This window comes from Leuresthes tenuis, unplaced genomic scaffold, assembly GCF_036924035.1.
Source record: "Leuresthes tenuis unplaced genomic scaffold, fLeuTen1.0.hap1 SCAF_4, whole genome shotgun sequence".
NCBI classification, from domain to species: Eukaryota; Metazoa; Chordata; class Actinopteri; order Atheriniformes; family Atherinopsidae; genus Leuresthes; species Leuresthes tenuis.
In genome coordinates, this window is record NW_027325358.1 from 31,685,311 (window position 1) to 31,750,770 (window position 65,460).

The following is a 65,460-nucleotide window of genomic DNA, read 5'->3' on the forward strand; positions in this document are numbered from 1 at the left end:
CGCAACGGCACTGCTTCTGGATATCGTGTTGCATAATCCTCCAGAACTAACACAAAGCGATATCCACGTGCGCTCCGATGAAAGGGCCCGATGAGGTCCATCCCAATACGCTCAAATGGAACCTCAATCAGCTGCAATGGGCGCAAAGTGCTTTCGGGACGGCCTGTTGGTTAACCAACTGGCATTCGGAGCAGGACGCGCACCAGCGGCGCACGTCTGCCCGAATGCCTGGCCAATAGAACCGGGCCATTATACGATTCATTGTTTTTTCATACCCCATATGCCCCGCCATCGGGTTATAATGAGCCGCCTGGAAAACGATTTCCCGACAGCTTTTCGGCACCAACAGCTGTGTTATGATTTCCTCTGTCTGAGTGTCACGACTCACTCTGTACACTCTGTCCCTGCACAATGAAAAATGCGGATATGTTAGCACTGCGTCAGGGCGCACCATATGACCATCAATTTTTATCACCTGATCCAAGGCATAGCGTAGAGTATCATCACGAGACTGCTCGAGTGGACAATCTTCCATGGAGTCGAACACGGGAACCAACGGAGCCTCCTGTGAAGGTACCGTCGGCTCCCCCTCCCCGTCTGCAGTGTCGGACAACCTCGCGTCACCGCTGAGGACAGCACACATATCCCATGACCCTGACGGTCGTGAGTGCACCCCCACACACTGCCACACTAATCTATCAAACCCGGGCCAATGGGTTCCCAAAATCAGGGGGTGCGCCAGGCAGGAGCTAACCGCGGCCTTCACACTATGCTTTTTCCCCTTACAGCGAATTTCAACCGGGACCACGGGGTATCTGTGAATATCTCCATGCACACACCTAATATCCACCCATTCTGCCTCTATCAAAGCCCCAGGTTGAATCAGATTCTGGTGAACTATACTGTGTGCAGCCCGAGTCCACCATTGCCTGATGTGTACCCCTCTGAATCCTTACCGGAACGCTGTACGTCCCTCCTGGACCGGGGGAGGGCGCTGGAGGGCCAACAACCCGAATCACCTGTCCGACCTCCATGAGCGGGCACTCGCGGCGAAAATGACGGGGCTGCCCGCACCTCCAACACTCCTGAACTGCCACCTGAGGGACCCTCTGTGGGTCGGGAGCAGGACTTGTAGCGGCTGGAACATGGGGTGGAAAGAGAGGGCAGGAAAGGTTAGTGCGGGGGAGAGGAGACGGTCGTGCTGTTGCCAGCTGAGAGCCAGCTGTTGACAGCCTCCTCCGGGGCGCTGGTGTTGGCCGGCCCAGCGATGCTGGCCAAGCCTCCGGTGTCCGGCCCTGGAAAAAAACGGCCAGATGGTCCTCCGCAAGGGTGATCGCGGCCTCCAGGTCAGTGGGTCGGTGGCAGCGTACCCACTCCGCCGTACCACTTGGCAGCCCCTCCACGAACTGTTCCAGGACGATTTGTCCCAGCATCCTCCGCTCTCCATTCGAGTCCCCTGGCAGCAGCCACCGTGTCGCTGCGTCGGTCAACTGCTGCGCATAGGTGAACGGTCTGTGGGGCCCAGATTGGTCCTTCTGAACCGGCGGCGATGGTCCTCTGCCGAGTACCCCAGGCGATCCAGGACTGCCCTCTTGACGTCCGCGTACTGGCTTCGAGAGCGAGCAGGAAGGCTCAGCGCCGCCGTTTGGGCGTCCCCAGACAGGAGGGGAAGCAACCGCACGGCCCACTCCGCCTCCGGCCATCTGGACGCTACCGCCGTTGCCTCGAACATCCCCAGAAATGACTGAGGGTCGTCTTCAGGCGTCATCTTATACAGGCTGACCCCAGCGAGCGAGGGGGCCGGTGCCGCTGCCCCGGCTCGAGCCACCAGTGCTTCCAGCAGCTCCGTCTGCCGTTCCGCCTGGCCCTGCAGTGTGGCCAGCTGCTGCCTGCCAAGAGCCGCCTGGTCCTGATTCATCGCCGCGACCTCCGCCAGCATTTGGGCCAGAGCTGTTATGGGCTATTGCGGTTCCGTCATGTCTCCTCTGCTGAATACCAGTTGGGTGCCAATGTGGCGGCCTGTTGCCACTGCGGGTTCTCTCAGAGAGACTCAGAGACAGCGGACGGTTCAACGTATAATTTATTTAATCTTTTTTCACGAATGTGGAGTCGTTCGCAGGCCTTACCTCCCGGTTCGTGCTGCCGACTCCACTTCAATCCTCCTTCCAGCTCCAGCACGCTACTGAGTTTTTAAAAGAGGACAGTGATTAGACAAGTGACTGCCGGTGTACTAATCACTCACCTAGTCCTGCTCCCTAGAGCTCTCTCCACAGCTCTCTCCTGCAGCTGATGCACCACGCCACCTCCACAGCCATGTTGATAGGTCCGCACAGACTTCAAGCCAGAACTTCTGGACAAAACCACAAAGCGTGTGCATAATCATCAGGTGTGTTATCTGTGCAATGTGAGCAGATGTTTGAGTGTGTTAGACCCATCCTGAACATCCTTTGTCCTGTATAGTGTGTTCTATGAAGAATTTTGTATTGTATGAGCTGTAAATTAGGATTTTGAGTCATTGTGAAGGTGTTCAAACATATTTGTGGCCAGAAGCTATGACTAGAACTGATGGATAAATCTGCCTCCCATTTTGAGGACGGTAGAGACATTGTGTCATCTATCTTAGACAATAATTTATATATTTTTGATAGTACTTTTGGGGTGCAGATGCTTAGAAATTCTGCTACCCTAATCGGGAGTTGTAAGTCTGGTTGGTGGAGGATATATTTCTTTGTTATTAAAGACTTAAGTTGTTGATATTCTAGAAATTTATTGCTGCCTATCTCATGTTGTGATATGAGCTCATCATGAAATAAAATGTCCATTTTGGATTATATGTTCCAGATGTTTGATTCCTTTGATCTTCCACAGAGTAAAGTTTAGCATTTTTTTGTTTTGCAGGATGTCAGGATTGTTCCAGATGGGTGTAAGCTTACACGGGACAAGTGAAGAATTAGTTATTTTAAGAATGTCCCACCAGGCTGTCAGAGAGGTGCTGATGTTAATGCTTTTGAAACATTTGTGATTTTTCACGTTTTGACTAATAAGTGGCAGGTCAGAGATTTCCAGATTATCACACAATGCTTGTTCTATACTTATCCATGTTCATCTATTGGGCTAGGTTTAAACCATTTTGATATATACGGTAACCTATTGGCTAAGGAATAGTGCTGAAAATTAGGTAAATCTAATCCACCCTGTCCTTGGTCTTCTGTAGGGTTTTTAAACTAATACGTGGGGGTTTGTTTTTCCACAGAAATTTAGAGATGCATGAATCTAGTGACTTAAACCAAGTAGCAGGTGGTTTTATGGGGATCATTGAGAACAAATAGTTAACTTTTGGTAGTATCATCATTTTAATGGTTGTAACTCTCCCCATAAGTGATATAGGTAAGGACTTCCAACGAGAGAGATCGTCCTTTACTGTCTTTAATAATTGCACATTGAGGCGGCCTGTTGCCACTGCGGGTTCTTTCAGAGAGACTCAGAGACAGAGGACGGTTCAACGTATAGTTTATTTAACCCTTTTTCATGAATGTGGAGTCGTTCGCAGGCCTTCCCTCCCGGTTCGCGCTGCCGACTCCACTTCAATCCTCCTTCCAGCTCTGAGTTTTTAAAAGAGGAGAGTGATTAGACAAGTGACTGCCGGTGTACTAATCACTCACCTAGTCCTGCTCCCCAGAGCTCTCTCCACAGCTCTCTCCTGCAGCTGATGCACCACGCCCCCTCCACATACCTCCATCGCCTGACCTTGGCCGGGGAGCGGTCCGGCCTAACCTACTCCCCCCCCCCACCTCGCCATGCGAGCTGGAAAGGAAGTCGGCCACCGCCATCTGTGCCCCCGGCCTATGGACCACTTTGAATTTAAAAGGCTGTAGTGCCACGTACCAGCGGGTGATCCGTGCATTGACATTTTTCATTCGGTGGAGCCACTGGAGGGGAGCAAGGTCCGAGCAAAGGGTGAATGGGCGCCCCAGCAAGTAATATCGCAGAGCGCCGACCACCCACTGGATGGCCAGGCACTCCCTCTCCACCGTGTTGTATCTGGTCTCCCTCTCGGATAGTTTCCGGCTGATGTAAAGCACTGGGTGGTCAACGCCCCGCACCTGCTGGGACAGAACAGCCCCCAACCCCCTTCCCGATGCATCAGTCTGCAGGACAAATGGGAGAGAGGAGTTAGGTGTGTGGAGAAGAGGCTCCCCACAGAGGGTCTGCTTTACCCTCTCAAGTGACACCTGGCACTGCTTCGTCCACCGGACCGGATCAGAGGCACCTTTTCATTTCAGGTGCTGTTGCTATGGATGATGACGTCATCCAGGTAAGCGGCAGCATACGCAGCATGCGGCCACAGGACCCGATCCATAAGGCGTTGAAATGTGGCTTGGGCCCCGAACAACCCGAACGGATGTGTGACAAATTGGTACAACCCGTACGGAGTGGAGAAAGCCATTTTTTCCTTAGACTCTGGAGACAAGGGAATCTGCCAGTAGCCCTTGGTCAAATCCAGTGTTGTAAAAAAACGAGCAGTGCCCAGGCGATCCAGGAGCTCGTCGACCCAGGGCATAGGATAGGCATCAAATCGTGACACATCATTCACCTTGCGATAGTCCACACAGAACCGGATAGACCCATCCGTCTTGACTACAAGAACGATGGGACTACCCCAGGCGCTGTTAGACTCCTCAATTACACCCATCTCCAGCATAGCTTCCAATTCTGCCTGAACCACTTTTCTCTTGTGCTCAGGTAACCCATAGGAACGTGAACGCACTGTCACGCCCGGGTGTGTCTCAACATGGTGTTGAATAAGGCTTGTGCGTCCTGGCAGGGGGGAGAACACATCAGCGTAATGCTGCTGCAATTGGGCTATGTCTGCTCTCTGGGACGGTGAGAGGTGCCTTGATCAGTCAGGATCTCTTTCGGGATCCCGACTCGGGAGATAACTTGAAACAGTGCCTGCGCTACACTCTTTGCAGAGATGGTGCGCAACGGCACTGCTTCTGGATATCGTGTTGCATAATCCTCCAGAACTAACACAAAGCGATATCCACGTGCGCTCCGATGAAAGGGCCCGATGAGGTCCATCCCAATACGCTCAAATGGAACCTCAATCAGCTGCAATGGGCGCAAAGTGCTTTCGGGACGGCCTGTTGGTTAACCAACTGGCATTCGGAGCAGGACGCGCACCAGCGGCGCACGTCTGCCCGAATGCCTGGCCAATAGAACCGGGCCATTATACGATTCATTGTTTTTTCATACCCCATATGCCCCGCCATCGGGTTATAATGAGCCGCCTGGAAAACGATTTCCCGACAGCTTTTCGGCACCAACAGCTGTGTTATGATTTCCTCTGTCTGAGTGTCACGACTCACTCTGTACACTCTGTCCCTGCACAATGAAAAATGCGGATATGTTAGCACTGCGTCAGGGCGCACCATATGACCATCAATTTTTATCACCTGATCCAAGGCATAGCGTAGAGTATCATCACGAGACTGCTCGAGTGGACAATCTTCCATGGAGTCGAACACGGGAACCAACGGAGCCTCCTGTGAAGGTACCGTCGGCTCCCCCTCCCCGTCTGCAGTGTCGGACAACCTCGCGTCACCGCTGAGGACAGCACACATATCCCATGACCCTGACGGTCGTGAGTGCACCCCCACACACTGCCACACTAATCTATCAAACCCGGGCCAATGGGTTCCCAAAATCAGGGGGTGCGCCAGGCAGGAGCTAACCGCGGCCTTCACACTATGCTTTTTCCCCTTACAGCGAATTTCAACCGGGACCACGGGGTATCTGTGAATATCTCCATGCACACACCTAATATCCACCCATTCTGCCTCTATCAAAGCCCCAGGTTGAATCAGATTCTGGTGAACTATACTGTGTGCAGCCCGAGTCCACCATTGCCTGATGTGTACCCCTCTGAATCCTTACAGGAACGCTGTACGTCCCTCCTGGACCGGGGGAGGGCGCTGGAGGGCCAACAACCCGAATCACCTGTCCGACCTCCATGAGCGGGCACTCGCGGCGAAAATGACGGGGCTGCCCGCACCTCCAACACTCCTGAACTGCCACCTGAGGGACCCTCTGTGGGTCGGGAGCAGGACTTGTAGCGGCTGGAACATGGGGTGGAAAGAGAGGGCAGGAAAGGTTAGTGCGGGGGAGAGGAGACGGTCGTGCTGTTGCCAGCTGAGAGCCAGCTGTTGACAGCCTCCTCCGGGGCGCTGGTGTTGGCCGGCCCAGCGATGCTGGCCAAGCCTCCGGTGTCCGGCCCTGGAAAAAAACGGCCAGATGGTCCTCCGCAAGGGTGATCGCGGCCTCCAGGTCAGTGGGTCGGTGGCAGCGTACCCACTCCGCCGTACCACTTGGCAGCCCCTCCACGAACTGTTCCAGGACGATTTGTCCCAGCATCCTCCGCTCTCCATTCGAGTCCCCTGGCAGCAGCCACCGTGTCGCTGCGTCGGTCAACTGCTGCGCATAGGTGAACGGTCTGTGGGGCCCAGATTGGTCCTTCTGAACCGGCGGCGATGGTCCTCCGCCGAGTACCCCAGGCGATCCAGGACTGCCCTCTTGACGTCCGCGTACTGGCTTCGAGAGCGAGCAGGAAGGCTCAGCGCCGCCGTTTGGGCGTCCCCAGACAGGAGGGGAAGCAACCGCACGGCCCACTCCGCCTCCGGCCATCTGGACGCTACCGCCGTTGCCTCGAACATCCCCAGAAATGACTGAGGGTCGTCTTCAGGCGTCATCTTATACAGGCTGACCCCAGCGAGCGAGGGGGCCGGTGCCGCTGCCCCGGCTCGAGCCACCAGTGCTTCCAGCAGCTCCGTCTGCCGTTCCGCCTGGCCCTGCAGTGTGGCCAGCTGCTGCCTGCCAAGAGCCGCCTGGTCCTGATTCATCGCCGCGACCTCCGCCAGCATTTGGGCCAGAGCTGTTATGGGCTATTGCGGTTCCGTCATGTCTCCTCTGCTGAATACCAGTTGGGTGCCAATGTGGCGGCCTGTTGCCACTGCGGGTTCTCTCAGAGAGACTCAGAGACAGCGGACGGTTCAACGTATAATTTATTTAATCTTTTTTCACGAATGTGGAGTCGTTCGCAGGCCTTACCTCCCGGTTCGTGCTGCCGACTCCACTTCAATCCTCCTTCCAGCTCCAGCACGCTACTGAGTTTTTAAAAGAGGACAGTGATTAGACAAGTGACTGCCGGTGTACTAATCACTCACCTAGTCCTGCTCCCTAGAGCTCTCTCCACAGCTCTCTCCTGCAGCTGATGCACCACGCCACCTCCACAGCCATGTTGATAGGTCCGCACAGACTTCAAGCCAGAACTTCTGGACAAAACCACAAAGCGTGTGCATAATCATCAGGTGTGTTATCTGTGCAATGTGAGCAGATGTTTGAGTGTGTTAGACCCATCCTGAACATCCTTTGTCCTGTATAGTGTGTTCTATGAAGAATTTTGTATTGTATGAGCTGTAAATTAGGATTTTGAGTCATTGTGAAGGTGTTCAAACATATTTGTGGCCAGAAGCTATGACTAGAACTGATGGATAAATCTGCCTCCCATTTTGAGGACGGTAGAGACATTGTGTCATCTATCTTAGACAATAATTTATATATTTTTGATAGTACTTTTGGGGTGCAGATGCTTAGAAATTGTGCTACCCTAATCGGGAGTTGTAAGTCTGGTTGGTGGAGGATATATTTCTTTGTTATTATAGACTTAAATTGTTGATATTCTAGGAATTTATTGCTTCCTATCTCATGTTGTGATATGAGCTCATCAAATTAAATAAAATGTCCATTTTGGATTATATGTTCCAGATGTTTGATTCCTTTGATCTTCCACAGAGTAAAGTTTAGCATTTTTTTGTTTTGCAGGATGTCAGGATTGTTCCAGATGGGTGTAAGCTTACACGGGACAAGTGAAGACTTTGTTATTTTAAGAATGTCCCACCAGGCTGTCAGAGAGGTGCTGATGTTAATGCTTTTGAAACATTTGTGATTTTTTACGTTTTGACTAATAAGTGGCAGGTCAGAGATTTCCAGATTATCACACAATGCTTGTTCTATATTTATCCATGGTTCATCTATTGGGCTAGGTTTAAACCATTTTGATATATACCGTAACCTATTGGCTAAGGAATAGTGCTGAAAATTAGGTAAATCTAATCCACCACTGTCCTTGATCTTCTGTAGGGTTTTTAAACTAATACGTGGTGGTTTGTTTTTCCACAGAAATTTGGAGATGCATGAATCTAGTGACTTAAACCAAGTAGCAGGTGGTTTTATGGGGATCATTGAGAACAAATAGTTAACTTTTGGTAGTATCATCATTTTAATGGTTGTAACTCTCCCCATAAGTGATATAGGTAAGGACTTCCAACGAGAGAGATCGTCCTCTACTGTCTTTAATAATTGCACATTGAGGCGGCCTGTTGCCACTGCGGGTTCTTTCAGAGAGACTCAGAGAAAGCGGACGGTTCAACGTATAGTTTATTTAACCCTTTATCACGAATTTGGAGTCGTTCGCAGGCCTTCCCTCCCGGTTCGTGCTGCCCACTCCACTTCAATCCTCCTTCCAGCTCTGAGTTTTTAAAAGAGGAGAGTGATTAGACAAGTGACTGCCGGTGTACTAATCACTCACCTAGTCATGCTCCCCAGAGCTCTCTCCACAGCTCTCTCCTGCAGCTGATGCACCACGCCCCCTCAACATACCTCCACCGCCTGACCTTGGCCGGGGAGCGGTCCGGCCTAACAGACTTTTGACCCTACCGGGGGACCTAAGCATGATGAAATGAAAAAGAAATATGGTCCAGAGGTTTTCCACCTGAAGGTTCTTTTAGTATGTTAGAAATAAGAAAATTAGAAGAAATGTTTTGCAAATATGAGAAAGAGATGAAGCAAAAAAAAGAAAATTAAGTTTAAATAAGAAGTAAGAAAGGTATAGAATGTTGGAAAAAATAAAGTGTATTAAGAGAAAGAAAGGAAAATGTTAAACAAATGCCATGACGGAATGATGATAATAATTTAGTATGTGGACGAAAAGATAATTCAGCTCTGATTAAGACTGAATCTTCTTTTAAACCACCACCATATTCCACTGATAACACTTTTTCTCCTTCTGCACCTCTTTACCCCACCCTGAGCGCTCTCGCTGTGCCGGATCCAGACCTGGACTCCTGCCCTCCACGACGCCTGCAACAACAACAGCCAGCCCTGCCACAAGCCTCTGGCTCTCGGGAAGAAGGGACTTCTTCCATCCTCCCTCGGGAAGAAATTCCATCATCCTCACAACATCAGTTACATAGGTCTGATGATGAGGAAAAGGAAGACGTTTGGTTCTCCAGCGTACCTGCCCAAGAACTTTTAACGCAAGTGACAAAAATCCTTTACCCACAATCTGGACTTCAGAGATCTAAACGTGAGAAAAAACAAAACCAGATTCAAACCATGCCTATGGTTAAAGTTGCAGTTCCCACTGGACCATTACTGGTTTATCGACCCTGGACTGATACTGACATCATGGAAGCATAACAATGCTTACCAGATCCAGAGATTTCTGGACCCCATTTTGCTGACGAGTTGCGAGATTTCTGCGCACAATTCTGCCCGACTGGGGTTGAATTGCGTCGCATATTGGCAAAAAAGTTCAAACTGACCGACCTCTGCAAAATAGAGGCCAGTATGCTACAACTGGATTTGCGACCTACCAACAGTGAACGAGGACATAATGATAACGCTCAATATGAAGCAGCCATCCAAAGACTGTGTCAAGCCATCACCACTCAATTTCCAACCAAAATCAATATGTCCCACATTTACACCTGCAAACAGAAACCCGGTGAAGGGACTGATGATTTTGTACACCGCATCCTTGAGGAAGTCAGCAAGCACAGCGGTCATCAGAGACCAAGGGATTTGGGTAATGAATCAGGACCATGAGTATTGCATGCAAAGCAATAATTAAAGGCCTCATGCCAGATGTCGCCACTGAAGTAAAGAACATTTACGTGGGATGGTGTGAGGGTCCTCGTTTGGCTGACGTTCGCCGATATGCTCGCCATGCTCATAACCAAGTTGAGACGCGTAAGACAACCAAAAGGGACAAGTGTGAAAAGGAGCTGCATTTGGCATACACCATCAAAAGAGGGAGCCGAGGTGTTCGGTTGTGAGGAGGTGTGAATCTCCGAACACAATTGCTGAAAAATGTGTTAGAAAAGGTAAGAATGCCGGTCCATACATCATCAAAAGCGAGAGAGGTGGTGTTCGGCTGCAAGTAGGTGTGAATGTCCAGCCATAATTACTCACAAACGGGTAAGAAAAGGTAGTATTGCCGGACCATACATGATCAAAACAGGGAGCGGAGGTGGTTCAGCTGCAAGAAGGTGTGAATGTCCGACTAAAGTTCAAATATATTAACAAAAGCGGGAGGAGAGGTCTTCGGATGAGAGTGGTTTAGAATTTCCAACCATAAACTATAAAATGCGGTGAAAAAAAAGGTGTGATAGAACAATAAAAGGTGGAGCGGAAGTGTTCGGCTGCAAGAAGGTTTGAATCTCCGACCATAATTGCTGAAAAATGTGTTAGAAAAGGTAAGAATGCCGGACCATACATCATCAAAAGCGGGAGAGGTGTTGTTTTCAGCTGCAAAAAGGTGTGAATGTTCGACTTAAGTTTGTAAAAAGCGGGTAAGACAAAGTGCGAATGCCCGACAATGTATGTTCAAAAGTGGGAGCGGAGGTGTTCAGCTGCAAGAAGGTCTGAATGTCCATCAATAATTTCTAGAAAACATGAAAGAAAATTTTCGAAAATCAAACCGCACATGATCATAAATGGGAGAGGAGGTGTTCAGCTGCAAGAAGTTGTGAATGTCCACCCATAATTCCTGAAAAACGGAAAAAAAAGGTGCGAATTCCCAACCATACATCATCAAAGGCAGGAGCGGAGGTGTTCCGCTGTAAGAAGGTGTGAATGTCCGACCATAGTTGGTAAAAAGCGGGTAAGAAAAGGTTAAAATACCCGACTGTACACAATCAATAGCGGGAGCGTATGTGTTCGGCTACAAGAAGTTGTGAAAGTCCGACCATGGTTTGTAAAAAGCGGGTAAGAAAAGGTGCGAATGCCCGACAATGTATGATCAATAGAGGGAGCGGAGGTTTTCGGCTGCAAGAAGGTCTGAATGTCCAACCATAATTTTTTTAAAAACGGGGAAGAAAAGAATCGAAAGCCCGACTCTACACCATCAAAAGCGGGAGCAGAGGTGTTCAGCTGCAAGAAGGTCTGAATGTCCATCAATAATTGCTAGAAAACATGAAAGAAAATTTTCGAATATCAAACCGCACATGATCATAAGCGGGAGAGGAGGTGTTCAGCTGCAGGAAGGTTTGAATCTCCACCCATAATTCCTGAAAAATGGGTAAAAAAAAAGGTAAGAATGCCCAACCATACATCATCAAAAGCAGGTGTGAATGTTAGATCATAATTTGCAAAAAGCTGATGAGAAAGGGTGCCCGACTATACACCATCAAATGCGGGAGCGGAGGTGTTCGGCTGTGAGGAGGTGTGAATCTCCGACCATAATTGCTGAAAAATGTGTTAGAAAAGGTAAGAATGCCGGACCATACATCATCAAAAGCGGGAGAGGTGGTGTTCGGCTGCAAGTAGGTGTGAATGTCCAGCCATAATTACTCACAAACGGGTAAGAAAAGGTAGTATTGCCAGACCATACATGATCAAAACAGGGAGCGGAGGTGGTTCGGCTGCAAGAAGGTGTGAATGTCCGACTATATTTGGTGAAAAGCAGGTGAAGCAAGGTCTGAATGCCCAACCTTACATCATGAAAAGCGAGATCAGAGGTGTTTGGCTGAGAGAAGGCCACAGTTTGCGATGCAATAATTAAAGGCCTCATGCCAGATGTCGCCACTGAAGTAAAGAACATTTACGTGGGATGGTATGAGGGTCCTCGTTTGGCTGACGTTCGCCGATATGCTCGCCATGCTCAGAACCAAGTTGAGACGCGTAAGACAACCAAAAGGGACAAGTGTGAAAAGGAGCTGCATTTGGCAGCCATGACCATGTATTACGCAGTTGGTGTAACCAGAGGACGAGGCCGAAGTCGAAGACGTGGACGTGTGAGAGAGGAGGTCGAAATGGGCCACGCCAGAGCTATGATCCGAATATTTGTTTTTACTGTGGCCAGACTGGACACTGGAAGAAGGACTGTCCACAGCTGAAAAGTGATGAAATTTGGCCAAAGGCTGACTGAGGGTGGGAGGCAGGTTCTGGACGTCACGCGGCAGCGGAGCCTCCACTAATGGGTGATAGCACAAACACACTCACACAATTTTCCTGCTCTGTGAAGTGAAGAAACGCTTGCCGACTGTGATTCACGTAGTAAAGTTTTGCATGCTATTTCCGTCCTAGAGCAAAGATATTTCTCTCAGAATATAGGAACTTATGTTCATCAGTAGTGACGTCAGGGGAGTTTGATTGTCCTCCAAAGTTAAGTGGAAACCACGTTTACTGTATGTCTGCATCAGGCCAGGTTGTGAAGGAGAAAATGACAATGCCCATTGCGTGTTGTCACTCCCGATGAGCTCTCCTTCAAACACTCATTTTTGTTATCAGAGTTGTGTCCCATTAACCTGATGGGCTGTGATCTCATGTGTAAATTAGGCATTATTTTAACTTCTACACCAGAGGGTGTTACGGTTATGTTACAGCCTGACAAAGTTTTCACAGCAGTGCAGTTTGATTCATCGGCACTTACATATGCTTATGAGTGGAAACTTCCCAGCTCTCCTTTTTCACAACAACTAGTGGAAGAAGCAAAAGCGTTAGTTTCACCCCTTTCTGATGTCATGCAACCTACTGATTTGCACTGCACATCACACATTTCTTTGGGGCCTGACAATGACTATGAGAAGAAGTGAAAAAATATGTGCGCCTACTTTATTGGCTGTGTCGCTCACTCCAGAGCACTTCGATTTTTTTAATGTTTGTGGTACTCGCCCTCACATTTCCTTGGCCAAACATACACACTGGCAGTGACAAGGTGTGGGAGAGTTTGTTGCTACATGTCAGAAAGAAATGGAGTGGACCGTTTCACCTGCTGATCCAAATTTGATGTTTTCTGAACGATTGTCAGCATACAAAAAAACATTTTTGAGTACAATGCATTGTCAAAGAACTGTGGATTTAATTCCTACCACAGAATCACATTTTGAAGCATGTTTTTTTATCTGAAACAGATTTGTCTTCGATACCCATGTTGGCTGAAGTGCCCAATGATCTTTGAGCTAAGAGCAAATATGATGTGGGGTTGATAAAAGGCTGTGAACCAGTAATTGTCACCCCTAAATCAGACTTTTGTCCATGTAAAAAACAATACCCTTTTAAGCCTGAAGCAATTAAAGGGATTAAACCTGTTTTTCAATCTTTTCAGAAAACAGGCGTTATTGTTCCTTTCGAAAATTCACCTGTATTTACTCCATTGTTTCCTGTTAAAAAGATTAAAGATGCTGGCTAGCCAGATGAATGGCGTTTTGTACAGGACCTCCAAGCGGTGAATGCTGCAGTTCAGCCACATGCTCCTACTGTGCCCAACCCACACACTATTTTGTCTCAAATTACATCAGATGCACAGTTTTTCTCAGTGGTTGACTTGTCGCCAGTGCACCCTGATAGCCCATTTTGGTTTGCTTTTTAGTTTGAAGGGAGATCTTGGACTTTTACCCGGTTATGCCAGGGGTACTGTGAAAGTCCCACTATTTACAATGCTGCCCTCAAAGCTAGTCTGGATTAACTTCAATCAACCACAGGCTTTGCTCTTTTGCAGTATGTGGATGACATCCTTTTATGTAGTCCATCTAAACAACAGTGTGAAAAAGACAGTGAATCTGTTGAAACATCTTCATTCTTATGGCCATAAAGCCAGCCTTTCTAAGTTACAGTTTGTACAGGACGAAGTCACCTTTTTGGGTCATGTGATTTCTAAGGATGGGCGCTCACTTTCTCCTAAACGTGTTGCTGCAGTTCAGATCATTCCTAAACCGGTTACTAAAAAACAGCTTATGTCATTCTTAGGTATAACATCTTACTGCAGGAACTTTATTCCTAACTACTCTTTTCTCGAAGCTCTCTTAGGTGCTCTTATCCATGGTAAAGGCCTCCAGTCAGCTGATCGTGTTCCATGGACTCCTGAGGCTGAATCAGCCTTTAGTCAGCTTAAGCTGGCTCTTCAAACAGCACCAACACTTGGCATTCCAGATCCTCATAAACCTTTCATACAGGCAGTTGATGAGAAGCATGGTTGTATGACATCTGTTCTTATGCAGGAACATGGGGCAGGCAAAGGCCAGTGGCTCATTTCTCAGCAAAACTGGACTCTGTGGCTGCGGGCCTGCCTGGTTGTCTTCGTGTTGTTGCAGCTGCAGAGAAAGCTGTCCTGGCCTCCCAAGATATTGTGGGCTACGCTAATTTGACTGTTTTGGTTCCTCATGCTGTTGCCATTATTCTTCTCGAGCAGAAAACTTCACATCTTTCAACTGCTCGTTGGCTCAGATACACCTCTGTGATATGCCAAATGTCACTGTTAAACGTTGTACTGTTCTGAATCCTGCTACTTTGCTTCCGACTCCTGAGGATGGGGAGCCTCATGACTGTGAAGCTGTTTTGGAACAAGTTTGTACACCCCGACCTGATCTTTTAGAGACTCCTCTTCCAAACTCTGACATGATTCTTTTTGTAGATGGATCAGCTTTGCGTGATCCAGCCACAGGTACTAACTGTGTTTGGTTTGCAGTATGTTCTTCACATGACACTTTGTTGTCTGGTTCTCTTCCTAAACATTTCTCTGCTCAAACTACTGAGCTTATTGCACTTACTGAAGCTTGTAAGTTGGCAGCTGGTAAGTCTGTCACTATTTACACAGATTCCAGATATGCTTTTGGTGTTGTTCATGACTTTGGTGCGCTGTGGAAACACAGGCATTTCCTTAAATCAGATGGTAAAACTATTCTGAACTCCAAGCAGGTTTCTGATCTTCTTGATGCGATCCTTTTGCCTACAGCAATCTCGGTCTGTAAGTGTGCAGCTCACACTAACTCAGACGATCCTGTTGCTTGTGGCAATGCCAGAGCTGATGCTGCAGCTAAGCAAGCAGCTAAATCTTTTCCTGTTTTCGCTTCCCTCTCTTTGCAGGCAGAAGACTCCCTTCACAGATCTCCATGCTTTGCAAACTTTTGCCTCTGCAGATGAAATTTGGTCCTCTGGACGCATTTGGTCCTCTGTGGGTGCAACTCATATGGATGGTGTTTGGATGGGACCTAATGGTAAACCCTGTCTACCTAAACATTTTTTTCCTCATTTTTCAAAATTGACACATGGGTTGGACCATGTGTCAAAAGGGGGGATGCTGAATGCACTCACTGCTCAGTGGTTCACAAAAGGGTTCAGTTCATATGCGCAAAAATACTGTCAGTCATGTATGGTTTGTGCCACACATAATGTAGGAAAGGCATTACACACATCGCAAGTTGCACACCCTCCACCAGAGAAACCTTTTGAACATTTGATGATGGATTTTGTTGAACTCACACCAGCTGAAGGAAAGAAATATGCACTAGTAATAGTGGACGTGTTTAGTAAATGGGTTGAAGTTTTCCCTGCAAAACATGCAAACAGTAATGCAGTGACTAAAGCACTGCTAAACAGAAATCATTCCTAGATGGGGCATTCCAGAGAAGATCAGCAGTGATAATGGCACACATTTTGTAAACACTGCATTGACTGAGGTTGGTAAATTCCTGGGAATAACCTTGCGCACACATTGTGCTTATCATCCACAGAGTGGAGGTGCTGTGGAAAGAGAAAATGGTACATTAAAGTCCAAGTTAGCCAAATGTTGTGAAGAAACAGGTCTGCCATGGACAAAAGCATTACCTATTGTGCTTACCTACATGAGAATGAGAATCAGAGCTCAAGTGAATCTCAGCCCATTTGAAATTTTATTTGGCAGACCTCCTAACCTGGGATTGGGACCTGTAACCAGACCCCTCCCTTCCACAACTGTTTGTGATGATGCTATGTTGTCTTACTGTCGAAACCTTTCCACTGTTCTATCTCAAGTTTCACAGACAGTAAAAGCAGCCCTTCCAGCCACAGAAAACACACCACTCCAACCAGATGACAGGTGGTGAAGGAACTTCGCAGGAAACATTGGAAGTCCAAACGTTGGCAAGGCCCGTTCCAGGTGCTACTGGTCACTCACATAGATGTTAAAGTTGCAGAGAGAGCAACCTGGATTCATGCCAGTCACTGTAAGAAGGTACCAGAACCAGTAGATGACTTCCACCCTGACATACATCAGCCTAACCAACACGCCCGGAAGGACAAAGATAAGAGTCAGCAGTAAAAGCTGTACTCCACCGGTGTGTTAAGTGCTAGTAACCTCTGACACCGAAGATTGAAACATCCTTACTGAGACCTGCGATGAAGGTGATCATACACATGCTGTGAACCATGGCAGAAACTGTTTGTTGTTTGTATTTTCTTATTTGTAACCAGCATGTGCACATTGTACACATTCGTCCTGTACAAACTGTAACTTAGAAAGGCTGGCTTTATGGCCATAAGAAGGAAGATGTTTCAACAGATTCACTGTCTTTTTCACACTGTTGTTTAGATGGACTACATAAAAGGATGTCATCCACATACTGCAAAAGAGCAGAGCCTGTGGTTGATTGAAGTTAATCCAGACTAGCTTTGAGGGCAGCATTGTAAATAGTGGGACTTTCACAGTACCCCTGGCATAACCGGGTAAAAGTCCAAGATCTCCCTTCAAACTAAAAAGCAAACCAAAATGGGCTATCAGGGTGCACTGGCGACAAGTCAACCACTGAGAAAAACTGTGCATCTGATGTAATTTGAGACAAAATAGTGTGTGGGTTGGGCACAGTAGGAGCATGTGGCTGAACTGCAGCATTCACCGCTTGGAGGTCCTGTACAAAACGCCATTCATCTGGCTGGCCAGCATCTTTAATCTTTTTAACAGGAATCAATGGAGTAAGCACAGGTGAATTTTCAAAAGGAACAATAACGCCTGTTTTCTGAAAAGATTGAAAAACAGGTTTAATCCCTTTAATTGCTTCAGGCTTAAAAGGGTATTGTTTTTTACATGGACAAAAGTCTGATTTAGGGGTGACAATTACTGGTTCACAGCCTTTTATCAACCCCACATCATATTTGCTCTTAGCCCAAAGATCATTGGGCACTTCAGCCAACATGGGTATCGAAGACAAATCTGTTTCAGATAAAAAACATGCTTCAAAATGTGATTCTGTGGTAGGAATTAAGTCCACAGTTCTTTGACAATGCATTGTACTCAAAAATGTTTTTTTGTATGCTGACAATCGTTCAGAAAACATCAAATTTGGATCAGCAGGTGAAACGGTCCACTCCATTTATTTCTGACATGTAGCAACAAACTCTCCCACACCTTGTCACTGCCAGTGTGTACGTTTGGCCAAGGAAATGTGAGGGCGAGTGCCACAAACATTAAAAAAATCGAAGTGCTCTGGAGTGAGCGACACAGCCAATAAAGTAGGCGCACATATTTTTTCACTTCTTCTCATAGTCATTGTCAGGCCCCAAAGAAATGTGTTATGTGCAGTGCAAATCAGTAGGTTGCATGAAATCAGAAAGGGGTGAAACTAAGACTTTTGCTTCTTCCACTAGTTGTTGTGAAAAAGGAGAGCTGGGAAGTTTCCACTCATAAGCATATGTAAGTGCCGATGAATCAAACTGCACTGCTGTGAAAACTTTGTCAGGCTGTAACATAACCTTAACACTCTCTGGTGTAGAAGTTAAAATAATGCCTAATTTACACATGAGATCACAGCCCATCAGGTTAATGGGACACAACTCTGATAACAAAAATGAGTGTTTGAAGGAGAGCTCATCGGGAGTGACAACACGCAATGGGCATTGTCATTTTCTCCTTCACAACCTGGCCTGAGGCAGACATACAGTAAACGTGGTTTCCACTTAACTTTGGAGGACAATCAAACTCCCCTGACGTCACTACTGATGAACATAAGTTCCCATATTCTGAGAGAAATATCTTTGCTCTAGGATGGAAATAGCATGCAAAACTTTACTACGTGAATCACCGTCGGCAAGCGTTTCTTCACTACACAGAGCAGGAAAAATGTGTGAGTGTGTTTGTGCTATCACCCATTAGTGGAGGCTCCGCTGCCGCGTGACGTCCAGAACCTGCCTCCCACCCTCAGTCAGCCTTTTGCCCAATTTCATCACTTTTCAGCTGTGGACAGTCCTTCTTCCAGTGTCCAGTCTGGCCACAGTAAAAACAAATATTCGGATCATAGCTCTGATCCCACACGTCCACGTCTTCGACTTCGGCCTCGTCCTCTGTTTACACCAACTGCGTAATACATGGTCATGGCTGCCAAATGCAGCTCCTTTTCACACTTGTCCCTTTTGGTTGTCTTACGCGTCTCAACTTGGTTATGAGCATGGCGAGCATATCGGCAAACGTCAGCCAAACGAGGACCCTCACACCATCCCACGTAAATGTTCTTTACTTCAGTGGCGACATCTGGCATGAGGCCTTTAATTATTGCATTGCATGCAATACTCTCCCATGGTCCTGATTCATTACCCAAATCCCTTGGTCTCTGATGACCGCTGTGCTTGCTGACTTCCTCAAGGATGCGGTGTACAAAATCATCAGTCCCTTCACCGGGTTTCTGTTTGCAGGTGTAAATGTGGGACATATTGATTTTGGTTGGAAATTGAGTGGTGATGGCTTTACACAGTCTTTGGTTGGCTTCTTCATATTGAGCGTTATCATTATGTCCTCGTTCACTGTTGGTAGGTCGCAAATCCAGTTGTAGCATACTGGCCTCTATTTTGCAGAGGTCGGACGGTTTGAACTTTTTTGCCAATATGCGACGCAAATCAACCCCAGTCGGGCAGAATTGTGCGCAGAAATCTCGCAACTCGTCAGCAAAATGGGGTCCAGAAATCTCTGGATCTGGTAAGCATTGTTATGCTTCCATGATGTCAGTCTCAGTCCAGGGTCGATAAACCAGTAATGGTCCAGTGGGAACTGCAACTTTAACCATAGGCATGGTTTTAATCTGGTTTTGTTTTTTCTCACGTTTAGATCTCTGAAGTCCAGATTGTGGGTAAAGGATTTTTGTCACTTGCGTTAAAAGTTCTTGGGCAGGTACGCTGGAGAACCAAACGTCTTCCTTTTCCTCATCATCAGACCTATGTAGCTGATGTTGTGAGAATGATGGAATTTCTTCCCGAGGGAGGATGGAAGAAGTCCCTTCTTCCCGAGAGCCAGAGGCTTGTGGCAGGGCTGGCTGTTGTTGTTGCAGGCGTCGTGGAGGGCAGGAGTCCAGGTCTGGATCCGGCACAGCTAATACTAAATTATTATCATCATTCCGTCATGGCATTTGTTTAACATTTTCCTTTCTTTCTCTTAATACACTTTATTTTTTCCAAAATTCTATACCTTTCTTACTTCTTATTTAAACTTAATTTTCTTTTTTTTGCTTCATCTCTTTCTCATATTTGCAAAACTTTTCTTCTAATTTTCTTATTTCTAACATACTAAAAGAACCTTCAGGTGGAAAACCTCTGGACCATATGTCTTTTTCATTTCATCATGCTCAGGTCCCCCGGTAGGGTCAAAAGTCTGAGACCTACTGTTTCCCATTCTCAGACTTGGAATGGGGAAATATATTCCTTCACTCAAAGGACGTCTCCAATGAGGACCTTAATCTGTACTCACACTTCTTCGGAGTACTTCACACTTCTTCGGACTGCTTCAAAAGTTTCACTTACCCATGAAATCTCTGTCTCACTAATGACACAACCGGGAAACCCTCTTTTATTCAAATAAAAACTAAAAAGCAGTCCTATCGTCTCAGACTATCATATTTCAAAAATGATCCCAGCGCTGGTATTCAGGAAAAGGACCTGCCAGTCCTCTCTCTCAGAAAAGGCCTTGGAGGTATGAGGCTGGAACAGCTACTTCAGTCCAGGCTGGCCATGCACTGCGATCCGGTCCAGAGACACCAGTCGAGGGATCCTGTTCGTGACGCCAAAATTGTGGTGGAAATTTAGTAACGCACAGAGTCAGTTATTTTCTTCTGAGGAGATAAGAGGCTTTAATAATAATATCTTGAAAGAGAGAACAACACAGTACAGAATACAGAGTTGCTCTGACCACTGAAGTAAAAACACACAGTTATATTGCCCGCTCATCACGTCATCTGTCTTTGGTTGATAGTTGATTGTTCTTCTAACTTTCCTCCCCAACCATCAGTTTAGGTTACCCCAAAGGAGTGTATTGCTCCATCACAAGTATGCTTCTTTCACATACAGGGTAATATGAAGAATTTTATGCCTGAAACCTATTTAGACATGCAAAAATATGAAGGACAAAGCAGTTTTAACTTGGTTTGAGTGAAGGAATTCATTTTATAACAAAATCTGAAATTGTGTAGAACTCGTGAAAATAAGTTTATTCTCGGATTCCTAAAGGTTTAGTGTTGTTCTTTCCTATCCTGCAAAGTACAACGTTCTTTTTTGTTTAAAGCTATTTAGACATGGATAAATATGAAGGACAAAGCAGTTTTAACTTGGTTTGAGTGAAGGAATTAATTTTATATCAAAATCCGGAATTGTGTAGAACTCGTGAAAAGAAGCTTATTCTTGGATTCCTGAAAAAATTTAGTGTTGTTGTTTCCTATCCTGGAAAGTACTACGTTTGTTTTTGTTTAAAGCTATTTAGACATGGATAAATATGAAGTACAAAGCAGTTTTAACTTGGTTTGAGTGAAGGATTTCATTTTATATCAAAATCCGATATTGTGTAGAACTCGTCAAACAACGCTTATTCTCGGATTCCTGAAAAGGTTTAGTGTTGTTCTTTCCTATCCTGCAAAGTACAACGTTCTTTTTTGTTTAAAGCTATTTAGACATGGATAAATATGAAGGACAAAGCAGTTTTAACTTGGTTTGAGTGAAGGAATTAATTTTATATCAAAATCCGAAATTGTGTAGAACTCGTGAAAATAAGCTTATTCTCGGATTCCTAAAGGTTTAGTGTTGTTGGCAGCAGAATTGTAGTCTGAATACCTTTATGCCAAACAGATTTGCTTTGCCAAGGGAAGTTTTGTAAATGTTTATTGTTTATGTTTACAGAGACTGGCTGCAATAGGCATCCCTGCTACCTGGGACCCAACACAGGGCAGGAGGGCCTGATGTCCATCAGGCTCGGGGCCTGCAGTCACCATATTCCGGGAGCTACTGTACCCCCAGAAGGAACCAATCCTGCCCCACACCACTCAACCCAACCCCACCCCGGAGGACCTCTACAAAAACAAACAAACAACAACAAAAATCAAACAAACAAACAAACAAATCACCCGGTCACACCAGTCGCAGCAGCCCGGGCCTGAGACCCACCATCACCCAGGCCCCCCCAGGCCCCTCCCAACAGGGGAAAAGCACACCCCCACACAGACCCCCTCCGCCTCACCGCACGCCCCAACACCCTAAAAAAACAACCACCTGCGGACACCTTGGAGTTACATTACTGCACCAACCCACGCATACTGTGGCATGTCCAGGGCAACCCAGACCCCCCAGGCACAGGCAGGGCCCCGCCCCGGGCACAAGGCAGCGGCAAGCCACCAGGTCAAGGCCCAGCTCCACCACCCATGCCAGAGCGGCGCGGTCACCCGGTACAGAGCCAGCAGCCACCACCCCAAGGCCCCTAAGGGACCCCGCCCCACACCGCAAGACAGCCCAACCCGCAAGCCCCCAAAACTGCCCTCCAAGCCCGACACACAGTCCCCCCTAGCAATGACCAACCCGGTCCCCACGACCCGAGAGACCACCAGACGCCCGAAGCCACACAGCCCCCCCCAGCACACACCCAACCGCCCAGAGCGATTTCTAAACTGGTTAATATACAGATTGTTCTTCGCTTTCCAGTTCATGAGAATAGTTTTCTTTGCTATACATAACACTGTGAGGATCATGTGTGCTAAGCTAAATTCCATGTTGATGTTGTCTAAGTCACCCAGTATGCACAGTGTGGGGCATGCAGGAATGCTACACTTTAGCCATGTTGATAGGTCCGCACAGACTTCAAGCCAGAACTTCTGGACAGGCGCACAAAACCACAAAGCGTGTGCATAATCATCAGATGTGTTATCTGTGCAATGTGAGCAGATGTTTGAGTGTGTTAGACCCATCCTGAACATCCTTTGTCCTGTATAGTGTGTTTTATGAAGAATTTTGTATTGTATGAGCTGTAAATTAGGATTTTGAGTCATTCTGAAGGTGTTCAAACATATTTGTGGCCAGAAGCTATGACTAGAACTGATGGATAAATCTGCCTCCCATTTTGAGGACGGTAGAGACATTGTGTCATCTATCTTAGACAATAATTTATACATTTTTGATAGTAGTTTTGGGGTGCAGATGCTTAGAAATTCTGCTACCCTAATCGGGAGTTGTAAGTCTGGTTGGTGGAGGATATATTTCTTTGTTATTATAGACTTAAGTTGTTGATATTCTAGGAATTTATTGCTGCCTATCTCATGTTGTGATATGAGCTCATCAAATGAAATAAATTGTCCATTTTGGATTATATGTTCCAGATGTTTGATTCCTTTGATCTTCCACAGAGTAAAGTTTAGCATTTTTTTGTTTTGCAGGATGTCAGGATTGTTCCAGATGGGTGTAAGCTTACACGGGACAAGTGAAGACTTTGTTATTTTAAGAAATTCCCACCAGGCTGTCAGAGAGGTGCTGATGTTAATGCTTTTGAAACATTTGTGATTTTTTACGTTTTGACTAATAAGTGGCAGGTCAGAGATTTCCAGATTATCACACAATGCTTGTTCTATATTTATCCATGTTCATCTATTGGGCTAGGTTTAAACCATTTTGATATATACCGTAACCTATTGGCTAAGGAATAGTGCTGAAAATTAGGTAAATCTAATCCACCACTGTCCTTGGTCTTCTGTAGGGTTTTTAAACTAATACGTGGTGGTTTGTTTTTCCACAGAAATTTAGAGATGCATGAATCTAGTGACTTAAACCAAGTAGCAGGTTGGTTTTATGGGGATCATTGAGAACAAATAGTTAACTTTTGGTAGTGTCATCATTTTAATGGTTGTAACTCTCCCCATAAGTGATATAGGTAAGGACTTCCAACGAGAGAGATTGTCCTCTACTGTCTTTAATAATTGCACATAAATTAGCTTTGTTAGCTCTGAGAGCCTGGAGGAAATGTTTATGCCTAAATATCTAATATTTCCTGACTGTAAAGTGATCGCAGGTATATTCTGGACCCTACAGTTAATGGGCAGAACTGTGGTCTTAGACCAATTGATAGAGTAGTCAGAAAGTGCTGAGAATTTATTTATGAGTGTGATCGTGTGAGTGAGAGACGTCTGTGAGTTCTGAAGGAAAAGTAATACATCATCAGCATAAAGACTTATTTTATGCTCAATATTTTGGGGTTGGATGTCTTTAATATTTCTATCTTGTCTGATAGCAGCTGCTAAAGGTTTGATGAAAATAGCAAAAAGTGAGGGAGAAAGTGAGCAACCCTGTCTTGTACTTCTCTGCAGACTGAAGCTTGGAGAAGTTTGATCATTTGTCCTGACACTTGCATTTGGGGAGTCAGTTATTTTCTTGTGAGGAGATAAGAGGCTTTAATAATAATATCTTGCAAGAGAGAACAACACAGTACAGAATACAGAGTTGCTCTGACCACTGAAGCAAAAACACACAGTTATATTGCCCGCTCATCACGTCATCTGTTTTTGGGTATAATTGATTGTTCTTCTAACTTTCCTCCCCAACCATCAGTTGAGGTTACCCAGACACCCTCGTAAATACCAGCCTAACCCTGTCCCCCCTAAAGTGCAGCTATCTCATTATAACAAGCCCACCATTGTAAAGAGGAATTTAAGAAAACAGGGCAGGTTGGTACCTTGCAGCTCGGTCATTTGCAGGTTATACACAGTAACACTCAATACAATGCATATAAGAATTATTTTCCATTACATTCCTCCCTTTTGATTATAATAATACCATTATATTAATCAACCCAAAAGAAACAAGGAAAATAATAACTTTATCTGTAAAACATCAGCCTGCATTTGCACACAACGTGAGTTTAAAATGCAGGCATCATAGTAATAAAGGGTCCAATGATAAACAATCAAAACATGAACAATTAAACATGATTATCTTCATCCCTCTCTAAGTCAGCGTCACTAGAGGAAAAATTTTGAAAGCAAGAAAGTTATTTGAGTCATTTGGTCTTTTTCACACTGTTGTTTAGATGGACTACATAAAAGGATGTCATCCACATACTGCAAAAGAGCAGAGCCTGTGGTTGATTGAAGTTAATCCAGACTAGCTTTGAGGGCAGCATTGTAAATAGTGGGACTTTCACAGTACCCCTGGCATAACCGGGTAAAAGTCCAAGATCTCCCTTCAAACTAAAAAGCAAACCAAAATGGGCTATCAGGGTGCACTGGCGACAAGTCAACCACTGAGAAAAACTGTGCATCTGATGTAATTTGAGACAAAATAGTGTGTGGGTTGGGCACAGTAGGAGCATGTGGCTGAACTGCAGCATTCACCGCTTGGAGGTCCTGTACAAAACGCCATTCATCTGGCTGGCCAGCATCTTCAATCTTTTTAACAGGAAACAATGGAGTAAGCACAGGTGAATTTTCAAAAGGAACAATAACGCCTGTTTTCTGAAAAGATTGAAAAACAGGTTTAATCCCTTTAATTGCTTCAGGCTTAAAAGGGTATTGTTTTTTACATGGACAAAAGTCTGATTTAGGGGTGACAATTACTGGTTCACAGCCTTTTATCAACCCCACATCATATTTGCTCTTAGCCCAAAGATCATTGGGCACTTCAGCCAACATGGGTATCGAAGACAAATCTGTTTCAGATAAAAAACATGCTTCAAAATGTGATTCTGTGGTAGGAATTAAGTCCACAGTTCTTTGACAATGCATTGTACTCAAAAATGGTTTTTTTGTATGCTGACAATCGTTCAGAAAACATCAAATTTGGATCAGCAGGTGAAACAGTCCACTCCATTTCTTTCTGACATGTAGCAACAAACTCTCCCACAACTTGTCACTGCCAGTGTGTACGTTTGGCCAAGGAAATGTGAGGGCGAGTACCACAAACATTAAAAAAATCGAAGTGCTCTGGAGTCAATAAAGTAGGCGCACATATTTTTTCACTTCTTCTCATAGTCATTGTCAGGCCCCAAAGAAATGTGTGATGTGCAGTGCAAATCAGTAGGTTGCATGAAATCAGAAAGGGGTGAAACTAACGCTTTTGCTTCTTCCACTAGTTGTTGTGAAAAAGGAGAGCTGGGAAGTTTCCACTCATAAGCATATGTAAGTGCCGATGAATCAAACTGCACTGCTGTGAAAACTTTGTCAGGCTGTAACATAACCTTAACACCCTCTGGTGTAGAAGTTAAAATAATGCCTAATTTACACATGAGATCACAGCCCATCAGGTTAATGGGACACAACTCTGATAACAAAAATGAGTGTTTGAAGGAGAGCTCATCGGGAGTGACAACACGCAATGGGCATTGTCATTTTCTCCTTCACAACCTGGCCTGATGCAGACATACATTAAACGTGGTTTCCACTTAACTTTGGAGGACAATCAAACTCCCCTGACGTCACTACTGATGAACATAAGTTCCTATATTCTGAGAGAAATATCTTTGCTCTAGGACGGAAATAGCATGCAAAACTTTACTACGTGAATCACAGTCGGCAAGCGTTGCTTCACTACACAGAGCAGGAAAAATGTGTGAGTGTGTTTGTGCTATCACCCATTAGTGGAGGCTCCGCTGCCGCGTGACGTCCAGAACCTGCCTCCCACCCTCAGTCAGCCTTTTGCCCAATTTCATCACTTTTTAGCTGTGGACAGTCCTTCTTCCAGTGTCCAGTCTGGCCACAGTAAAAACAAATATTCGGATCATAGCTCTGGCGTGGCCCATTTCGACCTCCTCTCCCACACGTCCACGTCTTCGACTTCGGCCTCGTCCTCTGTTTACACCAACTGCGTAATACATAGTCATGGTTGCCAAATGCAGCTCCTTTTCACACTTGTCCCTTTTGGTTGTCTTACGCGTCTCAACTTGGTTCTGAGCATGGCGAGCATATCGGCGAACGTCAGCCAAACGAGGACCCTCACACCATCCCACGTAAATGTTCTTTACTTCAGTGGCGACATCTATATAATATTGTCTGGGTCCCGTTAAAACATGTATTTTTCCCATCTAATTCCTTGTTTGCTTTAAAACAAGTATTCCCCATTTTCTATCCCTTCAGTAGCCAACCAGTTTGTATGGAGTACACTGGAGCAACTTGACTCATCAGTAAAACACTGCTTTTGTTGTCACCGCAAGGCTTCCCCCGTCGGTTGTTTCACTGAGACACTACTGAGTAACTACAACTCAACACAGTTTATACACATAACATTCATATACATACTAACAAACAAACAAACAATCATTTATCGCAATTTTCTCATCTCTGTTTGAACGTACACCCAGGTAAATATTCCTGTAGTCTTCTCATACCGACTATGGACCCATTCATTGTTTAACTTCACTGTTTTGCAAATCCTAATTGAATATTACACATTGACATTGAACTTTACTGGATAAGCAGGTCTTCATTGCATTCAGCAGCCTATATGTGAGCATCTATGTGTAAGCTGTTCTTCTTTGCATTTATCAGCAGCAAGCAATTCTTCACTGCACATGCATATGTAAATAGTAAAACAATTCCAATGTGTTAGCGAAACCTTCTATATCACAGTGGTTTCTAAGGTCTATTTTAAGTTCTTTGCCATCAGTGAGATGACATTGTTTACAAAGTGTGTCTAAGTATCACTGAAGATCTTTTCAGGAATTTCAAATCTAGAAATGAGTTATTTTACGCGTGATTTTGCTACTGAGAGTGCATCTGCTTGTGCACATGGAAATATTTCAGACCATTTGGTAAAAACCTCTGTTGTCACTGAGCAGAATCGTTTCCCTTAACATTAATTTAGTTCAATGAAATCTACACAATAATGAAATAATGAAATCCAAACAAATATGTTGAAAAAGATACACTGGCTTAGGGAATTATCTTCGTTTTGGTCTTAGATTGCCCTGTGGAATGTATTTTGCACATATTTGACCTGCTAGACAAAACTTTATTCATTTATTTATTCTAAAAAAAAAAATTCAATAATTAGTAAAACCATATGCTGTAAAAACCTTGTTCATTATTGCTTCCATCCCTCCTGTTAAGACATGACATGGTGCGTGGCTCAATACTGCAGCATATTTAAACAAATTCTTTGGCAGTATGGTTTTCCTTCCGGTCATTCATACGAGTCTATTGTAGATGGCAATTGAATAACATCTAATAATGCTAAAATATTTGTAGTTTATACATTTAGCTGTGGATGTCAACATACCTGTTTTTCCAATGCTGTGTTAACACATGTACAGTTGAGAAGGCATACTGACTGTCAGTGTAAACGTTAACAACCTTTTTGTTATTTAATTTACAAGCTTCAGTTAAAGCTACCAATTCGACTGCTTGAACAGAGTAATTTTTTGGTAGTGGTTGTTTTAAGAAAACTTCAGTTTCTGTTACTACTGCAAATCCTGTAGCATTTGTGCCATCAGGGTTTTTTGCTTGACCTGTTGAATAAATATAGTTATTTCTGCATTTTCATAACGTATATCAGTTAAGTCTGGCCTGGGTAAAACACTGATGGTTATTTCTGACATGCAATCATGAGGCTTTCCATCTGTGGGGTAGGTAGCAGTGTGGATGGATTAAGTGTAGCACATCTCTCGACAACAAGGTGTGGCTGTGAAAGAAGAACTGTTATGTAGGAGAGATGTCTGGTAAAGATATTTTGTTAAGTAACCATATCACAGCCACTGCATGAGGTACCTTAAGTGTTAATGGGTGAAATAACACCATTATTGTTGATGCCTGCACTGCCAATGGCTTCTGGCCATTGATTCAAAAGTACGATCTCGTCCCTTTTTCCCCCTTTCAGTGGACACTGGCCCCTAATTACCGCAATTCAGCAGGGGGTCTTTCATTAGGAGTACTGGACTCCCCCGTGCACGGTTTCAGCTCCGACCCTGGAAAGCGGAAAAAACGTTGAGATCTGGTTTGAGGACCCAATTGTTGAGAAAAGTCTCTCAATGAGACTCAGAGTTGCTGGAGTCAGTTAATGCAAATGTTTAATCTTGCAGCAAGTTCAAGAATGTGTGTGTGTATGGGTGTATGTGTGCGAACGTGTGTGAGTTTGTGTGTGTGAGAGTTTAAAGAACCTGTTATCAACAGGCAGGTCTTAACTAGTATGGCACAGGTCCAGCCTGTCTCATCTTTTTTGGAAGGTCCAGCGCTCGGCCGTAACCCTTCTGTCTGTTTGGACTCTCACATACATTCGGTTAATCATAGAAAAACGAGAACAAAACTTTTTAGCCCCTTAAATTCATAAAACAGACATGGTGCAGTTATTTCCATTCTAGAAAATAAGAGTAATCACCACCATTCCTATAAATTCTGGATATTCTAACAATCTGAATCTTTTTTAAATGTTCGATGAAGCCCTTTGCTGTTCTGTTTAGAGACTCAGCTGATCATAAACCAAGTTTTGCTCTTGAACCAAGCTTCTAAACTCTTCACCTTTTTCATTTCTCAGTTAGTATTCACTTTAAAACTGATTAAAAGAAAAATTAAATGAATGCCTATCAACAAATGTGGGATCTAAACTCTAGTGCTTTCTCTAAAATAATTTCCTTTCTCAATTCAGAAATGTGTGTGTGTAAGTCACAACACCCGTGACACCAAAACGGCTTTCTTTTCTCTCTTTTCTCTACACTCTGCACTGTGAGCACACACACCAAATCAGAAAGGCTTTTTTCTCTCTTTTCTACATTATGGACTGTGGGGACACAAAACCGCTCTCTCTCTTTTTTTTTTGATTGTGTGCCAGGGCGTTGTCTCACGTATTAGATTATGCTTAAGATACGAATAGGTTTATCAGTCACATCAGAATCCATACATACTGATCCTCCCGTAATAAAATGGTCGGATCTTATCAAACACACTTTGTTTCTTGTGACAAGTCAGCGAAACAGCGTATACACGTCAAGACACTGAATCAAGTTTGCCACAAGAACTCATAAGTTTGGCAGTATTGCTCTGCCGTCAGCAATCATACACCCATTTTATTTTCATGAGACATGTGCAGGCACCTGTTCATCTACTGTTCTATCACTATGAATTAGTTTATCTATTATCAATAAGGATACTTCTACAACTACTATCAAAGTATGTCCGGACTTCTTATGTTGTCAGTTGCTATATATGAATAAGTGGGTTGCTACTGAAAAGCATTAAGCATGTCACACAGCCCAAACATATAACATTTCAGGACACACCACACAGTTAACAACCACAGTGAAGCGTGTCAAAGCCCAAACATGTAACATTCAACAGGACACTTACACAACACATTCAAATCAAACAGTCAGACAACATACAAGAACATATACCCCAGCCGGCATTGCTCCCTGCCTATTTTCCTACAACTCACTATGTGTGCGCACACCTTTATTCACAAACTCTTCAACTTATACTCTTTTACCGAAGCTGCTACAGCTCGATTGGCCAAATACCCTTAGATCCTATTTCGGTGAATTTGACATCTGCCTTGTATGTAACAGATTAGCGGTTTAGCAGTTTTAATTTAGTTTGAGTGAAGGAATTCATTTTATAGCAAAATCCGAAATCGTGAAGAACTCATGAAAGTAAGCTTATTCTCGGATTCCTGAAACTTTAGATTTGCTCTTTCTTTTACTGCAAAGTACAACGTTGAGCAGCACTAATGAGTTGTTTCTATTTTTGGCAGGCTTTACCTTTGCGGATGAAGCCCTTTCTGTCTGTGCAAAAGAAATCTTGTTACTGTGCAGAGTGACTTCTCTGAGTAGAGTCGCCTTACTTGTTGCGACTGTGCCGATGTTCGAAGCTGGAGTGCAAAGTTGTTGCTTGAATGGTGCTCGCTGGAGCGTGTGGTAGTGTAAAGTTATACCATTTAAAAGGGCTGAAGAGTGCTCAGTGCAGCGGGTGGGCGGAGGTGCAAAGTGACACTATGGCCATAAAAAGAACACCGCTACAAGTGCGCATTGTGCCAGGAAGGGCCCTCGGACGGGAACCAGTGGACAGTTATCGCTTCTCGGCCTTTTGGCTAAGATCAAGTGTAGTATCTGTTATTATCAGTTTAATGTCTGATATGTCCTCTATGCGAGGACTACATATTAAATGGATTTTTATCAATAGGAGTTGAAAAAGGAGCTTACTCCGTTCACTCCAAGCATCGACCCGGTACTGCAGTGCCGCTGGGAACAGTGCGCTCTCCTCTGCTCTTGTGAAAAAGCAAACAGCGGTGCAGGATGGAAGTTTCTTTTAATCTGCTGAGAAAAGAGAGTGAATGCGAAGCAGACTTTAACACGGCTCTGGGAGCGAGCCGAGTGCGGGCTAACCGGGAGAATTGCTTGAAAGAAACGCGACACCGAATGAGCAGTCAGAACAAAGCCTCAATACGGTGTTCCCGTGTTGTTTGTGGCTGCCTTGTCTTTTGCACAGAGTAAAAGACAAGGCAGCCATCGAATAGGGCCCGATTGTTCCTACTTGGTCAGCCGAGGAGCAAGGGGGGGGAGCAAGCGTCTCAACCAAGCAAAGCTCACCATGGGGAAGGTGGCTATGCCAACTAGCCTGATGCCCTGCTCCCGCAGTGATGGATAATCGTACACTGGTTTCTCTTCATAATGTACAAGTCTTTCGCCTTTTACTAAAGACTCCCGTGGAGAGCAGCACTAATGAATTGTTCCTATTTTTGGCAGGCTTTACCTTTGCGGGTGAAGCCCTTTCTGTCTGTGCAAAAGAAATCTTGTTACTGTGCAGAGTGACTTCTCTGAGTAGAGTCGCCTTACTTGTTGCGACTGTGCCGATGTTGCTTGAATGGTGCTCGCTGGAGCGTGCGGTAGTGTAAAGTTATACCATTTAAAAGGGTTGAAGAGTGCTCAGTGCAGCGGGTGGGCGGAGGTGCAAAGTGACACTATGGCCATAAAAAGAACACCGCTACAAGTGCGCATTGTGCCAGGAAGGGCCCTCGGACGTGAACCAGTGGACAGTTATCGCTTCTCGGCCTTTTGGCTAAGATCAAGTGTAGTATCTGTTCTTATCAGTTTAATGTCTGATATGTCCTCTATGCGAGGACTACATATTAAATGGATTTTTATCAATAGGAGTTGAAAAAGGAGCTTGCTCCGTTCACTCCAAGCATCGACCCGGTACTGCAGTGCCGCTGGGAACGGTGCGCTCTCCTCTGCTCTTGTGAAAAAGCAAGCAGCGGTGCAGGATGGAAGTTTCAGGGAGCCTAAGATGAAACTTTCTTTTAATCTGCTGAGAAAAGAGAGTGAATGCGAAGCAGACTTTAACACGGCTCTGGGAGCGAGCCGAGTGCGGGCTAACCGGGAGAATTGCTTGAAAGAAACGCGACACCGAATGAGCAGTCAGAACAAAGCCTCAATACGGTGTTCCCGTGTTGTTTGTGGCTGCCTTGTCTTTGGCACAGAGTAAAAGACAAGGCAGCCATCGAATAGGGCCCGATTGTTCCTACTTGGTCAGCCGAGGAGCAAGGGGGGGGAGCAAGCGTCTCAACCAAGCAAAGCTCACCATGGGGAAGGTGGCTATGCCAACTAGCCTGATGCCCTGCTCCCGCAGTGATGGATAATCGTACTCTGGTTTCTCTTCATAACGTACAAGTCCTTCGCCTTTTACTAAAGACTTCTGTGGAGAGCAGCACTAATGAATTGTTTCTATTTTTGGCAGGCTTTACCTTTGGGGGTGAAGCCCTTTCTGTCTGTGCAAAAGAAATCTTGTTACTGTGCAGAGTGACTTCTCTGAGGAGAGTCGCCTTACTTGTTGCGACTGTGCCGATGTTGCTTGAATGGTGCTCGCTGGAGCGTGCGGTAGTGTAAAGTTATACCATTTAAAAGGGTTGAAGAGTGCTCAGTGCAGCGGGTGGGCGGAGGTGCAAAGTGACACTATGGCCATAAAACGAACACCGCTACAAGTGCGCATTGTGCCAGGAAGGGCCCTCGGACGTGAACCAGTGGACAGATATTGCTTCTCGGCCTTTTGGCTAAGATCAAGTGTAGTATCTGTTCTTATCAGTTTAATATGTGATATGTCTATGCAAGGACTACATATTAAATGGATTTTTATCAATAGGAGTTGAAAAAGGAGCTTACTCCGTTCACTCCAAGCATCGACCCGGTACTGCAGTTCCGCTGGGAACGGTGTGCTCTCCTCTGCTCTTGTGAAAAAGCAAACAGCGGTGCAGGATGGAAGTTTCTTTTAATCTGCTGAGAAAAGAGAGTGAATGCGAAGCAGACTTTAACACGGCTCTGGGAGCGAGCCGAGTGCGGGCTAACCAGGAGAATTGCTTGAAAGAAACGCGACACCGAATGAGCGGTCAGAACAAAGCCTCAATACGGTGTTCCTGTGGTGTTTTTATAAAATGCGGTGTAAAAAAAGGTGTGAATGCCCCATAGAAAACTAAAAGGTGGAGCGGAAGTGTTCGGCTGCAAGAAGGTGTGAATGTCCGACTATATTTGGTGAAAAGCAGGTGAAGCAAGGTCTGAATGCCCAACCTTACATCATCAAAAGCGAGATCAGAGGTTTTTGGCTGCAAGAAGGCCATAGTTTGCCAAAAGCGGGTAAGGTGCGAATGATCGGCTAAATATCAACAAAAGTGGGGGCGGAGGTCTTCGGATGCAAGTGGGTGTGAATATCCCACCATACAAGTATGGTGGAGAGGAAGCTGTGAATGGCCGACCATAGTTTGCAAAAAGCGGGTGAGAAAAGGTGCGAATGTCCAACCATACATGATCAAAACAGGGAGCGGAGGTGTTTGGCTGCGACAAGGTGTGAATAATTATTATTATTAATAATAATTAATGAAAAGCGGGCAACAAGTAGGTTCGAATGCCCAACCATACATCATCAAAAGCAGGAGTGGATGTGTTCGGCTACAAGAAGGTTTGAATGTCCGAGCATAGTTTGTAAAAAGCGGGTAAGAAAAGGTTCGAATGCCCGAACATACACCATCAAAAGAGGGAGCGGAGGTGTTCCGCTGTAAGACGGTGTGAATGTCCGACCATAGTTGGTAAAAAGTGGGTATGAAAAGGTTCGAATGCCCAAATTCGGCTGCAAAAAACTGTGTTCGGCTGCAAAAAGGTGTGAATGTTCGACTAAATTTTGTAAAAAGCGGGTAAGACAAGGTGCGAATGCCTGACAATGTATGATCAAAAGCGGGAGCGGAGGTGTTCAGCTGCAAGAAGGTCTAAATGTCCATTTTTAATTGCTAGAAAACATGAAAGAAAATTTTCGAAAATCAATCCGCACATGATCATAAGTGGGAGAGGAGGTGTTCAGCTGCAAGAAGGTGTGAATGTCCTACCATAATTGCTGAAAAATGTGTTAGAAACGGTAAGAATGCCGGACCATACATCATCAAAAGCTAGAGAGGTGGTGTTCGGCTGCAAGTAGGTGTGAATGTCTGACTAAAGTTCAAATATATTAACAAAAGCGGGAGGAGAGGTCTTCGGATGAGTGGTTGAGAATTTCCAACCATAATCTATAAAATGCGGTGAAAAAAAAGGTGTGATAGATACCTAAAAGGTGGAGCGGAAGTGTTCGGCTGCAAGAAGGTGTGAATGTTATATATATAGTTGGTGAAAAGCAGGAAAAGCAAGGTCTGAATGCCCAATCTTACATCATCAAAAGCGAGATCAGAGGTGTTTGGCGGCAAGAAAACGGGTAAGGTGTGAATGACCGACTAAATATCAACAAAAGTGGGGGCGGAGGTCTTCGGATGCAAGTGGGTGTGAATATCCCACCATACAAGTATGGTGGAGAGGAAGCTGTGAATGGCCGACCATAGTTTGCAAAAAGCGGGTGAGAAAAGGTGCGAATGTCCAACCATACATGATCAAAACAGGGAGCGGAGGTGTTTGGCTGCGACAAGGTGTGAATGTCCACCCATAATTAATGAAAAGCGGGCAACAAGTAGGTTCGAATGCCCAACCATACATCAACAAAATCAGGAGTGGATGTGTTTGGCTACAAGAAGGTTTGAATGTCCGAGCATAGTTTGTAAAAAGCGGGTAAGAAAAGGTGCGAATGCCCGACAAAGTATGATCAAAAGAGGGTGGAGGTTTCCGGCTACAAGAAGGTTTGAATGTACGACCATAGTTTGTAAAAAGCGGGTAAGAAAAGGTGCGAATGCCCGAACATACACCATCAAAAGAGGGAGCGGAGGTGTTCCACTGAAAGACGGTGTGAATGTCCGACCATAGTTGGTAAAAAGCGGGTAAGAAAAGGTTCGAATGCCCGAATATATACCATCAAAAGCGGAAGCGGAGGTGTTCGGTTGTAAGAAGTTGTGAACGTCCGAATTTAGTCGAACACCTTTTTGCAGCCGAACACAGTTTTTTGCAGCCGAATTTGGGCATTCGAACCTTTTCATACCCACTTTTTACCAACTATGGTCGGACATTCACACCGTCTTACAGCGGAACACCTCCGCTCCCTCTTTTGATGGTGTATGTTCGGGCATTCGAACCTTTTCTTACCCGCTTTTTACAAACTATGCTCGGACATTCAAACCTTCTTGTAGCCGAACACATCCACTCCTGATTTTGTTGATGTATGGTTGGGCATTCGAACCTACTTGTTGCCCGCTTTTCATTAATTATGGGTGGACATTCACACCTTGTCGCAGCCAAACACCTCCGCTCCCTGTTTTGATCATGTATGGTTGGACATTCGCACCTTTTCTCACCCGCTTTTTGCAAACTATGGTCGGCCATTCACAGCTTCCTCTCCACCATACTTGTATGGTGGGATATTCACACCCACTTGCATCCGAAGACCTCCGCCCCCACTTTTGTTGATATTTAGTCGGTCATTCACACCTTACCCGTTTTCTTGCCGCCAAACACCTCTGATCTCGCTTTTGATGATGTAAGATTGGGCATTCAGACCTTGCTTTTCCTGCTTTTCACCAACTATATATATAACATTCACACCTTCTTGCAGCCGAACACTTCCGCTCCACCTTTTAGGTATCTATCACACCTTTTTTTTCACCGCATTTTATAGATTATGGTTGGAAATTCTCAACCACTCATCCGAAGACCTCTCCTCCCGCTTTTGTTAATATATTTGAACTTTAGTCAGACATTCACACCTACTTGCAGCCGAACACCACCTCTCTAGCTTTTGATGATGTATGGTCCGGCATTCTTACCGTTTCTAACACATTTTTCAGCAATTATGGTAGGACATTCACACCTTCTTGCAGCTGAACACCTCCTCTCCCACTTATGATCATGTGCGGATTGATTTTCGAAAATTTTCTTTCATGTTTTCTAGCAATTAAAAATGGACATTTAGACCTTCTTGCAGCTGAACACCTCCGCTCCCGCTTTTGATCATACATTGTCAGGCATTCGCACCTTGTCTTACCCGCTTTTTACAAAATTTAGTCGAACATTCACACCTTTTTGCAGCCGAACACAGTTTTTTGCAGCCGAATTTGGGCATTCGAACCTTTTCATACCCACTTTTTACCAACTATGGTCGGACATTCACACCGTCTTACAGCGGAACACCTCCGCTCCCTCTTTTGATGGTGTATGTTCGGGCATTCGAACCTTTTCTTACCCGCTTTTTACAAACTATGCTCGGACATTCAAACCTTCTTGTAGCCGAACACATCCACTCCTGCTTTTGATGATGTATGGTTGGGCATTCGAACCTACTTGTTGCCCGCTTTTCATTAATTATGGGTGGACATTCACACCTTGTCGCAGCCAAACACCTCCGCTCCCTGTTTTGATCATGTATGGTTGGACATTCGCACCTTTTCTCACCCGCATTTTGCAAACTATGGTCGGCCATTCACAGCTTCCTCTCCACCATACTTGTATGGTGGGATATTCACACCCACTTGCATCCGAAGACCTCCGCCCCCACTTTTGTTGATATTTAGCCGATCATTCGCACCTTAACCGCTTTTGGCAAACTATGGCCTTCTTGCAGCCAAAAACCTCTGATCTCGCTTTTGATGATGTAAGGTTGGGCATTCAGACCTTGCTTCACCTGCTTTTCATCAAATATAGTCGGACATTCACACCTTCTTGCAGCCGAACACTTCCGCTCCACCTTTTAGTTTTCTATGGGGCATTCACACCTTTTTTTACACCGCATTTTATAAAAACACCACAGGAACACCGTATTGAGGCTTTGTTCTGACCGCTCATTCGGTGTCGCGTTTCTTTCAAGCAATTCTCCTGGTTAGCCCGCACTCGGCTCGCTCCCAGAGCCGTGTTAAAGTCTGCTTCGCATTCACTCTCTTTTCTCAGCAGATTAAAAGAAACTTCCATCCTGCACCGCTGTTTGCTTTTTCACAAGAGCAGAGGAGAGCGCACCGTTCCCAGCAGCACTGCAGTACCGGGTCGATGCTTGGAGTGAACGGAGCAAGCTCCTTTTTCAACTCCTATTGATAAAAATCCATTTAATATGTAGTCCTTGCATAGACATATCACATATTAAACTGATAAGTACAGATACTACACTTGATCTTAGCCAAAAGGCCGAGAAGCGATATCTGTCCACTGGTTCACGTCCGAGGGCCCTTCCTGGCACAATGCGCACTTGTAGCGGTGTTCGTTTTATGGCCATAGTGTCACTTTGCACCTCCGCCCACCCGCTGCACTGAGCACTCTTCAACCCTTTTAAATGGTATAACTTTACACTACCGCACGCTCCAGCAAGCACCATTCAAGCAACAACTTTGCACTCCAGCTTCGAACATCGGCACAGTCGCAACAAGTAAGGCGACTCTACTCAGAGAAGTCACTCTGCACAGTAACAAGATTTCTTTTGCACAGACAGAAAGGGCTTCACCCGCAAAGGTAAAGCCTGCCAAAAATAGAAACAATTCATTAGTGCTGCTCTCCACGGAAGTCTTTAGTAAAAGGCGAAAGACTTGTACATTATGAAGAGAAACCAGTGTACGATTATCCATCACTGCGGGAGCAGGGCATCAGGCTAGTTGGCATAGCCACCTTCCCCATGGTGAGCTTTGCTTGGTTGAGACGCTTGCTCCCCCCCCTTGCTCCTCGGCTGACCAAGTAGGAACAATCGGGCCCTATTCGATGGCTGCCTTGTCTTTTACTCTGTGCAAAAGACAAGGCAGCCACAAACAACACGGGAACACCGTATTGAGGCTTTGTTCTGACTGCTCATTCGGTGTCGCGTTTCTTTCAAGCAATTCTCCCGGTTAGCCCGCACTCGGCTCGCTCCCAGAGCCGTGTTAAAGTCTGCTTCGCATTCACTCTCTTTTCTCAGCAGATTAAAAGAAAGTTTCATCTTAGGCTCCCTGAAACTTCCATCCTGCACCGCTGTTTGCTTTTTCACAAGAGCAGAGGAGAGCGCACCGTTCCCAGCGGCACTGCAGTACCGGGTCGATGCTTGGAGTGAACGGAGCAAGCTCCTTTTTCAACTCCTATTGATAAAAATCCATTTAATATGTAGTCCTCGCATAGAGGACATATCAGACATTAAACTGATAATAACAGATACTACACTTGATCTTAGCCAAAAGGCCGAGAAGCGACAACAGTCCACTGGTTCACGTCCGAGGGCCCTTCCTGGCACAATGCGCACTTGTAGCGGTGTTCTTTTTATGGCCATAGTGTCACTTTGCACCTCCGCCCACCCGCTGCACTGAGCACTCTTCAGCCCTTTTAAATGGTATAACTTTACACTACCACACGCTCCAGCGAGCACCATTCAAGCAACAACTTTGCACTCCAGCTTCGAACATCGGCACAGTCGCAACAAGTAAGGCGACTCTACTCAGAGAAGTCACTCTGCACAGTAACAAGATTTCTTTTGCACAGACAGAAAGGGCTTCATCCGCAAAGGTAAAGCCTGCCAAAAATAGAAACAACTCATTAGTGCTGCTCAACGTTGTACTTTGCAGTAAAAGAAAGAGCAAATCTAAAGTTTCAGGAATCCGAGAATAAGCTTACTTTCATGAGTTCTTCACGATTTCGGATTTTGCTATAAAATGAATTCCTTCACTCAAACTAAATTAAAACTGCTAAACCGCTAATCTGTTACATACAAGGCAGATGTCAAATTCACCGAAATAGGATCTAAGGGTATTTGGCCAATCGAGCTGTAGCAGCTTCGGTAAAAGAGTATAAGTTGAAGAGTTTGTGAATAAAGGTGTGCGCACACATAGTGAGTTGTAGGAAAATAGGCAGTGAGCAATGCCGGCTGGGGTATATGTTCTTGTATGTTGTCTGACTGTTTGATTGGAATGTGTTGTGTAAGTGTCCTGTTGAATGTTACATGTTTGGGCTTTGACACGCTTCACTGTGGTTGTTAACTGTGTGGTGTGTCCTGAAATGTTATATGTTTGGGCTGTGTGACATGCTTAATGCTTTTCAGTAGCAACCCACTTATTCATATATAGCAACTGACAACATAAGAAGTCCGGACATACTTTGATAGTAGTTGTAGAAGTATCCTTATTGATAATAGATAAACTAATTCATAGTGATAGAACAGTAGATGAACAGGTGCCTGCACATGTCTCATGAAAATAAAATGGGTGTATGATTGCTGACGGCAGAGCAATACTGCCAAACTTATGAGTTCTTGTGGCAAACTTGATTCAGTGTCTTGACGTGTATACGCTGTTTCGCTGACTTGTCACAAGAAACAAAGTGTGTTTGATAAGATCCGACCATTTTATTACGGGAGGATCAGTATGTATGGATTCTGATGTGACTGATAAACCCATTCGTATCTTAAGCATAATCTAATACGGGAGACAACGCCCTGGCACACAATCAAAAAAAAAAAAGAGAGAGAGCGGTTTTGTGTCCCCACAGTCCATAATGTAGAAAAGAGAGAAAAAAAGCCTTTCTGATTTGGTGTGTGTGCTCACAGTGCAGAGTGTAGAGAAAAGAGAGAAAAGAAAGCCGTTTTGGTGTCACGGGTGTTGTGACTTACACACACACATTTCTGAATTGAGAAAGGAAATTATTTTAGAGAAAGCACTAGAGTTTAGATCCCACATTTGTTGATAGGCATTCATTTAATTTTTCTTTTAATCAGTTTTAAAGTGAATACTAACTGAGAAATGAAAAAGGTGAAGAGTTTAGAAGCTTGGTTCAAGAGCAAAACTTGGTTTATGATCAGCTGAGTCTCTAAACAGAACAGCAAAGGGCTTCATCGAACATTTAAAAAAGATTCAGATTGTTAGAATATCCAGAATTTATAGGAATGGTGGTGATTACTCTTATTTTCTAGAATGGAAATAACTGCACCATGTCTGTTTTATGAATTTAAGGGGCTAAAAAGTTTTGTTCTCGTTTTTCTATGATTAACCGAATGTATGTGAGAGTCCAAACAGACAGAAGGGTTACGGCCGAGCGCTGGACCTTCCAAAAAAGATGAGACAGGCTGGACCTGTGCCATACTAGTTAAGACCTGCCTGTGGATAACAGGTTCTTTAAACTCTCACACCCACAAACTCACACACATTTGCACACATACACCCATACACACACACATTCTTGAACTTGCTGCAAGATTAAACATTTGCATTAACTGACTCCAGCAACTCTGAGTCTCATTGAGAGACTTTTCTCAACAATTGGGTCCTCAAACCAGATCTCAACGTTTTTTCCGCTTTCCAGGGTCGGAGCTGAAACCGTGCACGGGGGAGTCCAGTACTCCTAATGAAAGACCCCCTGCTGAATTGCGGTAATTAGGGGCCAGTGTCCACTGAAAGGGGGAAAAAGGGACGAGATCGTACTTTTGAATCAATGGCCAGAAGCCATTGGCAGTGCAGGCATCAACAATAATGGTGTTATTTCACCCATTAACACTTAAGGTACCTCATGCAGTGGCTGTGATATGGTTACTTAACAAAATATCTTTACCAGACATCTCTCCTACATAACAGTTCTTCTTTCACAGCCACACCTTGTTGTCGATAGATGTGCTACACTTAATCCATCCACACCGCTACCTACCCCACAGATGGAAAGCCTCATGATTGCATGTCAGAAATAACCATCAGTGTTTTACCCAGGCCAGACTTAACTGATATACGTTATGAAAATGCAGAAATAACTATATTTATTCAACAGGTCAAGCAAAAAACCCTGATGGCACAAATGCTACAGGATTTGCAGTAGTAACACTCCACCTGTCATCTGGTTGGAGTGGTGTGTTTTCTGTGGCTGGAAGGGCTGCTTTTACTTTCTGTGAAACTTGAGATAGAACAGTGGAAAGGTTTCGACAGTAAGACAACATAGCATCATCACAAACAGTTGTGGAAGGGAGGGGTCTGGTTACAGGTCCCAATCCCAGGTTAGGAGGTCTGCCAAATAAAATTTCAAATGCGCTGAGATTCACTTGAGCTCTGATAACTTGACTGATCAGTAAAACACTGCTTTTGTTGTCACCGCAAGGCTTCCCCCGTTGGTTGTTTCACTGAGACACTACTGAGTAACTACAACGCGCAGAAATCTCGCAACTCGTCAGCAAAATGGGGTCCAGAAATCTCTGGATCTGGTAAGCATTGTTATGCTTCCATGATGTCAGTCTCAGTCCAGGGTTGATAAACCAGTAATGGTCCAGTGGGAACTGCAACTTTAACCATAGGCATGGTTTGAATCTGGTTTTGTTTTTTCTCACGTTTAGATCTCTGAAGTCCAGATTGTGGGTAAAGGATTTTTGTCACTTGCGTTAAGAGTTCTTGGGCAGGTACGCTGGAGAACCAAACGTCTTCCTTTTCCTCATCATCAGACCTCAATTTCTTCCCGAGGGAGGATGGAAGAAGTCCCTTCTTCCCGAGAGCCAGAGGCTTGTGGCAGGGCTGGCTGTTGTTGTTGCAGGCGTCGTGGAGGGCAGGAGTCCACGTCTGGATCCGGCACAGCTAATACTAAATTATTATCATCATTCCGTCATGGCATTTGTTTAACATTTTCCTTTCTTTCTCTTAATACACTTTATTTTTTCCAAAATTCTATACCTTTCTTACTTCTTATTTAAACTTAATTTTCTTTTTTTTGCTTCATCTCTTTCTCATATTTGCAAAACTTTTCTTCTAATTTTCTTATTTCTAACATACTAAAAGAACCTTCAGGTGGAAAACCTCTGGACCATATGTCTTTTTCATTTCATCATGCTCAGGTCCCCCGGTAGGGTCAAAAGTCTGAGACCTACTGTTTCCCATTCTCAGACTTGGAATGGGGAAATATATTCCTTCACTCAAAGGACGTCTCCAATGAGGACCTTAATCTGTACTCACACTTCTTCGGAGTACTTCACACTTCTTCGGACTGCTTCAAAAGTTTCACTTACCCGTGAAATCTCTGTCTCACTAATGACACAACCGGGAAACCCTCTTTTATTCAAATAAAAACTAAAAAGCAGTCCTATCGTCTCAGACTATCATATTTCAAAAATGATCCCAGCGCTGGTATTCAGGAAAAGGACCTGCCAGTCCTCTCTCTCAGAAAAGGCCTTGGAGGTATGAGGCTGGAACAGCTACTTCAGTCCAGGCTGGCCATGCACTGCGATCCGGTCCAGAGACACCAGTCGAGGGATCCTGTTCGTGACGCCAAAATTGTGGTGGAAATTTAGTAACGCACAGAGTCAGTTATTTTCTTCTGAGGAGATAAGAGGCTTTAATAATAATATCTTGAAAGAGAGAACAACACAGTACAGAATACAGAGTTGCTCTGACCACTGAAGTAAAAACACACAGTTATATTGCCCACTCATCACGTCATCTGTCTTTGGTTGATAGTTGATTGTTCTTCTAACTTTCCTCCCCAACCATCAGTTTAGGTTACCCAAAAGGAGTGTATTGCTCCATCACAAGTATGCTTCTTTCACATACAGGGTAATATGAAGAATTTTATGCCTGAAACCTATTTAGACATGCAAAAATATGAAGGACAAAGCAGTTTTAACTTGGTTTGAGTGAAGGAATTCATTTTATAACAAAATCTGAAATTGTGTAGAACTCGTGAAAATAAGCTTATTCTCGGATTCCTAAAGGTTTAGTGTTGTTCTTTCCTATCCTGCAAAGTACAACGTTCTTTTTTGTTTAAAGCTATTTAGACATGGATAAATATGAAGGACAAAGCAGTTTTAACTTGGTTTGAGTGAAGGAATTAATTTTATATCAAAATCCGGAATTGTGTAGAACTCGTGAAAAGAAGCTTATTCTTGAATTCCTGAAAAAATTTAGTGTTGTTGTTTCCTATCCTGAAAAGTACTACGTTTGTTTTTGTTTAAAGCTATTTAGACATGGATAAATATGAAGTACAAAGCAGTTTTAACTTGGTTTGAGTGAAGGAATTCATTTTATATCAAAATCCGATATTGTGTAGAACTCGTCAAACGACGCTTATTCTCGGATTCCTGAAAAGGTTTAGTGTTGTTCTTTCCTATCCTGCAAAGTACAACGTTCTTTTTTGTTTAAAGCTATTTAGACATGGATAAATATGAAGGACAAAGCAGTTTTAACTTGGTTTGAGTGAAGGAATTCATTTTATATCAAAATCCGAAATTGTGTAGAACTCGTGAAAATAAGCTTATTCTCGGATTCCTAAAGGTTTAGTGTTGTTGGCAGCAGAATTGTAGTCTGAATACCTTTATGCCAAACAGATTTGCTTTGCCAAGGGAAGTTTTTTAAATGTTTATTGTTTATGTTTACAGAGACTGGCTGCAATAGGCATCCCCGCTACCTGGGACCCAACACAGGGCAGGAGGGCCTGATGTCCATCAGGCTCGGGGCCTGCAGTCACCATATTCCGGGAGCTACTGTACCCCCAGAAGGAACCAATCCCGCCCCACACCACTCAACCCAACCCCACCCCGGAGGACCTCTACAAAAACAAACAAACAACAACAAAAATCAAACAAACAAACAAACAAATCACCCGGTCACACCAGTCGCAGCAGCCCGGGCCTGAGACCCACCATCACCCAGGCCCCCCCAGGCCCCTCCCAACAGGGGAAAAGCACACCCCCACACAGACCCCCTCCCCCTCACCGCACGCCCCAACACCCTAAAAAAAACAACCACCTGCGGACACCTTGGAGTTCCCAGAGCAACAAGCCCGGCACCAGGACCTGCACCAACCCACGCATACTGTGGCATGTCCAGGGCAACCCAGACCCCCCAGGCACAAGTCACCCAGTATGCACAGTGTGGGGCATGCAGGAATGCTACACTTTAGCCATGTTGATAGGTCCGCACAGACTTCAAGCCAGAACTTCTGGACAGGCGCACAAAACCACAAAGCGTGTGCATAATCATCAGATGTGTTATCTGTGCAATGTGAGCAGATGTTTGAGTGTGTTAGACCCATCCTGAACATCCTTTAAGCTGTATAGTGTGTTCTATGAAGAATTTTGTATTGTATGAGCTGTAAATTAGGATTTTGAGTCATTCTGAAGGTGTTCAAACATATTTGTGGCCAGAAGCTATGACTAGAACTGATGGATAAATCTGCCTCCCATTTTGAGGACGGTAGAGACATTGTGTCATCTATCTTAGACAATAATTTATATATTTTTGATAGTAGTTTTGGGGTGCAGATGCTTAGAAATTCTGCTACCCTAATCGGGAGTTGTAAGTCTGGTTGGTGGAGGATATATTTCTTTGTTATTATAGACTTAAGTTGTTGATATTCTAGGAATTTATTGCTTCCTATCTCATGTTGTGATATGAGCTCATCAAATGAAATAAAATGTCCATTTTGGATTATATGTTCCAGATGTTTGATTCCTTTGATCTTCCACAGAGTAAAGTTTAGCATTTTTTTGTTTTGCAGGATGTCAGGATTGTTCCAGATGGGTGTAAGCTTACACGGGACAAGTGAAGACTTTGTTATTTTAAGAAATTCCCACCAGGCTGTCAGAGAGGTGCTGATGTTAATGCTTTTGAAACATTTGTGATTTTTTACGTTTTGACTAATAAGTGGCAGGTCAGAGATTTCCAGATTATCACACAATGCTTGTTCTATATTTATCCATGTTCATCTATTGGGCTAGGTTTAAACCATTTTGATATATACCGTAACCTATTGGCTAAGGAATAGTGCTGAAAATTAGGTAAATCTAATCCACCACTGTCCTTGGTCTTCTGTAGGGTTTTTAAACTAATACGTGGTGGTTTGTTTTTCCACAGAAATTTGGAGATGCATGAATCGAGTGACTTAAACCAAGTAGCAGGTTGGTTTTATGGGGATCATTGAGAACAAATAGTTAACTTTTGGTAGTATCATCATTTTAATGGTTGTAACTCTCCCCATAAGTGATATAGGTAAGGACTTCCAACGAGAGAGATTGTCCTCTACTGTCTTTAATAATTGCACATAAATTAGCTTTGTTAGCTCTGAGAGCCTGGAGGAAATGTTTATGCCTAAATATCTAATATTTCCTGACTGTAAAGTGATCGCAGGTATATTCTGGACCCTACAGTCAGAAAGTGCTGAGAATTTATTTATGAGTGTGATCGTGTGAGTGAGAGACGTCTGTGAGTTCTGAAGGAAAAGTAATACATCATCAGCATAAAGACTTATTTTATGCTCAATATTTTGGGGTTGGTTGTCTTTAATATTTCTATCTTGTCTGATAGCAGCTGCTTAAGGTTTGATGAAAATAGCAAAAAGTGAGGGAGAAAGTGAGCAACCCTGTCTTGTACTTCTCTGCAGACTGAAGCTTGGAGAAGTTTGATCATTTGTCCTGACACTTGCATTTGGGGAGTCAGTTATTTTCTTGTGAGGAGATAAGAGGCTTTAATAATAATATCTTGCAAGAGAGAACAACACAGTACAGAATACAGAGTTGCTCTGACCACTGAAGCAAAAACACACAGTTATATTGCCCGCTCATCACGTCATCTGTTTTTGGGTATAATTGATTGTTCTTCTAACTTTCCTCCCCAACCATCAGTTGAGGTTACCCAGACACCCTCGTAAATACCAGCCTAACCCTGTCCCCCCTAAAGTGCAGCTATCTCATTATAACAAGCCCACCATTGTAAAGAGGAATTTAAGAAAACAGGGCAGGGTGGTACCTTGCAGCTCGGTCATTTGCAGGTTATACACAGTAACACTCAATACAATGCATATAAGAATTATTTTCCATTACATTCCTCCCTTTTGATTATAATAATACCATTATATTAATCAACCCAAAAGAAACAAGGAAAATAATAACTTTATCTGTAAAACATCAGCCTGCATTTGCACACAACGTGAGTTTAAAATGCAGGCATCATAGTAATAAAGGCTCCAATGATAAACAATCAAAACATGAACAATTAAACATGATTATCTTCATCCCTCTCTAAGTCAGCGTCACTAGAGGAAAAATTTTGAAAGCAAGAAAGTTATTTGAGTCATTTGGTCTTTTTCACACTGTTGTTTAGATGGACTACATAAAAGGATGTCATCCACATACTGCAAAAGAGCAGAGCCTGTGGTTGATTGAAGTTAATCCAGACTAGCTTTGAGGGCAGCATTGTAAATAGTGGGACTTTCACAGTACCCCTGGCATAACCGGGTAAAAGTCCAAGATCTCCCTTCAAACTAAAAAGCAAACCAAAATGGGCTATCAGGGTGCACTGGCGACAAGTCAACCACTGAGAAAAACTGTGCATCTGATGTAATTTGAGACAAAATAGTGTGTGGGTTGGGCACAGTAGGAGCATGTGGCTGAACTGCAGCATTCACCGCTTGGAGGTCCTGTACAAAACGCCATTCATCTGGCTGGCCAGCATCTTTAATCTTTTTAACAGGAAACAATGGAGTAAGCACAGGTGAATTTTCAAAAGGAACAATAACGCCTGTTTTCTGAAAAGATTGAAAAACAGGTTTAATCCCTTTAATTGCTTCAGGCTTAAAAAGGTATTGTTTTTTACATGGACAAAAGTCTGATTTAGGGGTGACAATTACTGGTTCACAGCCTTTTATCAACCCCACATCATATTTGCTCTTAGCCCAAATATCATTGGGCACTTCAGCCAACATGGGTATCGAAGACAAATCTGTTTCAGATAAAAAACATGCTTCAAAATGTGATTCTGTGGTAGGAATTAAGTCCACAGTTCTTTGACAATGCATTGTACTCAAAAATGTTTTTTTGTATGCTGACAATCGTTCAAAAAACATCAAATTTGGATCAGCAGGTGAAACAGTCCACTCCATTTCTTTCTGACATGTAGCAACAAACTCTCCCACACCTTGTCACTGCCAGTGTGTACGTTTGGCCAAGGAAATGTGAGGGCGAGTACCACAAACATTAAAAAAATCGAAGTGCTCTGGAGTCAATAAAGTAGGCGCACATATTTTTTCACTTCTTCTCATAGTCATTGTCAGGCCCCAAAGAAATGTGTGATGTGCAGTGCAAATCAGTAGGTTGCATGAAATCAGAAAGGGGTGAAACTAACGCTTTTGCTTCTTCCACTAGTTGTTGTGAAAAAGGAGAGCTGGGAAGTTTCCACTCATAAGCATATGTAAGTGCCGATGAATCAAACTGCACTGCTGTGAAAACTTTGTCAGGCTGTAACATAACCTTAACACCCTCTGGTGTAGAAGTTAAAATAATGCCTAATTTACACATGAGATCACAGCCCATCAGGTTAATGGGACACAACTCTGATAACAAAAATGAGTGTTTGAAGGAGAGCTCATCGGGAGTGACAACACGCAATGGGCATTGTCATTTTCTCCTTCACAACCTGGCCTGATGCAGACATACAGTAAACGTGGTTTCCACTTAACTTTGGAGGGCAATCAAACTCCCCTGACGTCACTACTGATGAACATAAGTTCCTATATTCTGAGAGAAATATCTTTGCTCTAGGACGGAAATAGCATGCAAAACTTTACTACGTGAATCACAGTCGGCAAGCGTTGCTTCACTACACAGAGCAGGAAAAATGTGTGAGTGTGTTTGTGCTATCACCCATTAGTGGAGGCTCCGCTGCCGCGTGACGTCCAGAACCTGCCTCCCACCCTCAGTCAGCCTTTTGCCCAATTTCATCACTTTTTAGCTGTGGACAGTCCTTCTTCCAGTGTCCAGTCTGGCCACAGTAAAAACAAATATTCGGATCATAGCTCTGGCGTGGCCCATTTCGACCTCCTCTCCCACACGTCCACGTCTTCGACTTCGGCCTCGTCCTCTGTTTACACCAACTGCGTAATACATGGTCATGGCTGCCAAATGCAGCTCCTTTTCACACTTGTCCCTTTTGGTTGTCTTACGCGTCTCAACTTGGTTCTGAGCATGGCGAGCATATCGGCGAACGTCAGCCAAACGAGGACCCTCACACCATCCCACGTAAATGTTCTTTACTTCAGTGGCGACATCTATATAATATTGTCTGGGTCCCGTTAAAACATGTATTTTTCCCATCTCATTCCTTGTTTGCTTTAAAACAAGTATTCCCCATTTTCTATCCCTTCAGTAGCCAACCAGTTTGTATGGAGTACACTGGAGCAACTTGACTGATCAGTAAAACACTGCTTTTGTTGTCACTGCAAGGCTTCCCCCGTCGGTTGTTTCACTGAGACACTACTGAGTAACTACAACTCAACACAGTTTATACACATAACATTCATATACATACTAACAAACAAACAAACAATAATTTATCGCAATTTTCTCATCTCTGTTTGAACGTACACCCAGGTAAATATTCCTGTAGTCTTCTCATACCGACTATGGACCCATTCATTGTTTAACTTCACTGTTTTGCAAATCCTAATTGAATATTACACATTGACATTGAACTTTACTGGATAAGCAGGTCTTCATTGCATTCAGCAGCCTATATGTGAGCATCTATGTGTAAGCTGTTCTTCTTTGCATTTATCAGCAGCAAGCAATTCTTCACTGCACATGCATATGTAAATAGTAAAACAATTCCAATGTGTTAGCGAAACCTTCTATATCACAGTGGTTTCTAAGATCTATTTTAAGTTCTTTGCCATCAGTGAGATGACATAGTTTACAAAGTGTGTCAAATTATCACTGAAGATCTTTTCAGGAATTTCAAATCTAGAAATGAGTTATTTTACGCGTGATTTTGCTACTGAGAGTGCATCTGCTTGTGCACATGGAAATATTTCAGACCATTTGGTAAAAACCTCTGTTGTCACTGAGCAGAATCGTTTCCCTTAACATTAATTTAGTTCAATGAAATCTACACAATAATGAAATAATGAAATCCAAACAAATATGTTGAAAAAGATACACTGGCTTAGGGAATTATCTTCGTTTTGGTCTTAGATTGCCCTGTGGAATGTATTTTGCACATATTTGACCTGCTAGACAAAACTTTATTCATTTATTTATTCTAAAAAAAAAAATTCAATAATTAGTAAAACCATATGCTGTAAAAACCTTGTTCATTATTGCTTCCATCCCTCCTGTTGAGACATGACATGGTGCGTGGCTCAATACTGCAGCATATTTAAACAAATTCTTTGGCAGTATGGTTTTCCTTCCGGTCATTCATACGAGTCTATTGTAGATGGCAATTGAATAACATCTAATAATGCTAAAATATTTGTAGTTTATACATTTAGCTGTGGATGTCAACATACCTGTTTTTCCAATGCTGTGTTAACACATGTACAGTTGAGAAGGCATACTGACTGTCAGTGTAAACGTTAACAACCTTTTTGTTATTTAATTTACAAGCTTCAGTTAAAGCTACCAATTCGACTGCTTGAACAGAGTAATTTTTTGGTAGTGGTTGTTTTAAGAAAACTTCAGTTTCTGTTACTACTGCAAATCCTGTAGCATTTGTGCCATCAGGGTTTTTTGCTTGACCTGTTGAATAAATATAGTTATTTCTGCATTTTCATAACGTATATCAGTTAAGTCTGGCCTGGGTAAAACACTGATGGTTATTTCTGACATGCAATCATGAGGCTTTCCATCTGTGGGGTAGGTAGCAGTGTGTATGGATTAAGTGTAGCACATCTATCGACAACAAGGTGTGGCTGTGAAAGAAGAACTGTTATGTAGGAGAGATGTCTGGTAAAGATATTTTGTTAAGTAACCATATCACAGCCACTGCATGAGGTACCTTAAGTGTTAATGGGTGAAATAACACCATTATTGTTGATGCCTGCACTGCCAATGGCTTCTGGCCATTGATTCAAAAGTACGATCTCGTCCCTTTTTCCCCCTTTCAGTGGACACTGGCCCCTAATTACCGCAATTCAGCAGGGGGTCTTTCATTAGGAGTACTGGACTCCCCCGTGCACGGTTTCAGCTCCGACCCTGGAAAGCGGAAAAAACGTTGAGATCTGGTTTGAGGACCCAATTGTTGAGAAAAGTCTCTCAATGAGACTCAGAGTTGCTGGAGTCAGTTAATGCAAATGTTTAATCTTGCAGCAAGTTCAAGAATGTGTGTGTGTATGGGTGTATGTGTGCAAACGTGTGTGAGTTTGTGTGTGTGAGAGTTTAAAGAACCTGTTATCCACAGGCAGGTCTTAACTAGTATGGCACAGGTCCAGCCTGTCTCATCTTTTTTGGAAGGTCCAGCGCTCGGCCGTAACCCTTCTGTCTGTTTGGACTCTCACATACATTCGGTTAATCATAGAAAAACGAGAACAAAACTTTTTAGCCCCTTAAATTCATAAAACAGACATGGTGCAGTTATTTCCATTCTAGAAAATAAGAGTAATCACCACCATTCCTATAAATTCTGGATATTCTAACAATCTGAATCTTTTTTAAATGTTCGATGAAGCCCTTTGCTGTTCTGTTTAGAGACTCAGCTGATCATAAACCAAGTTTTGCTCTTGAACCAAGCTTCTAAACTCTTCACCTTTTTCATTTCTCAGTTAGTATTCACTTTAAAACTGATTAAAAGAAAAATTAAATGAATGCCTATCAACAAATGTGGGATCTAAACTCTAGTGCTTTCTCTAAAATAATTTCCTTTCTCAATTCAGAAATGTGTGTGTGTAAGTCACAACACCCGTGACACCAAAACGGCTTTCTTTTCTCTCTTTTCTCTACACTGTGAGCACACACACCAAATCAGAAAGGCTTTTTTCTCTCTTTTCTACATTATGGACTGTGGGGACACAAAACCGCTCTCTCTCTTTTTTTTTTTGATTGTGTGCCAAGGCGTTGTCTCGCGTATTAGATTATGCTTAAGATACGAATGGGTTTATCAGTCACATCAGAATCCATACATACTGATCCTCCCGTAATAAAATGGTCGGATCTTATCAAACACACTTTGTTTCTTGTGACAAGTCAGCGAAACAGCGTATACACGTCAAGACACTGAATCAAGTTTGCCACAAGAACTCATAAGTTTGGCAGTATTGCTCTGCCGTCAGCAATCATACACCCATTTTATTTTCATGAGACATGTGCAGGCACCTGTTCATCTACTGTTCTATCACTATGAATTAGTTTATCTATTATCAATAAGGATACTTCTACAACTACTATCAAAGTATGTCCGGACTTCTTATGTTGTCAGTTGCTATATATGAATAAGTGGGTTGCTACTGAAAAGCATTAAGCATGTCACACAGCCCAAACATATAACATTTCAGGACACACCACACAGTTAACAACCACAGTGAAGCGTGTCAAAGCCCAAACATGTAACATTCAACAGGACACTTACACAACACATTCAAATCAAACAGTCAGACAACATACAAGAACATATACCCCAGCCGGCATTGCTCCCTGCCTATTTTCCTACAACTCACTATGTGTGCGCACACCTTTATTCACAAACTCTTCAACTTATACTCTTTTACCGAAGCTGCTACAGCTCGATTGGCCAAATACCCTTAGATCCTATTTCGGTGAATTTGACATCTGCCTTGTATGTAACAGATTAGCGGTTTAGCAGTTTTAATTTAGTTTGAGTGAAGGAATTCATTTTATAGCAAAATCCGAAATCGTGAAGAACTCATGAAAGTAAGCTTATTCTCGGATTCCTGAAACTTTAGATTTGCTCTTTCTTTTACTGCAAAGTACAACGTTGAGCAGCACTAATGAGTTGTTTCTATTTTTGGCAGGCTTTACCTTTGCGGATGAAGCCCTTTCTGTCTGTGCAAAAGAAATCTTGTTACTGTGCAGAGTGACTTCTCTGAGTAGAGTCGCCTTACTTGTTGCGACTGTGCCGATGTTCGAAGCTGGAGTGCAAAGTTGTTGCTTTAATGGTGCTCGCTGGAGCGTGTGGTAGTGTAAAGTTATACCATTTAAAAGGGCTGAAGAGTGCTCAGTGCAGCGGGTGGGCGGAGGTGCAAAGTGACACTATGGCCATAAAAAGAACACCGCTACAAGTGCGCATTGTGCCAGGAAGGGCCCTCGGACGTGAACCAGTGGACAGATATCGCTTCTCGGCCTTTTGGCTAAGATCAAGTGTAGTATCTGTACTTATCAGTTTAATATGTGATATGTCTATGCAAGGACTACATGTTAAATGGATTTTTATCAATAGGAGTTGAAAAAGGAGCTTGCTCCGTTCACTCCAAGCATCGACCCGGTACTGCAGTGCTGCTGGGAACGGTGCGCTCTCCTCTGCTCTTGTGAAAAAGCAAACAGCGGTGCAGGATGGAAGTTTCTTTTAATCTGCTGAGAAAAGAGAGTGAATGCGAAGCAGACTTTAACACGGCTCTGGGAGCGAGCCGAGTGCGGGCTAACCAGGAGAATTGCTTGAAAGAAACGCGACACCGAATGAGCGGTCAGAACAAAGCCTCAATACGGTGTTCCTGTGGTGTTTTTATAAAATGCGGTGTAAAAAAAGGTGTGAATGCCCCATAGAAAACTAAAAGGTGGAGCGGAAGTGTTCGGCTGCAAGAAGGTGTGAATGTCCGACTATATTTGGTGAAAAGCAGGTGAAGCAAGGTCTGAATGCCCAACCTTACATCATCAAAAGCGAGATCAGAGGTTTTTGGCTGCAAGAAGGCCATAGTTGGCCAAAAGCGGGTAAGGTGCGAATGATCGGCTAAATATCAACAAAAGTGGGGGCGGAGGTCTTCGGATTCAAGTGGGTGTGAATATCCCACCATACAAGTATGGTGGAGAGGAAGCTGTGAATGGCCGACCATAGTTTGCAAAAAGCGGGTGAGAAAAGGTGCGAATGTCCAACCATACATGATCAAAACAGGGAGCGGAGGTGTTTGGCTGCGACAAGGTGTGAATGTCCACCCATAATTAATGAAAAGCGGGCAACAAGTAGGTTCGAATGCCCAACCATACATCATCAAAAGCAGGAGTGGATGTGTTCGGCTACAAGAAGGTTTGAATGTCCGAGCATAGTTTGTAAAAAGCGGGTAAGAAAAGGTTCGAATGGCCGAACATACACCATCAAAAGAGGGAGCGGAGGTGTTCCGCTGTAAGACGGTGTGAATGTCCGACCATAGTTGGTAAAAAGTGGGTATGAAAAGGTTCGAATGCCCAAATTCGGCTGCAAAAAACTGTGTTCGGCTGCAAAAAGGTGTGAATGTTCGACTAAATTTTGTAAAAAGCGGGTAAGACAAGGTGCGAATGCCTGACAATGTATGATCAAAAGCGGGAGCGGAGGTGTTCAGCTGCAAGAAGGTCTAAATGTCCATTTTTAATTGCTAGAAAACATGAAAGAAAATTTTCGAAAATCAATCCGCACATGATCATAAGTGGGAGAGGAGGTGTTCAGCTGCAAGAAGGTGTGAATGTCCTACCATAATTGCTGAAAAATGTGTTAGAAACGGTAAGAATGCCGGACCATACATCATCAAAAGCTAGAGAGGTGGTGTTCGGCTGCAAGTAGGTGTGAATGTCTGACTAAAGTTCAAATATATTAACAAAAGCGGGAGGAGAGGTCTTCGGATGAGTGGTTGAGAATTTCCAACCATAATCTTTTCGAACCTTTTCTTACCCGCTTTTTACAAACTATGCTCGGACATTCAAACCTTCTTGTAGCCAAACACATCCACTCCTGATTTTGTTGATGTATGGTTGGGCATTCGAACCTACTTGTTGCCCGCTTTTCATTAATTATGGGTGGACATTCACACCTTGTCGCAGCCAAACACCTCCGCTCCCTGTTTTGATCATGTATGGTTGGACATTCGCACCTTTTCTCACCCGCTTTTTGCAAACTATGGTCGGCCATTCACAGCTTCCTCTCCACCATACTTGTATGGTGGGATATTCACACCCACTTGCATCCGAAGACCTCCGCCCCCACTTTTGTTGATATTTAGTCGGTCATTCACACCTTACCCGTTTTCTTGCCGCCAAACACCTCTGATCTCGCTTTTGATGATGTAAGATTGGGCATTCAGACCTTGCTTTTCCTGCTTTTCACCAACTATATATATAACATTCACACCTTCTTGCAGCCGAACACTTCCGCTCCACCTTTTAGGTATCTATCACACCTTTTTTTTCACCGCATTTTATAGATTATGGTTGGAAATTCTCAACCACTCATCCGAAGACCTCTCCTCCCGCTTTTGTTAATATATTTGAACTTTAGTCAGACATTCACACCTACTTGCAGCCGAACACCACCTCTCTAGCTTTTGATGATGTATGGTCCGGCATTCTTACCGTTTCTAACACATTTTTGAGCAATTATGGTAGGACATTCACACCTTCTTGCAGCTGAACACCTCCGCTCCCGCTTTTGATCATACATTGTCAGGCATTCGCACCTTGTCTTACCCGCTTTTTACAAAATTTAGTCGAACATTCACACCTTTTTGCAGCCGAACAGTTTTTTGCAGCCGAATTTGGGCATTCGAACCTTTTCATACCCACTTTTTACCAACTATGGTCGGACATTCACACCGTCTTACAGCCGAACACCTCTCCTCCCGCTTTTGATGATGAATGGTCCGGCATTCTTACCTTTTCTAACACATTTTTCAGCAATTATTGTCGGTCATTCACACCTTTCTCATCAGCTTTTTGCAAATTATGATCTGACATTCACACCTACTTGCAGCCGAACACCTCGGCTTCCGCTTTTGATGGTGTATATTTTGGCATTCGAACCTTTTCTTACCCGCTTTTTACCAACTATGGTCGGACATTCACACCTTCTTACAGCGGAACACCTCCGCTCCCTCTTTTGATGGTGTATGTTCTGGCATTCGAACCTTTTCATACCCACTTTCTACAAACTATGCTCGGACATTCACACCTTCTTGCAGCGAAACACCTCCGCTCCCTCTTTTGATGGTGTATGTTCGGGCATTCGAACCTTTTCTTACCCGCTTTTTACAAACTATGCTCCGACATTCAAACCTTCTTGTAGCCGAACACATCCACTCCTGCTTTTGATGATGTATGGTTGGGCATTCGAACCTACTTGTTGCCCGCTTTTCATTAATTATGGGTGGACATTCACACCTTGTCGCAGCCAAACACCTCCGCTCCCTGTTTTGATCATGTATGGTTGGACATTCGCACCTTTTCTCACCCGCTTTTTGCAAACTATGGTCGGCCATTCACAGCTTCCTCTCCACCATACTTGTATGGTGGGATATTCACACCCACTTGCATCCGAAGACCTCCGCCCCCACTTTTGTTGATATTTAGCCGATCATTCGCACCTTACCCGCTTTTGGCAAACTATGGCCTTCTTGCAGCCAAAAACCTCTGATCTCGCTTTTGATGATGTAAGGTTGGGCATTCAGACCTTGCTTCACCTGCTTTTCACCAAATATAGTCGGACATTCACACCTTCTTGCAGCCGAACACTTCCGCTCCACCTTTTAGTTTTCTATGGGGCATTCACACCTTTTTTTACACCGCATTTTATAAAAACACCACAGGAACACCGTATTGAGGCTTTGTTCTGACCGCTCATTCGGTGTCGCGTTTCTTTCAAGCAATTCTCCTGGTTAGCCCGCACTCGGCTCGCTCCCAGAGCCGTGTTAAAGTCTGCTTCGCATTCACTCTCTTTTCTCAGCAGATTAAAAGAAACTTCCTTCCTGCACCGCTGTTTGCTTTTTCACAAGAGCAGAGGAGACCGCACCGTTCCCAGCGGCACTGCAGTACCGGGTCGATGCTTGGAGTGAACGGAGCAAGCTCCTTTTTCAACTCCTATTGATAAAAATCCATTTAATATGTAGTCCTTGCATAGACATATCACATATTAAACTGATAAGTACAGATACTACACTTGATCTTAGCCAAAAGGCCGAGAAGCGATATCTGTCCACTGGTTCACGTCCGAGGGCCCTTCCTGGCACAATGCGCACTTGTAGCGGTGTTCTTTTTATGGCCATAGTGTCACTTTGCACCTCCGCCCACCCGCTGCACTGAGCACTCTTCAGCCCTTTTAAATGGTATAACTTTACACTACCACACGCTCCAGCGAGCACCATTAAAGCAACAACTTTGCACTCCAGCTTCGAACATCGGCACAGTCGCAACAAGTAAGGCGACTCTACTCAGAGAAGTCACTCTGCACAGTAACAAGATTTCTTTTGCACAGACAGAAAGGGCTTCATCCGCAAAGGTAAAGCCTGCCAAAAATAGAAACAACTCATTAGTGCTGCTCAACGTTGTACTTTGCAGTAAAAGAAAGAGCAAATCTAAAGTTTCAGGAATCCGAGAATAAGCTTACTTTCATGAGTTCTTCACGATTTCGGATTTTGCTATAAAATGAATTCCTTCACTCAAACTAAATTAAAACTGCTAAACCGCTAATCTGTTACATACAAGGCAGATGTCAAATTCACCGAAATAGGATCTAAGGGTTGAGAAGACTACAGGAATATTTACCTGGGTGTACGTTCAAACAGAGATGAGAAAATTGCGATAAATTATTGTTTGTTTGTTTGTTAGTATGTATATGAATGTTATGTGTATAAACTGTGTTGAGTTGTAGTTACTCAGTAGTGTCTCAGTGAAACAACCGACGGGGGAAGCCTTGCAGTGACAACAAAAGCAGTGTTTTACTGATCAGTCAAGTTGCTCCAGTGTACTCCATACAAACTGGTTGGTTACTGAAGGGATAGAAAATGGGGAATACTTGTTTTAAAGCAAACAAGGAATTAGATGGGAAAAATACATGTTTTAACGGGACCCAGACAATATTATATAGATGTCGCCACTGAAGTAAAGAACATTTACGTGGGATGGTGTGAGGGTCCTCGTTTGGCTGACGTTCGCCGATATGCTCGCCATGCTCAGAACCAAGTTGAGACGCGTAAGACAACCAAAAGGGACAAGTGTGAAAAGGAGCTGCATTTGGCAACCATGACCATGTATTACGTAGTTTGTGTAAACAGAGGACGAGGCCGAAGTCGAAGACGTGGACGTGTGGGAGAGGAGGTCGAAATGGGCCACGCCAGAGCTATGATCCGAATATTTGTTTTTACTGTGGCCAGACTGGACACTGGAAGAAGGACTGTCCACAGCTAAAAAGTGATGAAATTGGGCAAAAGGCTGACTGAGGGTGGGAGGCAGGTTCTGGACGTCACGCGGCAGCGGAGCCTCCACTAATGGGTGATAGCACAAACACACTCACACATTTTTCCTGCTCTGTGTAGTGAAGCAACGCTTGCCGACTGTGATTCACGTAGTAAAGTTTTGCATGCTATTTCCGTCCTAGAGCAAAGATATTTCTCTCAGAATATAGGAACTTATGTTCATCAGTAGTGACGTCAGGGGAGTTTGATTGCCCTCCAAAGTTAAGTGGAAACCACGTTTACTGTATGTCTGCATCAGGCCAGGTTGTGAAGGAGAAAATGACAATGCCCATTGCGTGTTGTCACTCCCGATGAGCTCTCCTTCAAACACTCATTTTTGTTATCAGAGTTGTGTCCCATTAACCTGATGGGCTGTGATCTCATGTGTAAATTAGGCATTATTTTAACTTCTACACCAGAGGGTGTTAAGGTTATGTTACAGCCTGACAAAGTTTTCACAGCAGTGCAGTTTGATTCATCGGCACTTACATATGCTTATGAGTGGAAACTTCCCAGCTCTCCTTTTTCACAACAACTAGTGGAAGAAGCAAAAGCGTTAGTTTCACCCCTTTCTGATTTCATGCAACCTACTGATTTGCACTGCACATCACACATTTCTTTGGGGCCTGACAATGACTATGAGAAGAAGTGAAAAAATATGTGCGCCTACTTTATTGGCTGTGTCGCTCACTCCAGAGCACTTCGATTTTTTTAATGTTTGTGGTACTCGCCCTCACATTTCCTTGGCCAAACGTACACACTGGCAGTGACAAGGTGTGGGAGAGTTTGTTGCTACATGTCAGAAAGAAATGGAGTGGACCGTTTCACCTGCTGATCCAAATTTGATGTTTTCTGAACGATTGTCAGCATACAAAAAAACATTTTTGAGTACAATGCATTGTCAAAGAACTGTGGACTTAATTCCTACCACAGAATCACATTTTGAAGCATGTTTTTTATCTGAAACAGATTTGTCTTCGATACCCATGTTGGCTGAAGTGCCCAATGATCTTTGGGCTAAGAGCAAATATGATGTGGGGTTGATAAAAGGCTGTGAACCAGTAATTGTCACCCCTAAATCAGACTTTTGTCCATGTAAAAAACAATACCTTTTTAAGCCTGAAGCAATTAAAGGGATTAAACCTGTTTTTCAATCTTTTCAGAAAACAGGCGTTATTGTTCCTTTTGAAAATTCACCTGTGCTTACTCCATTGTTTCCTGTTAAAAAGATTAAAGATGCTGGCCAGCCAGATGAATGGCGTTTTGTACAGGACCTCCAAGCGGTGAATGCTGCAGTTCAGCCACATGCTCCTACTGTGCCCAACCCACACACTATTTTGTCTCAAATTATATCAGATGCACAGTTTTTCTCAGTGGTTGACTTGTCGCCAGTGCACCCTGATAGCCCATTTTGGTTTGCTTTTTAGTTTGAAGGGAGATCTTGGACTTTTACCCGGTTATGCCAGGGGTACTGTGAAAGTCCCACTATTTACAATGCTGCCCTCAAAGCTAGTCTGGATTAACTTCAATCAACCACAGGCTCTGCTCTTTTGCAGTATGTGGATGACATCCTTTTATGTAGTCCATCTAAACAACAGTGTGAAAAAGACCAAATGACTCAAATAACTTTCTTGCTTTCAAAATTTTTCCTCTAGTGACGCTGACTTAGAGAGGGATGAAGATAATCATGTTTAATTGTTCATGTTTTGATTGTTTATCATTGGACCCTTTATTAATATGATGCCTCCATTTTAAACTCACGTTGTGTGCAAATGCAGGCTGATGTTTTACAGATAAAGTTATTATTTTCCTTGTTTCTTTTGGGTTGATTAATATAATGGTATTATTATAATCAAAAGGGAGGAATGTAATGGAAAATAATTCTTATATGCATTGTATTGAGTGTTACTGTGTATAACCTGCAAATGACCGAGCTGCAAGGTACCACCCTGCCCTGTTTTCTTAAATTCCTCTTTACAATGGTGGGCTTGTTATAATGAGATAGCTGCACTTTAGGGGGGACAGGGTTAGGCTGGTATTTACGAGTGTGTCTGGGTAACCTCAACTGATGGTTGGGGAGGAAAGTTAGAAGAACAATCAATTATACCCAAAAACAGATGACGTGATGAGCGGGCAATATAACTGTGTGTTTTTGCTTCAGTGGTCAGAGCAACTCTGTATTCTGTACTGTGTTGTTCTCTCTTGCAAGATATTATTATTAAAGCCTCTTATCTCCTCACAAGAAAATAACTGACTCCCCAAATGCAAGTGTCAGGACAAATGATCAAACTTCTCCAAGCTTCAGTCTGCAGAGAAGTACAAGACAGGTTTGCTCACTTTCTCCCTCACTTTTTGCTATTTTCATCAAACCTTAAGCAGCTGCTATCAGACAAGATAGAAATATTAAAGACAACCAACCCCAAAATATTGAGAATAAAATAAGTCTTTATGCTGATGATGTATTACTTTTCCTTCAGAACTCACAGACGTCTCTCACTCACACGATCACACTCATAAATAAATTCTCAGCACTTTCTGACTGTAGGGTCCAGAATATACCTGCGATCACTTTACAGTCAGGAAATATTAGATATTTAGGCATAAACATTTCCTCCAGGCTCTCAGAGCTAACAAAGCTAATTTATGTGCAATTATTAAAGACAGTAGAGGACAATCTCTCTCGTTGGAAGTCCTTACCTATATCACTTATGGGGAGAGTTACAACCATTAAAATGATGATACTACCAAAAGTTAACTATTTGTTCTCAATGATCCCCATAAAACCAACCTGCTACTTGGTTTAAGTCACTAGATTCATGCATCTCCAAATTTCTGTGGAAAAACAAACCACCACGTATTAGTTTAAAAACCCTACAGAAGACCAAGGACAGTGGTGGATTAGATTTACCTAATTTTCAGCACTATTCCTTAGCCAATAGGTTACGGTATATATCAAAATGGTTTAAACCTAGCCCAATAGATGAACATGGATAAATATAGAACAAGCATTGTGTGATAATTTGGAAATCTCTGACCTGCCACTTATTAGTCAAAACGTAAAAAATCACAAATGTTTCAAAAGCATTAACATCAGCACCTCTCTGACAGCCTGGTGGGAATTTCTTAAAATAACAAAGTCTTCACTTGTCCCGTGTAAGCTTACACCCATCTGGAACAATCCTGACATCCTGCAAAACAAAAAAATGCTAAACTTTACTCTGTGGAAGATCAAAGGAATCAAACATCTGGAACATATAATCCAAAATGGACATTTTATTTCATTTGATGAGCTCATATCACAACATGAGATAGGCAGCAATAAATTCCTAGAATATCAACAACTTAAGTCTATAATAACAAAGAAATATATCCTCCACCAACCAGACTTACAACTCCCGATTAGGGTAGCAGAATTTCTAAGCATCTGCACCCCAAAACTACTATCAAAAATATATAAATTATTGTCTAAGATAGATGACACAATGTCTCTACCGTCCTCAAAATGGGAGGCAGATTTATCCATCAGTTCTAGTCATAGCTTCTGGCCACAAATATGTTTGAACACCTTCAGAATGACTCAAAATCCTAATTTACAGCTCATACAATACAAAATTCTTCATAGAACACACTATACAGCTTAAAGGATGTTCAGGATGGGTCTAACACACTCAAACATCTGCTCACATTGCACAGATAACACATCTGATGATTATGCACACGCTTTGTGGTTTTGTGCGCCTGTCCAGAAGTTCTGGCTTGAAGTCTGTGCGGACCTATCAACATGGCTAAAGTGTAGCATTCCTGCATGCCCCACACTGTGCATACTGGGTGACTTAGACAACATCAACGTGGAATTTAGCTTAGCACACATGATCCTCACAGTGTTATGTATAGCAAAGAAAACTATTCTCATGAACTGGAAAGCGAAGAACAATCTGTGTATTAACCAGTTTAGAAATCGCTCTGGGCGGTTGAGTGTGTGCTGGGGGGGGCTGTGTGGCTTCGGGCGTCTGGTGGTCTCTCGGATCGTGGGGACCGGTTTGGTCATTGCTAGGGGGCACTGTGTGTCAGGCTTGGAGGGCAGTTTTGGGGGCTTGCGGGTTGGGCTGTCTTGCGGTGTGGGGCGGGGTCCCTTAGGGGCCTTGGGGTGGTGGCTGCTGGCTCTGTACCGGGTGACCGGGCCGCTCTGGCGTGGGTGGTGGAGCTGGGCCTTGACCTGGTGGCTTGCCGCTGCCTTGTGCCCGGGGCGGGGCCCTGCCTGTGCCTGGGGGGTCTGGGTTGCCCTGGACATGCCACAGTATGCGTGGGTTGGTGCAGGTCCTGGTGCCGGGCTTGTTGCTCTGGGAACTCCAAGGTGTCCGCAGGTGGTTGTTTTTTTTAGGGTGTTGGGGCGTGCGGTGAGGGGGAGGGGGTCTGTGTGGGGGTGTGCTTTTCCCCTGTTGGGAGGGGCCTGGGGGGGCCTGGGTGATGGTGGGTCTCAGGCCCGGGCTGCTGCGACTGGTGTGACCGGGTGATTTGTTTGTTTGTTTGTTTGATTTTTGTTGTTGTTTGTTTGTTTTTGTAGAGGTCCTCCGGGGTGGGGTTGGGTTGAGTGGTGTGGGGCGGGATTGGTTCCTTCTGGGGGTACAGTAGCTCCCGGAATATGGTGACTGCAGGCCCCGAGCCTGATGGACATCAGGCCCTCCTGCCCTGTGTTGGGTCCCAGGTAGCGGGGATGCCTATTGCAGCCAGTCTCTGTAAACATAAACAATAAACATTTAAAAAACTTCCCTTGGCAAAGCAAATCTGTTTGGCATAAAGGTATTCAGACTACAATTCTGCTGCCAACAACACTAAACCTTTAGGAATCCGAGAATAAGCTTATTTTCACGAGTTCTACACAATTTCGGATTTTGATATAAAATGAATTCCTTCACTCAAACCAAGTTAAAACTGCTTTGTCCTTCATATTTATCCATGTCTAAATAGCTTTAAACAAAAAAGAACGTTGTACTTTGCAGGATAGGAAAGAACAACACTAAACCTTTTCAGGAATCCGAGAATAAGCGTCGTTTGACGAGTTCTACACAATATCGGATTTTGATATAAAATGAATTCCTTCACTCAAACCAAGTTAAAACTGCTTTGTACTTCATATTTATCCATGTCTAAATAGCTTTAAACAAAAACAAACGTAGTACTTTTCAGGATAGGAAACAACAACACTAAATTTTTTCAGGAATTCAAGAATAAGCTTCTTTTCACGAGTTCTACACAATTCCGGATTTTGATATAAAATTAATTCCTTCACTCAAACCAAGTTAAAACTGCTTTGTCCTTCATATTTATCCATGTCTAAATAGCTTTAAACAAAAAAGAACGTTGTACTTTGCAGGATAGGAAAGAACAACACTAAACCTTTAGGAATCCGAGAATAAGCTTATTTTCACGAGTTCTACACAATTTCAGATTTTGTTATAAAATGAATTCCTTCACTCAAACCAAGTTAAAACTGCTTTGTCCTTCATATTTTTGCATGTCTAAATAGGTTTCAGGCATAAAATTCTTCATATTACCCTGTATGTGAAAGAAGCATACTTGTGATGGAGCAATACACTCCTTTTGGGTAACCTAAACTGATGGTTGGGGAGGAAAGTTAGAAGAACAATCAACTATCAACCAAAGACAGATGACGTGATGAGCGGGCAATATAACTGTGTGTTTTTACTTCAGTGGTCATAGCAACTCTGTATTCTGTACTGTGTTGTTCTCTCTTTCAAGATATTATTATTAAAGCCTCTTATCTCCTCAGAAGAAAATAACTGACTCTGTGCGTTACTAAATTTCCACCACAATTTTGGCGTCACGAACAGGATCCCTCGACTGGTGTCTCTGGACCGGATCGCAGTGCATGGCCAGCCTGGACTGAAGTAGCTGTTCCAGCCTCATACCTCCAAGGCCTTTTCTGAGAGAGAGGACTGGCAGGTCCTTTTCCTGAATACCAGCGCTGGGATCATTTTTGAAATATGATAGTCTGAGACGATAGGACTGCTTTTTAGTTTTTATTTGAATAAAAGAGGGTTTCCCGGTTGTGTCATTAGTGAGACAGAGATTTCACGGGTAAGTGAAACTTTTGAAGCAGTCCGAAGAAGTGTGAAGTACTCCGAAGAAGTGTGAGTACAGATTAAGGTCCTCATTGGAGACGTCCTTTGAGTGAAGGAATATATTTCCCCATTCCAAGTCTGAGAATGGGAAACAGTAGGTCTCAGACTTTTGACCCTACCGGGGGACCTGAGCATGATGAAATGAAAAAGACATATGGTCCAGAGGTTTTCCACCTGAAGGTTCTTTTAGTATGTTAGAAATAAGAAAATTAGAAGAAAAGTTTTGCAAATATGAGAAAGAGATGAAGCAAAAAAAAGAAAATTAAGTTTAAATAAGAAGTAAGAAAGGTATAGAATTTTGGAAAAAATAAAGTGTATTAAGAGAAAGAAAGGAAAATGTTAAACAAATGCCATGACGGAATGATGATAATAATTTAGTATTAGCTGTGCCGGATCCAGACCTGGACTCCTGCCCTCCACGACGCCTGCAACAACAACAGCCAGCCCTGCCACAAGCCTCTGGCTCTCGGGAAGAAGGGACTTCTTCCATCCTCCCTCGGGAAGAAATTGAGGTCTGATGATGAGGAAAAGGAAGACGTTTGGTTCTCCAGCGTACCTGCCCAAGAACTTTTAACGCAAGTGACAAAAATCCTTTACCCACAATCTGGACTTCAGAGATCTAAACGTGAGAAAAAACAAAACCAGATTCAAACCATGCCTATGGTTAAAGTTGCAGTTCCCACTGGACCATTACTGGTTTATCGACCCTGGACTGAGACTGACATCATGGAAGCATAACAATGCTTACCAGATCCAGAGATTTCTGGACCCCATTTTGCTGACGAGTTGCGAGATTTCTGCGCACAATTCTGCCTGACTGGGGTTGAATTGCGTCGCATATTGGCAAAAAAGTTCAAACCGACCGACCTCGGCAAAATAGAGGCCAGTATGCTACAACTGGATTTGCGACCTACCAACAGTGAACGAGGACATAATGATAACGCTCAATATGAAGCAGCCATCCAAAGACTGTGTCAAGCCATCACCACTCAATTTCCAACCAAAATCAATATGTCCCACATTTACACCTGCAAACAGAAACCTGGTGAAGGGACTGATGATTTTGTACACCGCATCCTTGAGAAAGTCAGCAAGCACAGCGGTCATCAGAGACCAAGGGATTTGGGTAATGAATCAGGACCATGGGAGAGTATTGCATGCAATGGAATGTCCGACCATAGTTGGTAAAAAGCGGGTAAGAAAAGGTTAAAATACCCGACTGTACACAATCAATAGTGGGAGCGTATGTGTTCGGCTACAAGAAGGTGTGAAAGTCCGACCATGGTTTGTAAAAAGCGGGTAAGACAAGGTGCGAATGCCTGACAATGTATGATCAAAAGAGGGAGCGGAGGTGTTCGGCTGCAAGGTCTGAATTTCCAACCATAATTTGTAAACACCGTTGAAGAAAAGCCTCGAAAGCCCGACTATACACCATCAAAAGCGGGAGCAGAGGTGTTCAGCTGCACACAATCAGGTTTTTGCAAATTATGATCTGACATTCACACATGCTTTTGATGATGTATGGTTGGGCATTCGCACCTTTTTTTACCCATTTTTCAGGAATTATGGGTGGACATTCACACCTTCTTGCAGCTGAACACCTCCTCTCCCGCATATGATCATGTGCGGTTTGATATTCGAAAATTTTCTTTCATGTTTTCTAGCAATTATTGATGGACATTCAGACATTCTTGCAGCTGAACCCCTCTGCTCCCGCTTCTGATGGTGTATAGTCGGGCTTTCGAGCCTTTTCTTCCCCGGTTTTTACAAATTATGGTTGGACATTCAGACCTTCTTTTAGCCGAAAACCTCCGCTCCCTCTTTTGATCATACATTGTTGGGCATTCGCACCTTTTCTTACCCGCTATTTACAAAAAATGGTCGGCCATTCACACCTTGTAGCCGAACACATTCGCTCCCGCTATTGATTGTGTACAGTCGGGTATTTTAACCAACTACGGTCGGACATTCACACCTTCTTATGGCGGAACACCTCCGCTCCCTCTTTTGATGGTGTATGTTCGGGCATTCGAACCTTTTCTTACCCGCTTTTTACAAACTATGCTCTTACATTCAAACCTTCTTGTAGCCTAACACATCCAGTCCTGCTTTTGATGATGTATGGTTGGGCATTCGCACCTTTTTTTTTACCCATTTTTGAGGAATTATGGGTGGACATTCACACCTTCTTGCAGCTGAACACCTCCTCTCCCACTTATGATCATGTGCGGTTGGATATTCGAAAATTTTTTTTCATGTTTTCTAGCAATTATTGATGGACATTCAGACCTTCTTGCAGTTGAACACCTCCGCTCCCGCTTTTGATGGTGTATAGTTGGGCTTCTGAGCCTTTTTCTTCCCCGGTTTTTACAAATTATGGTTGGACATTTAGACCTTCTTGCAGCCGAAAACCTCCGTTCCCTCTTTTGATCATACATTGTCGGGCATTCGCACCTTTTCTTACCCGCTTTTTACCAATTATGGTCGGATATTCACACCTTCTTACAGCGGAAAACCTCCGCTCCCTTTTTT

The 65,460-nt window shown here is 43.8% G+C and overlaps 10 non-coding genes across 10 annotated transcripts; 6 read left to right on the top strand and 4 right to left on the bottom strand.

Annotated features, from left to right (window-relative positions):
- Nucleotides 1–30,370: 30,370 nt before the first annotated feature.
- On the top strand, nucleotides 30,371–30,561 carry LOC140306095 (U2 spliceosomal RNA). Its single transcript, XR_011915455.1, has one exon. It is a non-coding gene; the product is annotated as a U2 spliceosomal RNA (small nuclear RNA).
- A 388-nt stretch (nucleotides 30,562–30,949) lies between these two features.
- On the top strand, nucleotides 30,950–31,063 carry LOC140306361 (U5 spliceosomal RNA). Its single transcript, XR_011915677.1, has one exon. It is a non-coding gene; the product is annotated as a U5 spliceosomal RNA (small nuclear RNA).
- Nucleotides 31,064–31,338: 275 nt separating this feature from the next.
- LOC140306338 (U2 spliceosomal RNA) lies at nucleotides 31,339–31,529 on the top strand. Its single transcript, XR_011915655.1, has one exon. It is a non-coding gene; the product is annotated as a U2 spliceosomal RNA (small nuclear RNA).
- Nucleotides 31,530–31,940: 411 nt separating this feature from the next.
- Nucleotides 31,941–32,054, top strand: LOC140306330 (U5 spliceosomal RNA). The gene has a single exon (XR_011915648.1). It is a non-coding gene; the product is annotated as a U5 spliceosomal RNA (small nuclear RNA).
- A 275-nt stretch (nucleotides 32,055–32,329) lies between these two features.
- LOC140306183 (U2 spliceosomal RNA) lies at nucleotides 32,330–32,517 on the top strand. The gene has a single exon (XR_011915535.1). It is a non-coding gene; the product is annotated as a U2 spliceosomal RNA (small nuclear RNA).
- A 4,175-nt stretch (nucleotides 32,518–36,692) lies between these two features.
- Nucleotides 36,693–36,880, bottom strand: LOC140306158 (U2 spliceosomal RNA). Its single transcript, XR_011915512.1, has one exon. It is a non-coding gene; the product is annotated as a U2 spliceosomal RNA (small nuclear RNA).
- A 298-nt stretch (nucleotides 36,881–37,178) lies between these two features.
- LOC140306294 (U5 spliceosomal RNA) lies at nucleotides 37,179–37,292 on the bottom strand. The gene has a single exon (XR_011915615.1). It is a non-coding gene; the product is annotated as a U5 spliceosomal RNA (small nuclear RNA).
- Nucleotides 37,293–37,703: 411 nt separating this feature from the next.
- On the bottom strand, nucleotides 37,704–37,894 carry LOC140306063 (U2 spliceosomal RNA). Its single transcript, XR_011915426.1, has one exon. It is a non-coding gene; the product is annotated as a U2 spliceosomal RNA (small nuclear RNA).
- A 13,813-nt stretch (nucleotides 37,895–51,707) lies between these two features.
- LOC140306171 (U2 spliceosomal RNA) lies at nucleotides 51,708–51,895 on the top strand. Its single transcript, XR_011915524.1, has one exon. It is a non-coding gene; the product is annotated as a U2 spliceosomal RNA (small nuclear RNA).
- A 3,438-nt stretch (nucleotides 51,896–55,333) lies between these two features.
- On the bottom strand, nucleotides 55,334–55,521 carry LOC140306174 (U2 spliceosomal RNA). The gene has a single exon (XR_011915527.1). It is a non-coding gene; the product is annotated as a U2 spliceosomal RNA (small nuclear RNA).
- Between the last annotated feature and the right edge of the window lie 9,939 nt (nucleotides 55,522–65,460).